Raw genomic sequence first — 72,089 nt, 5'->3', positions numbered from 1 at the left:
TCTGAAATAGCATAATCAATGTGCACTCTATCAATATACATCTCAAGCAATTCAATATACAAGGCTGAAATCGGTTTCAATATAATTCGACGGCGTAACGGCGTAATTCTTTGATACCGATGACTCAATAATATCACAGTCAATATTCACAACTCATAATCTCATCACAAGCATTGGACAATACTCAAAATCTGTATTACTTCAATCTATACATGCTGTAAACTACCCACCATAGCATATAACATCCGTTTCTTGATCCGATTGCAAATATATCATGTTCGATACGTCAAGAACGCAATATAACCAACATATTACAATTTCCCCAACATCTATAATTCAAACCATGCTGAAACTGAAAGAAACTTACATCCCCTTGAAGCTAATGATGAGAGGAGCTCAAAACCGAAATCGGATTAAAGTTTGGATGTATGAATCTTACAAAATCACAATTTAAAATCATGAGGAATGAAGCTTTCTCTCTCCCTGGAATCCTTCGGTTCTTGCTCCTGAATGAGGAGAAACGAGACACCTCTATTTATATCTTGCATATTATATAACACATGGCTCATTCTTCAAAGGGCACGCATGACCGCGGGTGCGGTGGCTCAGGAGCGCGGGTGCGCTGTGCCCACGGCATGCCTAACATTTTTCCGGAATTCTCCGACCGCGGGTGCGGTCATTGCAGGACCGCGGGTGCGGTCGCACCACCGCGGGTGCGGTCTTGCTCGCACCGCGGGTGCGGTCTTGCTTCGCACAAATCCACCAACTTTCTGTCAATGCACCGCGGGTGCTGTGTCTCCTAGCACCGCGGGTGCGGTGTAGCTTCGGCCATGCTCGCTCAAAATTCCATAATTCATGCAATAGTTTCTACTTTCATCTTATAACATGCATTCTCCTATCTTCCAAGTCTCTCATGAATGAAAACTAATGAATCTTGAGCCTTACATTTCTCCCCCTCTAAGAAATGATTTCGTCCTCGAAATCACACATCATTCTATTAATGTAAGCATCAAAAGTAATAACATCAAAGTTAGATTAATACTTACATCATTGGAATAACTCGGGATGCCTCTGTCTCATCTCAGACTCTGTTTCCCAAGTTGCTTCCTCGATGCCATGACGACTCCATTGAACCTTCACAAGCGGAATGGTCTTGGTTCTAAGCTGTTTCTCCTTCCAATCAAGAATTTGTATTGGTCTTTCAACATAGCTCAGAGTCTGATCTAGCTCGGCTTCGTCAGGCTGAATAACATGAGAATCATCGGGCATATATCTGCGCAACATCGATACATGAAAAACATCGTGTATACCCGATAATGAAGGAGGAAGAGCAAGTCTGTAAGCTCGATCGCCAATCTTCTCAATGATCTCATACGGACCGACGAATCTAGGAGACAACTTTCCACGCTTGCCAAATCTGACAACGCCTCGGAAAGGTGAAATTTTTAAAAATACTTTGTCTCCCTGTTCAAATATCAATGGTCTGCATCTGAAATTGGCGTATTTGGCTTGCCTATCCTATGCCATCTTCATTCGCTTCTGAATGATCTTCACTTTCTCGGTCATCTCACGAATCATATCAGGCCCCAACTCTGGTACCTCAGAGATATCATCCCAGTACAACGGAGATCTGCACGTCTTTCCGTATAAAGCTTCGAACGGTGCCATCTCAATGCTAGTCTGATAGCTGTTGTTGTATGAAAACTCACACAACGGCAATGAATCTTGCCAACTAGTACCAAAATCTAGTACTACAGCTCTTAGCATGTCCTCTAAAGTCTGGATAGTCCGCTCTGACTGTCCGTCCGTCTGAGGATGATAAGCAGTTCTCAGGTGTAAAGTCGTACCCAAAGCCTGCTGCAAACTGTGCCAAAAGTGAGAAGTAAATCGTGAATCACGATCTGATACGATCGACTTCGGCACACCGTGCAATCTAACGACCTCTCTGACATACAACTCTGCCATCTGATCGTGTCGATAGGTCATTCTGTACGGAATAAAGCACGCTGACTTGGTCAGTCTGTCTATCACAACCCAAATCGCGTCACAGCCCCGCGAAGATCGAGGTAACTTCGTCACGAAATCCATGGAAATGTGATCTCATTTCCATTCAGGAATAGATAAACTCTGAAGTAAACCTTCAGGCTTCTTTCTTTCTGCTTTCACCAGCTGGCAATTCAGGCATTTAGACCCAAATCCTGCAATGTCTGTCTTCATCTGCTTCCACCAGAATTGCGTCTTCAAATCATTGTACATCTTCCTGCCACCAGGATTGTAATGCCCTAGATTTTATATCATGTTAAGCAAAGATTATTGAAGTTTAATTGATATAAGTATAGACGGGCTATTACGAGATCAGATTGGCCAAATAATTCAATGATACAATTTTGGGACAGAAGTGTTGGCGCCCGAGCGGTAAAGATCGACCGCCCGAGCGCCAGTGTCCCTGAAAAGTATGTCGCGGGCAGAAGATGTGGCGCCCGGGCGGTAGATTATTACCACCCGAGCGCCAAAGGTGCAATCTGAAGGGCTTGAGCCGAGAGGGCCGCGCTCGAGCGGTGCATTATTACCGCCCGAGCGCCGACCGAGATTTGAGAAAAGGTGCCACGTTTCAATTGCATGCAAACTTGATATATATATAAGTTAATTGCTTCAGAAGTTAACGGAGGAAAATAAGAAAAGGGTCGAGGAAGTTCTGTGAAAATCCTTACGCCTTTATATTTCAATCCGTCCGTTAGATTTTAAATCCGATTTCGGTACCGAGTTCCTAGCAACGCAGACTACAACTGGACGTAAGTTTATTACGTTTTGACATGTTTTGGAATTATGATGGTGTTAGAATTGAATACACGTCATATATGTTATTCTTGACATGTTAGATAGCGCAGAATCGAAGTCAGATTAAAGAACAGACTGTTGCTGTATTTGTTATGATTTTTGAAAGATATTGACTGAGATTCTATATCAGAATTGTGTTAATATTCAAAGTATGAATTATGTTGACACAGATTATGAGTTCCAGTATTATATTTGTGATGTTCAGAGTGACGGGGTTATTCAGATTGTATTATTATGCCGTCGAAACATCAGTTGAATTAGATTGATCATATTCAGTATTGATTTAAATTAATTAGATTCAGAAATGAATTCGATTGTATTGTAATATCGTTGATATGGATTAGATTGTATCTGTTTCGATATTGATCAGATTATATACAGAGTGGAGTATTGATCAGAACAGACTGTGTATTGAGTGATTCATTGATACAACGTATTCGATATTGTCATTTCAGATTGGATATGGACAGAGTTGAATACAGGTCATCGTCTTTGTGAAGTCTCGAAAATTTGAAGTCCACATTAACCATGTGTGTGCAAGTTATTAAATTTATTATGTATTTTATTAAATGATTTTAATGCATGTTTATTTCATTAGATTGTGTTTTAATTCATGATTTAAGAATTTGCATTATTTTAATAGTAATGTTTAATTGATACACGTTAAAAATGTTTTCTTGAGTTTTATGTTCAGGCGATTATTCGAGACGAGATCGAGGAAATGAGACCGGGATGATTTTAGTAATTTAATTGAGATATTTTATTTTTTTAAGTTAAAGAATAGAGTATTTTAAATAAATTATAAAGTTTAATATTTTTAAAAGTCTAATTTAAATATTAAGTTATTTTAGGAGTTTATATTTTTAAAAGTTTATTAATAGTGGATTTTATTTTAATTTAGGGATGTATTATTTGTAGTAAAGAGTTATCATTTTTATTTAGTATAGTAATTGATTATTAGTATTTTTATTATATTAAGTTAAAATCCTTAATTATTATTAATTAAATAATTTATTTAAACTTGCAAAGCATACACAATTTGACTCTCACACACACTCACATCTTTACACACACCAAACACAACACTTTTTCTATCATTTTATTTGACTAAAAGAAGGAGAGTTGTTTTAAACTTCTTTCTTTTAAAACCCATGCTATTATATATATATATAAAAAAAAAAAACACGTAAGTCACATATACACACACCAAACACAACACTTTTTCTATCATTTTATTTGACTAAAAGAAGGAAAGTTGTTTTAAACTCCTTTCTTTTAATACCCATGCTCCATTATATCTCTCCACCTCCCCTTCTTCAATCGGCCCTTCTCTACAAATTTCCGGCAATACTTTTAGTGAGTTTTCTTCAAAGAAAATTGAGCAAAGTTCGTCCCGGATCGTCTCCCGTATCATCTCGGCTTCGGTATCGTCGTTACGGTATTTTTAAATATCAAAAGGCACGTATAATCTGTTCTTGCTGCATCGATCATGTCATATTATGTGTTGTGTTGTTATTTATGCGAAAATTATATGTGCGATGCGTAGAAGTTTGAGCAATCACGTCTAGATCATGTTTGAAACAATTTTGGATCACCAAATTCACGTTTTTGCTATTCTGTAAAATACTGCGATTTTTCAGTAAAGATTTTGAGAAAACTTTCAACTACAAAAACGTAGATCTTTTTGATACCTTGGATTTGATATAAAATTAGAAATATTTGGATGACAATTGAGTGAGTTATGGCATTTTTTGTAGGACTGCTCAAACTGCATTTTTTTTAGAAACGTTTTTGCTGTTCTGAAAAATACTGCGATTTTTCAGTAAAGATTTTGAGAAAAATTTTAACTACAAAAACGTAGATCTTTTTGATACGTTCGATTTGATATAAAATTCGAGTTATTTGGATTAAAAACGAGTGAGTTATGGAGTTTTTAGTATGACTGCTCAAATCGTGTTTCAAGAAAGTTATGAATTTTAATATGTTCTTGAAGTTTTTATGTTGCAGGATTTGCTGGGGATCGACGGGTGATCGTTGCTGCATATAAGAAAGTTAGTAATGATGTTTAGAGTATTTTTGAGGTTTCGATTCATGTCGTTAAGAGCTTGAATTATTAAGAAGTCGTAAGAAATAAACTTTAATTTAAATGACAGTATTTTTGGGTTGTATAAATTGTAGGGTGATTATAAAAGTTTAGTTCATTGTTATGGTGTCCTAGAATGGTCTCATAGTGTTGAATCTTGATGCATTATGTGTTAATTGGGAGAATAGACATGTCATAAAATTTTCATCAAATAATTCGTTGGGCAGACGGACACGGACCCCTACACGGACCTAGGGACGGGGTCCGTGCCCCTTCTTTTACATGACACATATGAGGCTGTACCTACACGGACCCGGGGCCTGACCTGGGTACGGGGTCCGTGTAGTTTCAGTTTTTGGGATAAATATTTTATCACTTAAGGTTTGGTTTGAGGTTTTATGCTATGATTTAACATTGATGTTTTACAAGGTTATGTCATGGGAAATTATAGAATGTTCAAAGAATTTATTTAGCTTGGGATTAAGCATGAAATTTACGTTTAAGTTGTACAAGTTAAGTTTATGTATTCATATTAGTATGTTGCAGCAACTACCCGATTGTGTAAGGCTCGAGAATTATCCGTTGGCATTGATGTTAGACTTGTAGAGGTAAGAATGTATGATATAAAAATGAGAATTTTAAAGGAATGGCCGAAGCCACACCGCACCCGCGGTACATTGATAAAAATTGGTGAAATTGTGCGAACAGATATCGCACCCGCGGTAATAACATCACCGCACCCGCGGTCCGAGAATTTCAGAAAATGCAAGGGCTGCCGTGAGCACAGCGCACCCGCGCTCTTGAACTGCCGCACCCGCGGTGTTGCATGCGAAGTGCCACCTTTGCTTCTCAACTTGACACATGGCATGGTATATATATAATTTGGAATGACACTTCATTCTTCATGTCTTCAGCATCTGAATCGAGAGCTTCCATGGCTTAACTTCAAGTTCTTCATCCTTTAGAAATTATCTTGTGCAAGATTTAGAGATCCAATTTTAATTGCGAGTCCGGATTTGTGGTCCTTCCAACAAGAGCTAGCTAAGGATGTAAGTTTCAGTTATTTTCAGCATGTGTCGATATTCATGTGTTGGAAGAATTCAGATTTGAGTTAGAATATGTATTCTTGATATCTTGAGCTTGGTATATTTGTTACCGGATTGATTTTCGGAAATCGTATGCTATTAGTCGAACTTTCAGCATGTATTATGTTAAGATTGTATAGATTTCAGCTTGTGTATTGAGGTGTTGATGAGATTATGAGGTGATTGTGAGTGAGTATGTTGTTGTGAGATTATCGGTATCGAAGAAGTACGCCGTTATGCCGTCAACTTGTACCGAGACTGAGTATTGATTATTCCAAGACTTGCTTGAGTTGTGTTTTGATATAGAATATTTGTATATTGCCATTTCAGATTTGAAGTAACAGGTTTGACAGTTGATTCGAGATCTTGACAGACAGTGCGACAAGAAAGGTATAATTCATGTGGTCACGGGATTGCACAACTCGATTCAGACTTGATACGAGTTTCCCTAAATCACATACTAGATTGTTATTACATTGATTATGTAATATTTTGGTTATTGATTTATATTCGAGTCCTGAGATAGGAGATATTGGCAGATTTTCCAAAACTAGACGTTTCGGTGTATCGACGCATAGGAGCAGATTTGCTATATGTGTAGACCCTCGATACAGAGTTGACCGAAGTCTAGGAATAAGACGTACCGTTGCCCCGAGTGGTTGGGTAGGTGACAGACCGTCTTATTCACATCGGGATCCCTAGATTAGAAAAGAGTCGAGTCAAGATTTAAATGTTGAATACCGATTTGTATTCTTCTACATGTTTAGATTTACATACATGTTACTTGATATATGCTATGCATTTGTATATGATATTTACATTGCATGCATCCATGTTTTATTCTGGGATATGTTCTCACCGGAGTTATCCGGCTGTTGTCGTGTCTGTATGTGTCCATGGCAACAGGTGGGGCAGGATCTGGGTCTCGAGCTAGATGAGAGATTGACGATAGCGTGGAGATCTCGGGCGTCGAAGATTTGTAGGGTTTCCTACTGGACTTGTATCACTTATGTTTGTAGTTGGTATTTGAACACTAGAGTATGGTTGTACTAGACAGACTTGTATGTACGTTATGTTGTTTATTTCATTTAAAGACATGTTATGCTTTAATTATACATTTGAATTTATGTTAAAAGCAAAATTTTGACCCACATTTTCGAACAAAGATCCAATTAAATCCCAAAAGAATTGAGTTAGAGCCCGGGTCCCCACAACAGGTGGTATCAGAGCAGTAGGTTCTGTAGACTGAGATAGAATAGAATGAGCGGGGTAGATCGAGTCATTTTCCTTGCTTTTGAGATGCTAGCATGATTTATTGCTTTCCTTATTATATGTTGTGTTGTATTATCTGAATTGATTTACAGCATTTCAAGCCTGAATCAGAACCGATTCTCGATCAGAGTCTATGATCAGAGGAGGGCTGAGACAGATGATATTGATTGTGTACTAATCAGTTTGATAATCAGATTTATGCCGCCTAGACGTATACCACAGCTAGAGCAAGGTAGCACATCAGGTGCACAGATGGATGTTACCGCTACGCCGATGGAGACCTTATTGAAGAGATTTCAGTCTTTCCATCCGCCTACCCTGAAGGGCACAGAGAGTGCAGTAGAGTGCGAGAGCTGGCTGGATGATATCGAGATGTTGTTTGAGTCTTTGGCATATACTGATTAGCGACGTGTGAAACTGATAGGGCATCAGATGCAAGAGGTTGCCAAGAGCTGGTGGTTGACTACGAAGAGAGCCTTGGAGCACCGAGGCATTGACATCACGTGGAAAGTCTTCAAAGATGAGTTCTATCAGCGCTTCTTCCCCGTTTCCTACTGAAAAGATAAAGGAGCTGAATTTGCGAATCTGAAGCAGGGACAGTGGAACATCGAGGAGTATGTGGCTAAATTTTCTGCATTGCTACGATTTGCACCGCATGTGGCCGGGAACGACGAGGCAGTGGCCGATCAGTTCATCAACGGGGTGAACCCCGATGTCTTTACTTTGGTGAACACGAGACGGCCTAATACTTTTTCAGAGGCACTGAACAGAGCTAAGGGAGCAGAGGCTGGCTTGATCAGGCAGCGAGGCGCTTCCTACGGTGTTCAGGGGCAGAGACTGCCACAGCCTACGACCGTACAGTTTCCACCACCTCCTCCTCGTTTTGACAGTGGAGCTAGTGGTAGTGGCAAGAGGGAATTTTTGAATGCTAAGGGCAAGCAGTTTAAGAAGTCTGGGAGTAGTTCATCGAGTTCGAGTGGATCTCGACAGAGAGGTCAGGGTTCAGATTACAGTGGCGTATATTGTAGCTCGTGTGGAGGACGACATGCGACGGATCAGTGTCAAGGAGTTATGGGACGCTGCAACATCTGTAGGCAACAGGGACACTTCGCCAGAGTTTGTCCCCAGAGAGGTGCACAACGATTCCATAGCACAGGATCATCAGCACCAGTGCCACAGATGGAGAGACAGGCATCTTCTGTACACTCCTTTCAGCCACCCTCTACACAGACCCAGCAGAGACCAGGAAGTAGTCAGACAGTGAGTCAGCCTCCCCGACAGCAGGCTAGAGTGTTTGCCCTGACAGAGGAGCAGGCACAGGAGGCGCCAGATGACGTTATTGCAGGTAACTGTTTTCTTTGTGGTTATCCTGCATATGTGTTGATAGACACAGGGGCATCTCATACATTCATATCTGAACATTTTGCATTGAGACATTCATTGCCTGTTGAGTCTTTGTCGACAGTAGTGTCTATAGCTTCTCCGTTGGGAAGTGGTTTGATATCTGTGACTATTGTTAGACACTGTATGCTTCAGTTTGAAGGGCATGAGATTGATCTTGATTGCGTAGTACTTGGTTTAGCTGATTTTGATTGTATAGTTGGCATAGACATGTTAACCAGGTACAGGGCCACTGTAGACTGTTTCCACAAGATTGTCAGATTCAGACCCGACATGACAGATGAGTGGAAATTCTACGGCAAGGGTTCCAGATCTCGGATTCCCTTAGTATCTGCTCTGACTATGAGTAGATTGCTTCAGAGAGGAGCAGAGGGCTTTCTCGTATATTCAGTAGATCTACTGAAGTCGAGCCCAGCATTGACAGATCTGCCAGTGGTTTGCGAGTTTGCAGATGTCTTTCCTGACGAGATTCCAGGGTTGCCTCCAGTTCGAGAGGTTGATTTTAGCATAGATCTTGTGTCAGGCAGTATTCCTATCTCGAGAGCTCCGTATAGGATGGCACCGATAGAGCTGAAAGAGTTGAAAGCACAGTTGGAAGATCTTCTGTCCAAGGGATATATCAAACCCAGTGTATCTCCTTGGGGTGCTCCGGTGCTATTCGTTCGAAAGAAAGATGGTTCGATGCGACTGTGTATTGATTATAGGCAGTTGAACAAGGCAACAGTGAAGAACAGGTATCCTTTGCCGCGCATCGATGATTTGTTTGATCAGTTACAGGGATCTTCTGTATACTCGAAGATTGATTTGAGATCAGGGTATCATCAGCTCCGAGTTAGAGACGTTGATATTCCGAAGACTGCATTCCGAACCAGGTATGGGCATTACGAGTTTATTGTTATGCCTTTCGGTTTGACGAATACACCAGCGGTGTTTATGAGTTTGATGAACCGTATTTTTCAGAGATATTTAGATGATTTTGTCATTGTATTCATTGATGATATCTTAGTATATTCGAAGAGTCTGACTGAACATGCAGATCATCTGAGAATTGTACTGAAGACTTTGAGAAAAGAGCAGTTGTATGCCAAACTGTCCAAGTGTGAATTCTGGTTGCGACAGGTTGTCTTCTTGGGGCATATTATATCTGGAGAGGGTATTGCGGTAGATCCGAGCAAAGTGGAGGCTGTGGTCAGTTGGCCGAGACCGACTTCAGTGCCTGAGATACGCAGTTTCATGGGTGTAGCCGGGTATTATCGTCGTTTTATCCGAGATTTCTCCAGTATAGCGAGGCCTATCACTCAGTTGACCCAGAAGAATATGCCATTTGTGTGGTCTGAAGATTGTGAAGCTAGTTTTGTAGAGCTGAAGAAGAGGCTGACCAGTGCGCCTGTCTTGACGATTCCTTCAGGTACAGGTGAGTTCGTTGTATACTGTGACGCATCTCACAGAGGGCTAGGATGTGTTCTTATGCAGCGAGGGCACGTGATAGCATACGCCTCTAGACAGCTGAAGCCGCACGAGACTCGTTACCCGATTCATGATCTTGAATTGGCGGCGATTGTTTTTGCACTCAAAATCTGGCGTCATTATCTGTATGGCGAGAAATTTGAGATCTATTCCGATCATAAGAGCTTGAAATATCTCTTTTCTCAGTCAGAGTTGAACATGAGGCAGCGACGATGGCTTGATCTGCTGAAAGATTTTGATTGCGAGATCAAGTACTATCCAGGGAAGTCGAATGCAGCGGCAGACGCCTTAAGTCGAAAGGTATGTTCTTTGTCCTTGTCGACTGTAGGTGTATCGAATTTAGTAGAGGATTGTTGCTTGTCTGGATTAACATTTGATACAGAGAGTAGACCGTTGCGACTTGCTGCGATTCAGATTGAGCCAGATTTGATTTTGAGGATCAAAGAAGCGCAGAGAACTGATCCGAGCATTCAGAAATCGATTGATATGGTTAGAGCTGGTCATATATCAAAGTATCAGGTTAGAGATTCTGTTCTGTATGTGAATAACCGCTTAGTAGTGCCAGAGATTTCAGATTTGAGACGACAGATCATGTCAGAGGCACACTGTAGTCGGTTCAGCATTCATCCTGGAGGTAGGAAAATGAACAATGATTTGAAGACACAATTCTGGTGGAAGCAGATGAAGACAGATATTGCAGAATTTGTGTCTAGATGTTTGAATTGCCAGCAGGTGAAGGCAGAAAGAAAGAAGCCCGGAGGTTTACTTTAGAGTTTGTCTGTTCCTGAGTGGAAATGGGACCACATTTCCATGGACTTTGTGACGAAGTTACCTCGATCTTCGTGGGGCTGTGACGCGATTTGGGTTGTGATAGACAGACTGACCAAATCAGCGTGCTTTATTCCGTACAGAATGACCTACCGACACGATCAGATGGCAGAGTTGTATGTCAGAGAAGTCGTCAGATTGCACGGTGTGCCGAAGTCGATCGTATCAGATCGTGATCCACGATTCACTTCTCACTTTTGGCACAGCCTGCAGCAGGCTTTGGGTACGACTTTACACCTAAGCACTGCTTATCATCCTCAGACGGACGGACAGTCAGAGCGGACTATCCAGACTTTAGAGGACATGCTGAGAGCTGTAGTACTAGATTTTGGTACTAGTTGGCAAGATTCGTTGCCGTTGTGTGAGTTTTCATACAACAACAGCTATCAGACTAGCATTGAGATGCCACCGTTAGAAGCTTTATACGGAAAGAATTGCAGATCTCCGTTGTATTGGGATGATATTTCTGAGGTACCAGAGTTGGGGCCTGATATGATTCGTGAGATGACCGATAAAGTGAAGATCATTCAGAAGAGAATGAAGACGGCACAGGATAGGCAAGCGAAGTATGCCAATATCAGACGCAGACCGTTAGTGTTTGATCAGGGAGACAGAGTATTTTTGAAGATTTCACCTTTCAGAGGAGTTGTCAGATTTGGCAAGCGTGGGAAGTTGTCTCCTAGATACGTTGGTCCGTACGAGATCCTTGAGAAGATTGGCGATCGAGCTTACAGACTTGCTCTTCCTCCTTCACTGTCCGGTATACATGATATTTTTCATGTATCGATGTTGCGCAAATACATGCCGGATGATTCTCATGTCATTCAGCCTGACGAAGCCGAGTTAGATCATACTCTGAGCTATGTGGAAAGACCGATATAGATTCTTGATCGGAAGGAGAAACATCTTAGAACCAAGATCATTCCGCTTGTGAAGGTTCAGTGGAGTCGTCATGGCATCGAAGAAGCGACTTGGGAGACAGAATCGGAGATGAGACAGAGACATCCCGAGCTATTCTTATGATGTGAGTCTTTCTTCCCGTTTTGACTTTACAATTTTGTATATACTTGCATGATTACTTGCTTATGAGTTCGAGGACGAACTCTTGTCTAAGAGGGGGAGAAATGTAAGGCTCGAGAATTATCCGTTGGCATTGATGTTAGACTTGTAGAGGTAAGAATGTATGATATAAAAATGAGAATTTTAAAGGAATGGCCGAAGCCACACCGCACCCGCGGTACAGGAAGGACCGCACCCGCGGTACATTGATAAAAATTGATGAAATTGTGCGAACAGATACCGCACCCGCGGTAATAACATCACCGCACCCGCGGTCCGAGAATTTCAGAAAATGCAAGGGCTGCCGTGAGCACAGCGCACCCGCGCTCTTGAACTGCCGCACCCGCGGTGTTGCATGCGAAGTGCCACCTTTGCTTCTCAACTTGACACATGGCATGGTATATATATAGTTTGGAATGACACTTCATTCTTCATGTCTTCAGCATCTGAATCGAGAGCTTCCATGGATTAACTTCAAGTTCTTCATCCTTTAGAAATTATCTTGTGCAAGATTTAGAGATCCAATTTTAATTGCGAGTCCGGATTTGTGGTCCTTGCAACAAGAGCTAGCTAAGGATGTAAGTTTCGGTTATTTTCAGCATGTGTCGATATTCATGTGTTGGAAGAATTCAGATTTGAGTTAGAATATGTATTCTTGATATCTTGAGCTTGGTATATTCGTTACCGAATTGATTTTCGGAAATCGTATGCTATTATTCGAACTTTCAGCATGTATTATGTTAAGATTGTATAGATTTCAGCTTGTGTATTGAGGTGTTGATGAGATTATGAGGTGATTGTGAGTGAGTATGTTGTTGTGAGATTATCGGTATCGAAGAAGTACGCCGTTATGCCGTCAACTTGTACCGAGACTGAGTATTGATTATTCCAAGACTTGCTTGAGTTGTGTTTTGATATAGAACATTTGTATATTGCCATTTCAGATTTGAAGTAACAGGTTTGACAGTTGATTCGAGATCTTGACAGACAGTGCGACAAGAAAGGTATAATTCATGTGGTCACGGGATTGCACAACTCGATTCAGACTTGATACGAGTTTCCCTAAATCACATACTAGATTGTTATTACATTGATTATGTAATATTTTGGTTATTGATTTATATTCGAGTCCTGAGATAGGAGATATTGGCAGATTTGCCAAAACTAGACGTTTCGGTGTATCGACGCATAGGAGCAGATTTGCTATATGTGTAGACCCTCGATACAGAGTTGACTGAAGTCTAGGAATAAGACGTACCGTTGCCCCGAGTGGTTGGGTAGGTGACAGACCGTCTTATTCACACCGGGATCCCTAGATTAGAAAAGAGTCGAGTCAATATTTAAATGTTGAATACAGATTTGTATTCTTCTACATGTTTAGATTTACATACATGTTACTTGATATATGCTATGCATTTGTATATGATATTTACATTGCATGCATCCATGTTTTATACTGGGATATGTTCTCACCGGAGTTATCCGGCTGTTGTCGTATCTGTATGTGTGCATGGCAACAGGTGGGGCAGGATCTGGGTCTCGAGCTAGATGAGAGATTGACGATAGCGTGGAGATCTCGGGCGTCGAAGATTTGTAGGGTTTCCTACTGGACTTGTATCACTTATGTTTGTAGTTGGTATTTGAACACTATAGTATGGTTGTACTAGACAGACTTGTATGTACGTTATGTTGTTTATTTCATTTAAAGACATGTTATGCTTTAATTATACATTTGAATTTATGTTAAAAGCAAAATTTTGACCCACATTTTCGAACAAAGATCCAATTAAATCCCAAAAGAATTGAGTTAGAGCCCGGGTCCCCACAGATTGACATCCAACGAATCTCTCAATGCAAAGTAAGTATGTATGACGTGCAAAGAAAATATTTGAAGTTTTTGAGGTATGCTAAATGTCTTGTGACCAAAAGTGAATGGGTTTGGAAGTCGGTGAACGTGGCCGAGGACCTCTCCACCCCGTTAAATTATGAACGGGTTATGAAGTTAAGGATTGGAAAGCGTTAAATTATGAACGGGGATCAATCCGCCCGTTAAATTATGAACGGGTTAGATCGTGGTTGTGAAGCGTTAAATTATGAACGTGGATCAACTGGCCTGTTAAATTATGAACAGGGATCTTATGTATGTGGCAGTGGATAGGTCTCTGTCAGCCCAGTACTGTGGTTTGTCTGATCAGATATTTATTATGTTATGGGTCACTTGCTTTGAAACATCCTCTACGAAAATGATGAAGTTACATATGTTCAAGTATGCAGTATGTTTATGAAAGTTTATGATGATGGCACGTCAGAGTATGTATGTACGTATGTTCAAAGTTATTATGCAAAGTTCAAAGTTATTATGCAAGGTTTAAAGTTATTATGCAAAGTTCAAGCTATTATTCAAGTTCAAGTTTCAAAGTATGTATGTTCAAGTTTTAAGGTTATTATGAAAGTTTTAAATTTATTATGCAAGTTCAAGTTCAAGTTATGTATGTTCTATTTTTAAGTTGCATGCGATTTTATTATGTAGTACTCGTTATTCCAGTTTATACGTGTTGAGTCTTTAGACTCACTAGACTTGATCGATGCAGGTGCTTATGTTGATGAGGAGGCAGGAGGTGGCGACCAAGTGGCAGGCTTGGACTAAGCGGGAGGCTAAACCCGAGGACCGCCATGTTTACGTTTTTATGCAAAGTTTAAAATACTCTGATTTATATGATGTGATGGGAGATGATTTGAGCAAGTATTTTGTTAGCAGATTTTATTGGTGATGTTGAATTTCAAATATTTTATGAACGACTCTTTTGACAACCTTTTCTTATGGGGGATTTGGTTGTGGTATTTTATGGCAAATATTGAAGATTATTTTATATTAAAGAAAATTTTAATTTTTCCGCAAAATTTGAATGGTGAAAAGTACGGTTCGTTACAGTTGGTATCAGAGCGGTGTTCTTGTAAAGGGTTACGCCTACTACCAGTCGCAAGAAGCTCACGAAGTCGCACCTCAAGTCTGTAAGTTTTAATGTTTGAAAGTCTTTTAAGTAATAAGCATGAAGTCATGATTTCAATATGTGCATGTTTTAAATTCTATCATTTGTATGTTACATGACATACGTTTTAGACTACAAGTTTGCTTGTCGTTATGAATTGAGATTAGATCCTTAAAAATTTTTATGCATGTTACGACATGAAATGAGAAAATTATTTAATTTTCTTGCACGCTGGTGTGGTGGAATTGGACATGAGTAAGAATTTTTATTTTGGGCGTTAGAAAAAGTTGTAAATGATTTTTCTATATTAATTTTTGGATAGTAGTACTGATGTTAGACTAGTGAAGTCATAAGATAAATTTGACAATTACGAATCCTTTTGAGACTTGTAGATTTTCTAAGAAATTATGAATGGTTCGTGGGTGCTAGCTTAATTAATTTTTTTTGAAGATTTCATATAAGGATTAATGATTCGAAGACTACGACGATCTTTGGAAATATAAAGACGTAGAATTTATTTAAAGTGTATGTTCTATCTAGATATATTTAAGGATTGAAATACATGAATTGAGAATTTTAAGGACCTAAGTGTAAAGCAATATTCTAAGGGATTATTTTCAAATTTACCAAATTTTGGGATTTAATTTTGAGTGCAAAGAATTTTAAGGTTAATGAGGTTAAGTCGAAAAATTTATGGGTACGAAGATGCAAATTTCAAAGAGTTGTAGGGCCAAAAATATAAATTTTGGGAACTTTAAGGACCAAATTGCAAATTTCAAAATTTTTGAGGATTAAGTTCGAACTTTTAAAGAACACTTGAGTAAGATCAGTAGCTTTTCGAAGTTATGTAATTGATTTTGGGTTTAATAAGCTTAATATTGTTGAATTTTATGTTACGAGAAATCTATAAGAGGGAATTTGGAACGTCAACAACTTATGGGTAAATGTGGAATTTTTGAAACTAGGACAAATTGTATAATTTTCGAGGAAATTAAGAATTTATATGCTACAATTTTAAGAAATTGGGAGAACTAGTTTAGCGGTAAGTGATAATTGAATGGTTTAAATGATAGGAATTTTCGAGGATTTAAGCTCAAAGGGATTATTAGAACCTTGAAGTATTTGGGATATAATATTATAAGAAATGGTAATCAAGTGAGTTGTAAGATGAATTGATATTTGGCTAGAAAGTTAGGCGCTAGTGAATTAATGTTGCGGCATTTTAAGAATTTAGAATGATAACGATTTGAGGTAAAAGTTGCTCAATTAACTAAGTTATAAGAGTAGACAATGAGTTAGCAAAATTTTTGGGAACTTAAGATTTATATGTTATAAGTTTTTATCATTGATCTTAACAGCTAGGACTATACTTTTGTTGGAATTTTATTTTCTAGAAAGTTGAGTATGATCGATGGTTAGGTTACTCGATAGATATATGAAAAAATTTAAGTAAACATCTGATCTTGCGAAATTTTTTTGTAAGTTATTAAGAAAATTGGGAATAAGTAAATATGTGTGTTGGAATTATGTTATCTAAAATTATTTGGATTGTGTAAGTCGAATTTAAAATGTATGAGATATTTGTTAGTACGGAAATTTTTGTGGGTGAAATAAATACAAAAGAGAATTAGTGGTGTTCAACATAAGTTATCAATCAATGAATATTAAGATTTTTATTGAGTAAGAAATCTAAAAGTTTGCCATGGTGGTACTACAAATCACGATGCATTTTATTAATTAATGAATATTACAATACCAAGTAATGGATAAACAATAATTACAAGTAATCGTAAAAATAAAGAAAAAACAAGAGGAGGATATTCTCCGATAAATACAAGAACCGTAAATATAATAACTAAAATAATTGAAAATAACTTTGCAAGAGCCATCTTCTTTTTCTTCGAAAAAATTGATGAAGAATAAGTTTTAGAGAAGAAGAGAAAGTTGGAGTGATTGAATGAATTTGTGAGATGGTATTTATAGAGAGAAAAAAAAATATAGCCGTTTGTTACCGTTTTATACCGTTGGTATATGTATGTATTTGTATAATTTTATGGTAAAAATATGGTGTATATAATATTGGACATGTTTAAATAATTATGTATATCATATCTCATTATTATAATGAGATGTCATAATTTATTTTGTTTAAAAATCTTATAGACTTTTATACTTGTCGTATCCCTTACTCGAAATTTAAGATTGACAACAATTTTGTAATTTAGATGTACTTGTAAATAGCTAAGTTATGTAATTTTGTATCGTAAGGAAAGAATCGATTCAAGAGTTGTAGGCCAATATTATTATGAGGTAAGATAATATTTAACGAATCCCTCAATGCAAAGTAAGTATGTATGACGTGCAAAGAAAATATTTGAAGTTTTTGAGGTAAGCTAAATGTCTTGTGACCAAAAGTGAATGGGTTTGGAAGTCGGTGAACGTGGCCGAGGACCTCTCCCCCCCGTTAAATTATGAACGGGTTATGAAGTTAAGGATTGGAAAGCGTTAAATTATGAACGGGGACCAATCCGCCCGTTAAATTATGAACGGGTTAGATCGTGGTTGTGAAGCGTTAAATTATGAACGTGGATCAACTGGCCTGTTAAATTATGAATAGGGATCTTATGTATGTGACAGTGGATACGTCTCTGTCAGCCCAGTACTGTGGTTTGTCTGATCAGATATTTATTATGTTATGGGTCACTTGCTGTGAAACATCCTCTACGAAAATGATGAAGTTAAGTATGTTCAAGTATGCAGTATGTTTATGAAGGTTTATGATGATGGCACGTCAGAGTATGTATGTACGTATGTTCAAAGTTATTATGCAAAGTTCAAAGTTATTATGCAAGGTTTAAAGTTATTATGCAAAGTTCAAGCTATTATTCAAGTTCAAGTTTCAAAGTATGTATGTTCAAGTTTTAAGGTTATTATGAAAGTTTTAAATTTATTATGCAAGTTCAAGTTTCAAGTTATGTATGTTCTATTTTTAAGTTGCATGCGATTTTATTATGTAGTACTCGTTATTCCAGTTTATACGTGTTGAGTCTTTAGACTCACTAGACTTGATCGATGCAGGTGCTTATGTTGATGAGGAGGCAGGAGGTGGCGACCAAGTGGCAGGCTTGGACTGAGCGGGAGGCTAAACCCGAGGACCGCCATGTTTACGTTTTTATGCAAAGTTTAAAATACTCTGATTTATATGATGTGATGGGAGATGTTTTGAGCAAGTATTTTGTTAGCAGATTTTATTGGTGATGTTGAATTTCAAATATTTTATGAACGACTCTTTTGACAACCTTTTCTTATGGGGGATTTGGTTGTGGTATTTTATGGCAAATATTGAAGATTATTTTATATTAAAGAAAATTTTAATTTTTCCGCAAATTTTGAATGGTGAAAAGTACGGTTCGTTACAGTCTTCGTCAGACAGGGACGACAAAGGTATAATTCATGTGATATTCGGGAAGCCACAACTCAAAGGAGATCTCATTTTGAGTTTCCCAACAAAATCACATACTAGACTGTTAATTATACTTTAATATGTTTATGCTTTGATTATAGAATTGTATTCAAGCGTATAAGACTATTGTCATACTCAGATATGAATATGATTATGCTTTGTTTACAGATTGATATTCATTGCATCTAAGATAGGAGAGTCTTTGACAGCCATTGTCAAATTTCTAAATGTTCGGTGTATCTCAGCTTAGGAGCAGCTCTGACTCCTATTGCAGTCGTTGATACAGCTCAGACCGAAGTCTAGGAATAAGACGTACAGTCACCCCGATTGGGAGGGTAGGTGACAGCCATTGACGTCTTATTCACACCGGGATCCCTAGAGTTATAGTTGAGTCGAGTCTAGACATGATTTGACTAGAACTGCATGTATTTAGAGATGTGGTTTCATAGACTATGAAACTCATGTTTGTTGCTTTCAGTATGATAGCATGTTTATATGATTTGATTTGAATTGCATGTTTATTTGATTAAAGCTGCATGCTTATTTTGACTTGATTTCATAGATTATGAAATCTATTGCATGCTTATCTGATTTGAGTGGCATGTTCGGTTAGATTAGATTTCATAAATGATGAACTCTATTACTATTGTTATTGCTTTTATTCATGACAGCATGTTTCATGAATTATTATGTGTATATACATGTTTACCATGTTTTATACTGGGATTTATTCTCACCGGAGTTATCTGGCTGTTGTCTTGTTTTGTATGTGTTCATGGCAACAGGTGGGGCACGATCGGGGTCGAAAAGACGACGAGAGAAGACGAGTTTAGCATGGTGATTCCGGACTTGGATAGATTTGATTTTAATACTTGAAATTAGTATTTGAACCTTAGATTTAGGTTGTACAGTGTTGTACATTTATACTGAAATGTAGTTTTATACAGATATGTATATTATTAGATGCCATTACCTTCCGCATATATATTTTAAAAAGAAAAATTTTGAGACCCTGTTTTATCAGAACTGATAATTAAATCCCAACGATGATTAAGAAGATGATTAGCGTCCGGGTCCCCACAACAGGTGGTATCAGAGCCGATAGTTCCTTTAGACTTAGATTATCTGAGCGATAGATCCTTTAGATTGAGATAGTCGGAATTTATAGATCTTTTAGATTGAGAGAGTCAGAACTGATAGATCTTTTAGACTGAGATAACAGAGAATGAGCGGGGTAGATTGATTTGTCTTTCCTTGCATGTGATTGCTAGCATGAGATTTATTTAATGTTGATTTACATGGTGTATGCTAGCATGAGATTATGCTTTATTGTTTTGAAATACATGTTATCTAATTATCTGATTTGAATCGGTAATATGTATTATTGAGTATGAATCAGATTTGATTCTCGATCAGCAGTAAGATGATCAGAGAAAGAATGGAACAGATTTGTTGTATTTGGGTTACTAATGTCTTGGTAATCAGATATACCGCCTCGGAGAATTCCAGAAAGGGGTAGTACTTCTTCTGAACAGATAGATGCATCAGAAACTCGGATGGAAGTAAAGCTAGCAGAATTACAGTTATTTCAGCCGCCGATTTTGAGTGGTATCGAGACATCTGAAGCTTGTCAGAATTGGTTAGATGACATAGAAATACTGTTCGATTTACTTGGCTGTACAGATGACCAGAAAGTTAAGTTGGTATTCCACCAGTTACAAGAGGCTGCCAGAAGTTGGTGGATTACAATGAAAGGAGTATTAGCACAACGTGGTACTGTGATCACTTGGGAAGTCTTCAAGACTGAATTTTATCGACGATTTTTCTCAGTCTCGTACCGAGAGGACAAGAAAGCAGAGTTTGAGAATTTGAGCCAAGGTCAGTTGAATATTGATGATTATACCGCTAAATTCTCTACTCTACTGTATTTTGCTCCTCAGATAGCTGGAAATGATGAAGCTGTAGTAAATAAGTTCATCAGAGGGTTGAATTCGGAGGTAGTTGCATTTATGAATTTGCAGCGACCTTACCATTTTGCTGATATCTTGAGTAGAGCGAAGGGAGCGGAGATGAGTCTGATTAGACAATTGACAAGGTTGTGTGTGAAGCCATCCCAAACCCAGCAATACGAGTGGAAAGCAAGATTTGCGGTGGGAGTGGAAAGCAAGATTTGCTGAAAGCTCGAAAGAAGTCATTTAAGAAAGCAAGTCTGATTCGATCGAGGCAGTACGAGTGGAAAGCAAGATTTGCTGAAAGCTCGAAAGAAGTCATTTAAGAAATTGGAAAGTGGTTCCTCTAGCTCCAGCAGTCCTAGTCCCAGCGATACTGGAGTGTATTGCAGGACTTGCGGTGGGAGACACCCCACAGAGCAATGCCAGGGAGTGTCTGGTAGTTGCCATATCTGCAAACAGCGAGGACACTTTGCTAGAGTTTGTCCCCAGAGAGGTCCTCGAAGATTTCAGGGGGCTGGACCATCTGGATATGGTGATCGAGGGACAGATCCAAGTCACACTGGGTAACATAGTAACAGGTACTATTCTTTATGATTATATTGGAGATATGCTTTATATGTTGGATCTGATTATACTGTAGAATTGATTCCCTTACTTGTAAGGAAACTATTATTATCAGAGATTTCTGTATATATTGCATGCTACAGTAAGATGAGAATGAAATAGAAATAGATTATGATGTACTTGTGATTCCAGATTTGAGTGCATTATTGATGTTAATATGCTAAACAAGTACAGAACTATTATAGATTCCAGTCAGGAAAGTATAAGATTTAGACCAAATATGGCTGATGAGTAGAGATTCCACAGTAAGGATTCTAGATTTAGAATTCCTTTGATATCTGTATTGTATATGACTCGATTAGTACAGAAAGGAGCAGATTGCATCTTTATGTATTCAGTAGATCCACTGAAATCGAGCCTAGCATTGGCAGATTCGCCAGTGATATACGTGTTAGCCGATATCTGCCTAGATAAGATTTCAGACTTGTAGATAGATTTCAGAATTGAGTTACAATCCAGTATTGGTTGTCTGTTAGATTCAGTACAGAATGATATTGGATATTTAAAGATTTTGTTGAATATTCAAAGAACGGTGATGATTGTATACAGAAATTATTCAGATAAGAATCCCGCTTAAAACAGATTGTATTCAGAATATGCGATATCTGAAGTTAGTATACAGATTGATTTTGATACAGTTGAGATTTCGATCAATGGTTGATATGATACCGATATCAGAAAGACCAGAAAGTTCAGATGTCAGAATTGTCAGAAATGTATTTTGTCTGATTTGGCAGATTTTTTCTTCGACTGTTGTTTTGTATCTGCTTGTGTATTGTGATTACTCTAAATCAGTATTTGAGATATCTTATATTGTTTTGGAAAGCATATTTGAATTGCAGATAAGATATACCAGTTGATCAGAATGACATGAAGATATTTATCAAAAACCCTTGTTTTATGAGTTCACTGAACTCACTAGATCTGTATAGGTTACTGATATTTTGTATCTGATTTGATATTACTGTTGTTGTGAATCCGTATATGATACAGATTGTTGTGAACCGTTGAGAATATATACAGTTCAATTGTATCAGAGTTATTTTCGAAAGGTACAGCTATTCAGAAATGTGTTCAGAATATTCAGAATTTGATTTCGATAATCAGAATAGTGTATCGATCAGGGTAACAGATATGTGATTCTGTGTGTTGTATTAGGGCTGATTATCTTATGATGACAGAATGTTTCAGAATTGTATAACAGAATTGACATTAAGAATCAGAGCCGAATACCAGGTAGGTATTTCTTCGTTAATTTATATTATTAACTGATTTGTTTGTACCGAATAGTTTGAATCAGATATCACAGATAGTGTCAGACATGCACAGTGATGGATGCAGTTTTCATTCGGGTAACAGATAGTTTTGGTATAGACAGATTAGATCAGTTATGGCAGAAATCATACTGGTAGGTCTGAATTGCTAACAGAATAAGCAGAAAGATAGAAATCAGAAGATTTATTACAGAATTGTATATTTCTGAATAGGAATGGGAGTGCATTGCTATGGCTTTCGTAATGACATTACTGCCATTTTCTCCAGATTGTGATATGATATGATTATGATTGACAGATTGATCAATCTATATCTATTAGTTGTACCAGATAACGTACAAACAGAACCAGATGACACAGATTGATGTTAGAGGAATGATCAGAATCAACAGAATGTTGAGATAAAATATATCAGAATGTGATTTTTTGGTTGACTTTGTACTCGTGACAGAGTATATCATGAGTTGCTCCTTAGATTTATCGCAGATTGACAGACAGTCAGGGTATATGTGTAAGGCCCGAGATAATAAAGATGATATTATTTTAATCCGAGAGTATGTAATTGGAAACTTTTGGAGTGTTGAATTATATTCCAAGATGTTTGCAATTATTTAGGATTGAAATGGAATTATTTAGGATTGAATTGAATTAAAAAGATTGAGCGGGGGCCAATTTGTAATTAGTGAAAAGTTGAGGGACTAAAGTGCAAATATGGAAATTTAAGTGGGACACTTGTCTTGGTCACCTCTTGAACGTGGCATTTCCTTCCAAATTTCATTTTGCATGGACACCTAGCTTGGAAGGGTAAAGACGTGAGCTTCCATGGTTTCCTTCAAGGATTTTGATCTTCAAAATTTCATATCTCATGATCCAACCATAATTTCTTGAAATTGAATGTAGATTCTTGCTCCTCAACTCAAGGGCTTCAAGGTGAGGTAAAGTTCATCAATTTTCAGCATGTTTCGAAAATAATATGTTGGGGAATTATGGATTTTATTGGTGCAATGTGTTCTTGAGTATATAGCGATTATAGAAACGTAATCGGATCGAAGAACGGACATCATATGAATTGGTTTGAAAAATCCAGCATGTGGCCGAAATTTGATGGTGCAAGATTATTATGTTTTGGCTTGGTATTGTTGGGAATTATGAGTTGTTGATATTAATTGATTGATATTTGATTTATCGGGATACCGAAATTGCACCGTTACGCCGCCGAATTTGATATAGAATGAATTTTATTCAATGTCATGACTTGAATGGAATTTGATATTGATATTGTGGAGTTCAAAATTGTGCATTCCAGATTGGGTATACAGATATTGAGATTATGAATTGTACTGCTATTGAATGATGAATTCTGAGATGATAATATGGGGTTACAAGACTGTATTGATATTTCCGTTGAAACATCAGTTGATTCAGAGTGATCAGATTCAGTATTGATTTAGATTATATCGTGATATTGTTGATATGATCAGATTGTATATTGCTCAGAACAGACTGAGAATTGAGTTATACATTGATACAGTGTATTTGATATTGTCATTTCAGATTGGATATGGACAGACGGGACTTCGAGACTTCGTCTTCCTCAGACGGGGACGATAAAGGTATAATTCATGTGATATTTGGGAAGATATAACTCAAATCAGATCTCATTTGAGTTTCCCAATAAAATCACATACTAGACTATTATTTATGTTTTGATATGATTGTTTGTAGATTTGGTTATAGAACTTGTATACAAATCTTGCTATGCTTTGTTTACAGATCTTGTGGCATTTCATTAGAATGATTATGTTTGTTTACAGATTGAGTATTCATGCATTAAGATAGGACAGTCTGGAGATCAGGCAGACTTCTAGATGTTCGGCGATATCTCAGCTTAGGGGAAGATCACCGCCCCTTTGTAGATGTGGATACAGATCAGGCCGAAGTCTAGGAATAAGACGTACAGCACCTCGATTGGTAGGGTAGGTGACAGACAGTGACGTCTTATTCACACCGGGATCCCTAGAGTTATAGATCGAGTCAAGTCTAGACATGATTTGATTAGAATTGCATGCTTATATGGATGTGGCTCCTAGATCGTGGGACCCATCATTACTGCTTTCAGTTGGGTTAGCATGTTTTATGATTAAGATTGTTTATATGCATGTGTATCTGATTTGAGTTGCATGCTTATTTGATTAATTTAATAGATTATGAAATAGATTGTTTTTATACATGATAGCATGCTTTATAAATTAGTTTGTTTATATACATGCTTACATTTTTAATACTGGGATTTATTCTCACCGGAGTTATCCGGCTGTTGTCTTGTTTTGTATGTGTGCATGACAACAGGTGGGGCTGGATCGGGGTCAAGAAGATGATAGGAGAAGACGAGTTAGCGTGGTGATTCCGGACTTACTGTAGATTTTGTTTATTACTTGAATTTAGTAATCGAACCTTAGACTTAGATTGTACAGTATTGTACTTTTATACTGAAATGTATTTTATACAGATATGTATAATATTTAGATTCCATTACCTTCCGCACTTGTATTTTTAAAAGAAAAATATTTAGACCCTGTTTATCAGAACTGATAATTAAATCCCAATGATGATTAAGAAGATGATTAGCGTCCGGGTCCCCACAACAGGTGGTATCAGAGCTGATAGTTCCTTTAGCGATAGATCTTTTAGAGATAGATCCTTTAGATTGAGATAGTCAGAGTTGATAGATCCTTTAGATTGAGATAGAAGAGAATGAGTGGGGTAGATGAATTTTCTTTCCTTGCATGTGTGTGCTAGCATGAGATTGATTTAATGTTGATTGACATTATGTGCTAGCATGAGACTATGTGTTACTGCTTTAAGATACATGTTTACCTGATTATGTGATTGGAATTGGTATTATGTATTCTTAAGTATGAATCAGATCAGATTCATGATCAGCAGTAAGATGATCATGATCAGAGAAAGATTGGTACAGATTTGTAGTACAAGATTACTAATGTGTTTGGTAATCAGATGTACCGCCCAGAAGAATTCCAGAAAAAGGCAGTACTTCATATGATCAGACATGTAGGTCAGAACCTCAGATAGACGTGTCAGAGATTCAGATGGAAACACAGTTACAGAGGTTCCAGTCGTTTCAGCCTCCGGTTCTGAAAGGAAATGAGATGTCAGCAGATTGTGAAAAGTGGCTTGAAGAAATAGAAATGTTATTTGAATTCCTAGATTTCACAGATGAGTGTAGAATTAGGCTTATGGAGAACCAGTTGCACGAAGCTGCCAGAAGATGGTGGTTACTCACCAAAGGAGCTTTAGAGCAGAGTCGTTCAGTGATTACATGGAAGATTTTCAAAGTTGAGTTCTACCAAAGATTCTTCCTCGTCTCATATAGAGAGGACAGAAGTGCAGAATTTGCAAACCTAAAACAGGGTCAGATGAGTATTGATGAATACTTAGCACAGTTCTTCACCTTGTTACGTTTTGCCCCTCTTATAGCTAGAACTGATCATGCTATATCTAGTCAGTTCATTCAGGGATTAAATCTAGAAATACGTACATTGGTGAATGTGAAGCAATCGAGTAGTTTTGCTGATACCTTGAACAGGGCCAAAAGAGCAGAAACGGTTCTGATAGGACAAAAGGGAGTCTCGTATGATCTTCCAACATCAAATCCACAGCAACTGCCTTCTAGAGTTGAGATTGGCAGCAGCAGTGATAGGAAGAAAGAACCATTGAAGATTCAAAAGAAACAGTTCAAGAAGTTAGGAAGTGATTCCTCTAGTTCTAGCAGTCCTAGTCCGAGCTATACTGGAGTGTATTGTAGGACGTGTGGAGGGCGACATTCCATAGAACAATGTCAAGGAGTGCTTGGTAAATGTAACGTTTGTAAGCAAACGGGACACTTTGCTAAGGTTTGTCCCCAGAAGAGTTCTCGAAGATTTTAAAGAGCAGGGTCATTGGTGTTAATGACTAAAGAACAGACCCAGAATTCGCAACAGGTACTATTTCTTTTATTATTATATGCATAGGTATTGATATGTCCTAATGCATTAATTATGAATACCTGTGATTGAGTAGCATGGAGATATGCTGTATCTGTTGGGTCTGTGTATACTGTAGTATTGATTCCTTGGTTGTTGATGAATATGTTGATATCAGAAATGTCTGTGACATATGATATACTACGGTTAGATAAGACTAAGATTGAACTAGATTGCGATGTACTTGTGTTATATGATTTTGATTGCATTATTGACATGTATATGCTAAACAAGTACATAATTATCGTAGAATGTGTGCCAGAAATGGTAAGATTCAGACAAGATCTGGCTGATAAACGGAGATTTTCCGGTAAGGATTCTAGATCCAGAATTCCTTAGATTATTGTACTGTTTATGACTCGATTATTACAAAAAGGAACAGATGGTATCCTTATGTATTCAATAGATCTATTGAAATCGAGTCTAGCAGTGACAGAGTTGCTAGTAATATAATAGTTGACTGGTGTTTACCTAGATAAGATTTCAGATGTGTTTGATATCAGAAAGGTAGATTTCAGAATTGAATCAATACCGAGTATTGCTGGTATATTAGAACATAGTACAGAATGACTGACAGAATTGAGATAATTGACAGATAAAAGAACATTATCTGAGGAATCCAGTTGATTGAGTATTTCTCTGGAAGATATTTCAGTTCTGTTTCTAAATTGATAGCGTTTAGGTGCAGAAGTATTCTGAAGATTATGCTTGGTATATCTATGATTTATTGATATATTGCAGCATTTGATTGATTATATTGAATATTCGAAGATTGTGTTAAATATTCAGCGAACTATGATCATTGTATACAGAAATGGGTCAGGTATGAATCCGGTATGCAGTTATTGATACAGTGTTTATTCAGAATATGCAGTATCTGAAGATCGATTGATTTAGACAGTTAAGATAGAAAGATCAAGAATTCCAGAAATGTCAGAAATTTATTATCTGCAGAGTATCTTCTTCTCTTATTGTTATATATCTGCTGAGTATTGTTATTGTTCTACATCAGTATTTGCGATATCTTATATTGTTGGAAGCATATGTTATTTGCAGATAAGATATAGCAGTTGATCTGGGCAGTATGAGGATTGGTCAGATAGCCAGAATTTACAGATTGCCTGATTTTGTTATTTTATGAGTTTTCTTAAACTCACTAGATCTGTGTAGGTTCTTTCTGTTCTGAATCTGATGTGATATTACTGTTATTGTGAATCAGTGTTTGATACAGATTAGGGTAAACAGTCAGACATGTGATCAGAATGTTCAGAATTTGTTTGTAATAATCAGAACAGAGCATCAGTCAGAATAACAGATATTTGATTTTGTGTTATATGGGACTGATTATGTTATGATATCAGATGTTTCAGAATTGTTTACAGATTTTGATATTGATAGTCAGAGCCGAATACCAGGTGGGTATTTCTTCTTTAATTTATGATTATTTACTGATTTGTTTATACAGGATAGTTCGAATCTGAACTCACAGCTAGTGTCAGAACCGCATAGTAGTGGAATCAGTTGCCATTCAGATGATTGTGAATGTGCGTTATTCGAATAGACAGTAGTGATATAAAAAGATCAGATCAGTTGTAACAGAATTTGTACAGAAATGTTGGCAGAAATGGTACTGATATGTCTGAATTGCTAACAGAAGAGGACAGAAAGATAGGAATCAGAAGATTATTACAGATTTTGTATATTTCTGAATAGAAATGGGAGTACATTTCTATGGCTTTCGTAATGAAATTACCGTCATTTTCTTTAGATTGAGATATGATATGATTATGATTGAAAGATTACTCAATCTATATCTATCAGTTTGTACCAGATTACGTACCAACAGAACTAAATGACATAGATCGATGTCAAAGAAATGTTCAGATAGAACAAAACATTTAAGTAGATTATATCAGATTGTGATTATGATTGAGTTTGTACTTATTATAGAAGATATCATGATGCTCTCTCTCGCAGATTTTTCACAGATTGACAGATAGTCAGAGGATATTATCCAGATATTGGAAGATATTGGCAGAACTTTAGTACTGGATGTTAATACTCAGTATTACGATTTATTGTCACTGTATGATTTACTGTATGACAATAGTTATCCAGATAGTTCAGAATGGACAGATTTAAGACAACCAACGTCGGATGATGACGATTGGTATTGGAAAATGAAGATAGAAATTATCTTTGATTGGGATAAACAAATGGGATAACAACTACTGGTATTTCTTTGTTATGAACTGTGATGGGTCTATACGGATGTTGTATAACCAACAGGGCAAGATTGATTTTGTCAGAGTTAGTTTAAGAAGTATTATGATAGTATACTTTATGAAGTCTTATTCCAGATTTGAAATCAGAAATTGATACAAGAAAGAGATTTCAGAATGGATTCATTAAGATGAGAGTTTGATTTAAACTATGTTATACATTTCTTCTGTTATATATGAAGTGATTTTTTTTTTTTTGCGAGTTCGAGGACGAACTCAGATCTAAGAGGGGGAGAAATGTAATGCCCGAGATAATAAAGATGATATTATTTTAATCCGAGAGTATGTAATTGGAAACTTTTGGAGTGTTGAATTATATTCCAAGATGTTTGCAATTATTTAGGATTGAAATGGAATTATTTAGGATTGAATTGAATTAAAAAGATTGAGCGGGGGCCAATTTGTAATTAGTGAAAAGTTGAGGGACTAAAGTGCAAATATGGAAATTTAAGTGGGACACTTGTCTTGGTCACCTCTTGAATGTGGCATTTCCTTCCAAATTTCATTTTGCATGGACACCTAGCTTGGAAGGGTAAAGACGTGAGCTTCCATGGTTTCCTTCAAGGATTTTGATCTTCAAAATTTCATATCTAATGATCCAACCATAATTTCTTGAAATTGAATGTAGATTCTTGCTCCTCAACTCAAGGGCTTCAAGGTGAGGTAAAGTTCATCAATTTTCAGCATGTTTCGAAAATAATATGTTGGGGAATTATGGATTTTATTGGTGCAATGTGTTCTTGAGTATATAGCGATTATAGAAACGTAATCGGATCGAAGAACGGTACATCATATGAATTGGTTTGAAAAATCCAGCATGTGGCCGAAATTTGATGGTGCAAGATTATTATGTTTTGGCTTGGTATTGTTGGGAATTATGAGTTGTTGATATTAATTGATTGATATTTGATTTATCGGGATACCGAAATTGCACCGTTACGCCGCCGAATTTGATATAGAATGAATTTTATTCAATGTCATGACTTGAATGGAATTTGATATTGATATTGTGGAGTTCAAAATTGTGCATTCCAGATTGGGTATACAGATATTGAGATTATGAATTGTACTGCTATTGAATGATGAATTCTGAGATGATAATATGGGGTTACAAGACTGTATTGATATTTCCGTTGAAACATCAGTTGATTCAGAGTGATCAGATTCAGTATTGATTTAGATTATATCGTGATATTGTTGATATGATCAGATTGTATATTGCTCAGAACAGACTGAGAATTGAGTTATACATTGATACAGCGTATTTGATATTGTCATTTCAGATTGGATATGGACAGACTGGGACTTCGAGACTTCGTCTTCCTCAGACGGGGACGATAAAGGTATAATTCATGTGATATTTGGGAAGATATAACTCAAATCAGATCTCATTTGAGTTTCCCAATAAAATCACATACTAGACTATTATTTATGTTTTGATATGATTGTTTGTAGATTTGGTTATAGAACTTGTATACAAATCTTGCTATGCTTTGTTTACAGATCTTGTGGCATTGCATTAGAATGATTATGTTTGTTTACAGATTGAGTATTCATGCATTAAGATAGGACAGTCTGGAGATCAGGCAGACTTCTAGATGTTCGGCGATATCTCAGCTTAGGGGAAGATCACCGCCCCTTTGTAGATGTGGATACAGATCAGGCCGAAGTCTAGGAATAAGACGTACAGCACCTCGATTGGTAGGGTAGGTGACAGACAGTGACGTCTTATTCACACCGGGATCCCTAGAGTTATAGATCGAGTCAAGTCTAGACATGATTTGATTAGAATTGCATGCTTATATGGATGTGGCTCCTAGATCGTGGGACCCATCATTACTGCTTTCAGTTGGGTTAGCATGTTTTATGATTAAGATTGTTTATATGCATGTGTATCTGATTTGAGTTGCATGCTTATTTGATTAATTTAATAGATTATGAAATAGATTGTTTTTATACATGATAGCATGCTTTATAAATTAGTTTGTTTATATACATGCTTACCATGTTTTATACTGGGATTTATTCTCACCGGAGTTATCCGGCTGTTGTCTTGTTTTGTATGTGTGCTTGACAACAGGTGGGGCTGGATCGGGGTCAAGAAGATGATAAGAGAAGACGAGTTAGCGTGGTGATTCCGGACTTACTGTAGATTTTTTTTATTACTTGAATTTAGTAATCGAACCTTAGACTTAGATTGTACAGTATTGTACTTTTATACTGAAATGTATTTTATACAGATATGTATAATATTTAGATTCCATTACCTTCCGCACTTGTATTTTTAAAAGAAAAATGTTTAGACCCTGTTTATCAGAACTGATAATTAAATCCCAACGATGATTAAGAAGATGATTAGCGTCCGGGTCCCCACAATATGTTATCCAGATGTTGGAAGATCTTGGTAGAACTATAGAGTGCTGGATGTTAGCACTAATAGATATGACTTATTATCACTGTATGATAATACCGATCAGCCTACTAGATTGGTAATGAGATAATTTCAGTCAGAACAGTATACAATGAATACTACAGATTTCTAGTTCTTTGAAGAAAATTCGAAAGAAAATGAAGATAGTTCAGAATGAACATCTGTTATAACCAACATCGGATGATGATGATTGGTATTTGAAGTCAAGGATTGAATATGTCCTAGATCGAGAGCAACAGATTTGATGATAGTTGGCTGTATTGAATTATTCTAGACTATGGAGTGGTTTATACGGATGTTGTATAACCAACATGGCCAGATTGACTTTGTCAGAATTAATTTGAGAAGTATTATGATAATATACTTCATGAAGTCTTATTCCAGATTTGAAATCAGAAGTGGATACAAGAACGAGATTTCAGAATGGATTCAGTGAGATGCGAATTGATTTAAACTCTGTTATACATTTCTTCTAATATATCTGAATTGATTGTTTAGAGTTCGAGGACGAACTCAGATCTAAGAGGGGGAGAAATGTAATGCCCTAGATTTTGTATCATGTTAAGCAAAGATTATTGAAGTTTAATTGACATAAGTATAGACGGGCTATTACGAGATCAGATTGGCCAAATAATTGAATGATACAATTTTGGGACAGAAGTGTTGGCGCCCGAGCGGTAAAGATCGACCGCCCGAGCGCCAGTGTCCCTGAAAAGTACGTCGCGGGCAGAAGATGTGGCGCCTGGGCGGTAGATTGTTACCACCCGAGCGCCAAAGGTGCAATCTGAAGGGCTTGAGCCGAGAGGGCCGCGCTCGAGCGGTGCATTATTACCGCCCGAGCGCCGACCGAGATTTGAGAAAAGGTGCCACGTTTCAATTGCATGCAAACTTGATATAAATATAAGTTAATTGCTTCAGAAGTTAACGGAGGAAAATAAGAAAAGGGTCGAGGAAGTTCTGTGAAAATCCTTACGCCTTTATATTTCAATCCGTCCGTTAGATTTTAAATCCGACTTCGGTACCGAGTTCTTAGCAACGCAGACTACAACTGGACGTAAGTTTATTACGTTTTGACATGTTTTGGAATTATGATGGTGTTAGAATTGAATACACGTCATATATGTTATTCTTGACATGTTAGATAGCGTAGAATCGAAGTCAGATTAAAGAACAGACTGTTGTTGTATTTGTTATGATTTTTGAAAGATATTGACTGAGATTCTATATCAGAATTGTGTTAATATTCAAAGTATGAATTATGTTGACACAGATTATGAGTTCCAGTATTATATTTGTGATGTTCAGAGTGACGGGGTTATTCAGATTGTATTATTATGCCGTCGAAACATCAGTTGAATTAGATTGGTCAGATTCAGTATTGATTTAATTTAATTAGATTCAGAAATGAATTCAATTGTATTGTAATATCGTTGATATGGATTAGATTGTATCTGTTTCGATATTGATCAGATTATATACAGAGTGGAGTATTGATCAGAACAGACTGTGTATTGAGTGATTCATTGATACAACGTATTCGATATTGTCATTTCAGATTGGATATGGACAGAGTTGAATACAGGTCATCGTCTTCGTCAGACAGGGACGACAAAGGTATAATTCATGTGATATTCGGGAAGCCACAACTCAAAGGAGATCTCATTTTGAGTTTCCCCACAAAATCACATACTAGACTGTTAATTATACTTTAATATGTTTATGCTTTGATTATAGAATTGTATTCAAGCGTATAAGACTATTGTCATACTCAGATATGAATATGATTATGCTTTATTTACAGATTGATATTCATTGCATCTAAGATAGTAGAGTCTTTGACAGCCATTGTCAAATTTCTAGATGTTCGGTGTATCTCAGCTTAGGAGCAGCTCTGACTCCTATTGCAGCCGTTGATACAGCTCAGACCGAAGTCTAGGAATAAGACGTACAGTCACCCCGATTGGGAGGGTAGGTGACAGCCATTGGCGTCTTATTCACACCGGGATCCCTAGAGTTATAGTTGAGTCGAGTCTAGACATGATTTGACTAGAACTGCATGTATTTAGAGATGTGGTTTCATAGACTGTGAAACCCATGTTTGTTGCTTTCAGTATGATAGCATGTTTATATGATTTGATTTGAATTGCATGTTTATTTGATTAGAGCTGCATGCTTATTTTGACTTGATTTCATAGATTATGAAATCTATTGCATGCTTATCTGATTTGAGTGGCATGTTCGGTTAGATTAGATTTCATAAATGATGAACTCTATTACTATTGTTTTGCTTTTATTCATGACAGCATGTTTCATGAATTATTATGTGTATATACATGTTTACTATGTTTTATACTGGGATTTATTCTCACCGGAGTTATCCGGCTGTTGTCTTGTTTTGTATGTGTGCATGACAACAGGTGGGGCACGATCGGGGTCGAAAAGACGACGAGAGAAGACGAGTTTAGCATGGTGATTCCGGACTTGGATAGATTTGATTTTAATACTTGAAATTAGTATTTGAACCTTAGATTTAGGTTGTACAGTGTTGTACCTTTATACTGAAATGTAGTTTTATACAGATATGTATATTATTAGATGTCATTACCTTCCGCATTTATATTTTAAAAAGAAAAATTTGAGACCCTGTTTTATCAGAACTGATAATTAAATCCCAACGATGATTAAGAAGATGATTAGCGTCCGGGTCCCCACAAGGATGAATGCTGAACCGGCTACAGTGTGCCTCTGACATAATCTGTCGTCTCAAATCTGAAACCTCTGGCACTACTAGCCGGTTATTCACATACAGAATAGAATCTCGAACCTGATACTCTGATATATGACCAGCTCTGACCATATCAATCGATTTCTGAACGCTCAGATCAGTTCTCTGCGCTTCTTTAACCCTCAAAATCAAATCTGGCTCAATCTGAATCGTAGCAAGTCGCAACGGTTTACTCTCTGTATCAAATGTCAACCCAGACAAGCAACAATCCTCTACTAAATTTGATACACCTACTGTCGACAAGGAAAGAGCACATACCTTTCGACTCAAAGCATCTGCCGCTGCATTCGACTTCCCTGGATAATACTTGATCTCGAAATCAAAATCTTTCAGCAGATCAAGCCATCGTCGCTGCCTCATGTTCAACTCTGACTGAGAAAAGAGGTACTTCAAGCTCTTATGGTCCGAGTAGATCTCAAATTTCTCGCCATACAGATAATGACGCCAGATCTTCAAGGCAAAGACAATCGCTGCCAATTCAAGATCATGAATCGGGTAACGGGTCTCGTGCGTCTTCAGCTGTCTAGAGGCGTATGCTATCACGTGCCCTCGCTGCATAAGAACACATCTTAATCCTCTGTGAGATGCGTCACAGTATACAACAAACTCACCTGTACCTGAAGGAATTGTCAAGACAGGCGCACTAGTCAGCCTCTTCTTCAACTCCACAAAATTGGCTTCACAATCTTCGGACCACACAAATGACATGTTCTTCTGTGTCAACTGGGTGATAGGCTTCGCTATACTGGAGAAATCTCGGATAAAACGACGATAATACCCGGCTAGACCCATGAAACTGCGTATCTCTGGTACAGAAGTCGGTCTCGGGCAACTGATCACAGCCTCAACTTTACTTGGATCTACCGCAATACCATCTCCAGATATAATGTGCCCCAGAAAGACAACCTGTTTCAGCCAGAATTCGCACTTGGACAATTTGGCGTATAACTGCTCTTTTCTCAAAGTCTGCAATACAATCCTCAGATGATCTGCATGTTGAGTCAGACTTTTCGAATACACCAAAATATCATCAATAAACACAATCACAAAATCTTCTAAATATCTCTGAAAGATGCGGTTCATCAAACTCATAAATACCGCTGGTGCATTCGTCAAACGAAAGGCATAACAACAAACTCATAATGTCCATACCTGGTTCGGAATGCAGTCTTCGGAATATCAACGTCTCTAACTCGGAGTTGATGATACCCTGATCTCAAATCAATCTTCGAGTATACAGAAGATCCCTGTAACTGATCAAACAGATCGTCGATGCGAGGCAAAGGATACTTGTTCTTCACTGTTGCCTTGTTTAACTGTCTGTAATCAATACATAACCGCATCGAACCATCTTTCTTCCGAACAAATAGCACCGGAGCGCCCCAAGGAGATACACTGGGTCTGATATATCCCTTGGACAGAAGATCTTCCAACTGTGCTTTCAACTCTTTCAGCTCTATCGGTGCCATCCTATACGGAGCTCTCGAAATAGGAACACTGCCTGGCACAAGATCTATGCTGAAATCAACCTCTTGAACTGGAGGCAACCCCGGTATCTCATCAGGAAAAACATCTGCAAACTCACAAACTACTGGCATATCTGCCAAGGCTGGGTTCGACTTCAGTAGATCTACTGAGTATACGAGAAAGCCCTCTGCTCCTCTCTGAAGCAATCTACTCATAGTCAGAGCAGATACTAAGGGAATCCGAGATCTGGAACCCTTTCCGTAGAATTTTCACTCATCTGTCATTTCGGGTATGAATCTGAAAATCTTGTGGAAACAATCTACAGTGGCCCTGTACTTGGTTAACATGTCTATACCAACTATACAATCAAAATCAGCTAAACCAAGTACTACACAATCTAGATCAATCTCATGCCCCTCAAACTGAAGCATACATTGTCTAACAGTAGTCACAGATATCAAACCACTTCCCAACGGAGATGTAATAGACACTACAGTAGACATCGACTCGACAGGCAATGAATGTCTCAATGCAAAATGTTCAGATATAAATGTATGTGATGCACCTATGTCTATCAACACATATGCAGGATAACCGCAAAGGAAACAGTTACCTGCAATAACATCATCTGGTGCCTCCTGCGCCTGCTCCTCTGTCAGCGCAAACACTCTAGCCTGCTGTCTAGGAGGTTGACTCACTGTCTGACTACCTCCTGGTCTCTGCTGAGTCTGTGTAGATGGTGGATGGAAGGAGTGTACAGAGGACGCATGTCTCTCCATCTGTGGCACTGGTGCTGATGACCCTGTAATCTGGAATCGTTGTGCACCTCTTTGGGGACAAACTCTGGCAAAGTGTCCCTGTTTCCTACAGACGTTGCAGCGTCCCATAACTCCTTGACACTGCTCCGTGGCATGTCGCCCTCCGCACGAACTACAATACACACCACTATAATCTGAACCCTGACCTCTCTGTCGAGATCCACTTGAGCTCGATGAACTACTCCCGGATTTCTTAAACTGCTTGCCCTTAGCTTTCAGAAATTCCTTCTTGCCACTACTACTAGATCCACTATCGAAGAGAGGAGGAAGTGGTGGAAACTGAACGGCGGTAGGTTGTGGCTGTCTCTGCCCCTGAACACCGTAGGAAGCGCCTCGCTGCCTGATCAGGCCAGCCTCTGCTCCCTTAGCTCTGTTCAGTGCCTCTGAAAAAGTATTAGGCCGTCCCTTGTTCACCAAAGTAAAGACATCTGGATTCAACCCATTGATGAACTGATCGGCCACTGCCTCGTCGTTCCCTGCCACATGAGGTGCAAATCGTAGCAATGCAGAAAATTTAGCAACATACTCCTCGATGTTCCGCTGTCCCTGCCTCAGATTCGCAAATTCAGCTCCTTTAACTTTTCGGTAGGAGACGGGGAAGAAGCGCTGATAAAACTCATCTTTGAAGACTTTCCACGTAATGTCAATGCCTCTTTGCTCCAAGGCTCTCTTCGCAGTCAACCACCAGCTCTTTGCAACCTCTTTCAGCTGATGCCCTATCAATTTCACACGTCGCTCATCAGTATATGCCAAAGACTCAAACAACATCTCGATATCATCAAGCCAGCTCTCACACTCTACTGCACTCTCTGTACCCTTCAGTGTAGGAGGATGGAAAGACTGAAATCTCTTCAGTAAGGTCTCCATCGGCGTAGCGGTGACGTCCATTTGTGCACCTTATGTGCTACCCTGCTCTGGCACCTGACTTACTACCGGCTGTGGCACTCGTCGAGGAGGCATAAATCTGATTATCAAACTGATTATGTGGGGACCCGGGCTCTAATTCTTTTCTTTGGAATTAAAACGGATCATTAATATAAAAAGTGGGTCAAATTTTTCGCTTTTTAATATTAAATCTAAGGTATATAAACAACATACATGCCTTATTTAAAATACAAACATAAGGTACAATATGTCTTGTTCCAACTACTCTGAACAACTAGTAATAAAATACAGTACAACTACTAGCCATCTGCTATGCCCGAGATCACCACGCTATGTCCATCTCTCATCCTCTGCTTGACCCAGATCCTGCCCCACCTGTTGTTATGCACACATACAGACATAACAACAGCCGGAAAACCGGTGAGAACAAATCCCAGTATAAACATGTATACATGCATATAATCAATTAAACATGAAACATGTTATCATGAATGACATCATATGCACATGCAATGCAATGCGAATCAAACCATGTCTGGACTCGACTCGACTAGAACTCTAGGGATCCCGGGGTGAATAAGACGTCACTACCTACCCTCCAATCGGGGTAATGTACGTCTCATTCCTAGACTTCGGTCTGAGCTGTATCAACGGCGGCAATAAGAGTAATGCCTACTCCTATGCTGAGATACACCGAAACGTCTAGATATTTGACAATGCCTGTCAAAGACTCTCCTATCTCAAATGCAATGAATATCAATATGTAAACAACGTATAATCATATTCATGGCTGAATATCATACTGATCATACATGCTTGAATACAATTCTGAAATCAAAGCATAACATGTTAAAAGATTGAATATAATGCTATACACAATTCATAAACATGTTACAAAATATTTAATAATACTCGTATGTGATTTTGGTTGGGAAACTCAAATAATATCTTATTTGAGTTACATCTCCCCAAACAAAACATGACTTATACCTTTCGTCGCACACTATCTGTCGATGCCAATTACTCGATGTCAAAGTCGTCGACACCAATCTGAAATAGCAATGTAATATGTGTTTCATCAATTCCTAACCCAATCAATACATATACTATCAATTCACTAGTACATTTCAACACCATTGACGGCATAACGGTGTACTTCTCGATACCGGTCAATCCAATTCTCCCTAATCAAAATTGTATCATTCCTCAATTCATAATCATCACCATATCCAAGACAAGATCTCAAAATCTGCATATACTTCCTTCTATACATGCTGAAAAATCATAATAATAACATACGATATCCGTTCTTCGATCCGTTTACGGTCCTACAATATCTACCATCTCAAGAACACAATATAACTATCATAATCTAATTTCCCAATCATCTAAATTTCGAAACTTGCTGGAAATGAATGAAACTTACCTCACTTTGTAGCTACTAACGAGAGGAGTTCAAAACCGAAGTCAGATTTAAGGTTGGATGGCTAAATCTTGTAAAAGCACAAATTATAAGCTAAAGGAAATGAAGCTTTTCTCCTCTGAAGTCTACCTTTTCCCTGCTGAATGAAGAAGAAATCGTGCATTTAGTATATATACTTTGCATGTTTCAAGACACATGGCACATCCTTTGGTGTACACGGCTCTCGCTCGGGCGGTCCAAAGTTGCCGCCCGGGCGAGAAACTCTCGGCCCTGGACTACTTGTACATGCTCGCTCGGGCGAGCAAAAACTTCCGCCCGGGCGAACAACTCTCGGCCTTCGCCCATTCCAGCAGCCTCGCTCGGGCGGTCAAAAACATCCGCCCGGGCGAGTGACTTTCGGCCCTCTTCTCCGAGGCACTCTCGCTCGGGCGGTCAAAAACGTCCGCCCGGGCGAGTCACTTTCGCCTACAAATTTACATATTTAACTTTTAAATCTCAACATAATCTGGTTGCATTCATATCTTAAACTAACGTGTTTTAAAATCTTGGGCATTACAAGTCTCCCCCTCTAAGACATAAGTTCGTCCTCGAACTTGATATAAATCAATTAAAGTATTTAAAACAGCATTACCATCTAAAACTGGATAAATACTCACATCATTGAAATAACTCGGGGTGTTTCTGTCTCATGCTGGCTTCTGTCTCCCAAGTCGCTTCTTCAATGCCATGACGACTCCACTGAACTTTCACAAGTGGAATAATCTTCGTTCTGAGTTGCTTATTTTTCCGATCAAGAATCTGTATCGGTTGTTCCACATAGCTCAACGTCTGATCAAGTTCAGCTTCGTCAGGTTGAATGACATGAGAAACATCTGGCATATATTTTCGTAACATTGATACATGAAACACGTCATATATTCCGGATAGAGAAGGAGGAAGGGCAAGTCGATAAGCTCGATCGCCAATCTTTTCAAGAATCTCGTAAGGACCAATGTATCGAGGAGATAGTTTCCCGCGTTTACCAAATCGAACAACGCCTCTGAATGGAGAAATCTTTAAGAATACTCTATCTCCTGCCTCAAATACTAACGGTCTACGTCTGATATTGGCGTATTTGGCTTGCCTATCCTGTGCTGTCTTCATCCTCTTCTGAATGAGTTTCACCTTCTCTGTCATGTCACGAATCATATCTGGCCCCAGTTCTGGTACTTCTGAGATATCATCCCAGTATAGCGGAGATCTGCACTTCTTGCCATATAACGCTTCAAACGGTGCCATCTCAATGCTCGTCTGATAGCTGTTATTATAGGAGAATTCACAAAGAGTTAGGGAATCTTGCCAACTAGTACCAAAGTCTAGTACTACGGCTCTCAACATATCCTCTAATGTCTGGATAGTCCGCTCTGACTGTCCGTCTGTCTGAGGATGATAAGCAGTACTCAGGTGTAAAGTCGTACCTAAGGCCTGCTGTAAACTGTGCCAAAAGTGTGAAGTGAATCGTGGATCACGATCTGATACGATAGACTTCGGTACACCATGTAATTTGACTACCTCTCGAACATATATCTCCGCCATTTGATCATGTCTGTAAGTCATTCTATACGGAATAAAACAAGCTGATTTGGTCAGTCGGTCGATAACGACCCAAATCGCATCGCAGCCTCGAGAAGATCGGGGTAACTTCGTCACAAAATCCATGGAGATGTGGTCCCATTTCCATTCAGGAATAGACAAACTCTGAAGTAACCCTCCGGGCTTCTTCCTCTCGGCCTTCACTTGTTGGCAATTCAAGCATTTAGATACAAATTCCACAATGTCTGACTTCATCTGCTTCCACCAGAACTGTGTCTTCAGATCATTGTACATCTTTCGGCCACCAGGATGAATACTAAACCGACTACAATGTGCTTCAGACATAATCTGATGTCTCAACTCTGAAACATCCGGCACAACCAGACGGTTATTTACGTACAACACATTCTCACGCACCCGATATTCTGATACGTGTCCTGTTCTGACCATCTGAATCGATCTCTGCACATTCTGATCTGTTCTTTGTGCTTCTTTTATTCTTCTGATCAAGTTTGGCTCGACTTGAATAGTAGCAAGTCGTAGTGGCTTCCTATCTGTATCAAATTCTAATCCAGCAAAACAGCAATTTTCAACGAGTTTCGTAACACCTATCGTCGATAAGGATAAGGCACATACCTTTCGACTCAAGGCGTCTGCCGCTGCATTTGACTTTCCCGGGTAATATTTGATCTCGCAATCAAAATCTTTTAACAGATCAAGCCATCTACGCTGTCGCATATTCAACTCCGACTGAGAAAACAAGTACTTTAAGCTTTTGTGGTCTGAATAGATCTCGAATTTCTCGCCATAAAGATAATGGCGCCAGATCTTCAGCGCAAATACAATAGCCGCCAATTCAAGATCATGAATGGGGTATCGCGTCTCGTGAGTCTTCAATTGTCTCGAGGCATATGCAACCACATGCCCTCGCTGCATAAGAATACATCCCAAACCTCTGTGAGAAGCATCACAATATACAACAAAATTACCCGTACCTGAAGGAATCATCAGGACAGGTGCGCTGGTCAGCCTCTTCTTCAATTCCAAAAAGCTAGACTCACACTCCTCAGACCATAAGAACGGTGCATTCTTCTGTGTCAATTGCGTAATTGGCTTCGCAATACGGGAGAAATCTTGGATGAATCGTCTATAGTATCCCGCGAGACCCATGAAACTGCGTATTTCAGGTACAGATGTCGGTCTCGGCCAACTAATCACAGCTTCCACTTTACTCGGATCTACGGAGATACCATCTCCCGATATGATATGTCCCAAAAAGACAACTCGGTTCAACCAAAATTCGCACTTTGACAATTTGGCATACAATTTCTCATTTCTCAGTGTTTGCAACACAATTCTGAGATGTTCTGCATGCTCAATCCTATTCTTAGAATACACCAAAATATCATCGATAAAGACAATAACAAAATCATCCAAATACCTCTGAAAGATTTGATTCATCAAGCCCATGAATACCGCCGGAGCATTTGTCAAACCAAAAGGCATAACAATGAATTCGTAATGCCCATACCTGGTTCGAAATGCTGTCTTCGGTATGTCTACATCTCGAACTCGAAGCTGATGATATCCGGATCGTAAATCAATCTTGGAATATACAGACGATCCTTGTAGTTGATCAAATAGATCATCAATTCTAGGCAATGGATATTTATTCTTTATCGTGGCCTTATTCAGTTGCCTGTAATCGATACACAGCCGCATCGATCCATCTTTCTTTCGCACAAATAGCACTGGAGCACCCCAAGGAGATACACTAGGCCTGATATATCCCTTGGCTAGCAAATCTTCCAACTGTGCTTTCAGTTCTTTGAGTTCGATGGGTGCCATCCTATATGGAGCTCTCGAAATAGGGACGGTACCTGGTGTAAGATCAATACTGAAATCTACCTCACGAACCGGAGGTAATCCTGGGATTTCATCTGGAAAAATATCAGCAAATTCCCGCACTACTGGTATTTCTGCCAACGCCGGGCTCGACTTCTGCATATCTACAGCATAAATAAAGAAACCGTCTGCTCCTTTCTGTAATAATCTGTTCATAGTAAGAGCCGAAATCAAGGGAATCCGAGATCTGGAACCCTTCCCGTAGAATTTCCACTCGTCTGTCATCTCGGGTCTGAATCTAACAATCTTGTGGAAACAATCCACGGTGGCTCGATACTTCGTTAGCATGTCAATACCAACTATACAATCAAAATCAGCTAGACCCAACACTATACACTCTAGGTCAATCTCATGCCCCTCAAACTGTAGAATGCAATGTCTAACCGTAGTTACAGATATCAATCCACTTCCCAACGGAGAATTAATAGACACAACATCTAGCAAAGACTCAACAGGCAAAGAATGCAACAATGCAAATCGCTCTGAAATGAATGTATGCGATGCACCCGTATCTATCAATATATAAGCAGGATAACCGCAAAGGAAACAGTTACCTGCAATGACATCATCTGGGGCATCCTGTGCTTGCTCTTCAGTCAAGGCAAACACCTGAGCCTGTTGTCTCTGAGGCTGACTCCCTGGCTGGCCACCTCTGGCTCGAGGCTGGGTTTGTGCAGGTGGCGGCTGAAATGAGTGAACAGATGAAGCTTGCCTCTCAGGCTGAGTCACGGAGGCAGACGATCCTGCAGCCTGGAATCTTGATGCACCACTCCTCTGAGGACAGACCTTGGCATAATGCCCCTGTTGTTTGCATACGTTACACCTGCCCACTACACCTTGACATTGTTCTGTGGCATGCTTACCTCCACAAGTACTGCAATATCCACTTGCCACCTCTAGACTCTGGCCAAAACCTCTCTGTCTTGACCCGCTGGAGCTCGAAGAACTGCTCCCTGCCCTCTTAAACTGTTTACCCTTTGCTTTCAACTGGACTTTGCGTCCGCTACTGCTACCACCACTTTCGAATCGAGGAGGAGGAACTTGGGATGGAGGTAGTGGCGGTCTCGGACTCGGAGCCACATACGGAACACTTCGTTGTCTCAGCAACCCTGCTTCTGCTCCTTTGGCACGATTCAATGCATCCGAGAAATTATCGGGTCTCCCAGTATTGACCAACGTAAAGATATCTGGATTTAGGCCATTTATAAACTGATCCGCCATGGCCTCATCATTACCGGAAACGTGAGGTGCAAAACGAAGCAAAGAAGAAAATTTAGCAACGTACTCTTCGATATTCAGTTGCCCTTGCCTCAGGTTTGCAAATTCAGCGCCTTTATCTTTCCGGTAGGATACAGGGAAGAATCGCTGATAGAACTCAGTCTTGAACACTTTCCATGTAATCTCAGTGCCACGCTGTTCTAGTGCTCTTCTCATATTCACCCACCAATACTTAGCCACGTCTTGCAGTTGATGGCCAATGAGCTTCACTCTCTTCTCATCACTGTACCCTAGAGACTCGAACAACATCTCGATATCCTCCAACCAGCTTTCGCATTCAATTGCATTTTCTGTCCCCTTTAAGGTCGGTGGTCGGAATGACTGGAATCGCTTTAATAGAGTCTCCATGGGCGTAGCAGTGACATCCATCGTATCTCCGGATGTGCTACCCTGCTCTGGCGCTAGTGGTCGTACTGGCACAACTGCTCTTCTAGGAGGCATGTATCTAATAATCCAATTGATTAGAATACAAGATATACAACTATCTCAGCCCTCCTCTAGTCAGTTACCTCTGATCTAGAATCGGTTCTGATTCAGTTTATTACATGCTGTAATCACATCAGATACAATACAACACATAATAGGGAAAGCAATAATCATGCTAGCACACAAAAGCAAGGAAGATGACTCGATCTACCCCGCTCATACTCTATTTCAGTCTACAGAACCTAAGGCTCTGATACCACCTGTTGTGGGGACCCGGGCTCTAATTCTTTTCTTTGGAATTAAAACGGATCATTAATATAAAAAGTGGGTCAAATTTTTCGCTTTTTAATATTAAATCTAAGGTATATAAACAACATACATGCCTTATTTAAAATACAAACATAAGGTACAATATGTCTTGTTCCAACTACTCTGAACAACTAGTAATAAAATACAGTACAACTACTAGCCATCTGCTATGCCCGAGATCACCACGCTATGTCCATCTCTCATCCTCTGCTTGACCCAGATCCTGCCCCACCTGTTGTTATGCACACATACAGACATAACAACAGCCGGAAAACCGGTGAGAACAAATCCCAGTATAAACATGTATACATGCATATAATCAATTAAACATGAAACATGTTATCATGAATGACATCATATGCACATGCAATGCAATGCGAATCAAACCATGTCTGGACTCGACTCGACTAGAACTCTAGGGATCCCGGGGTGAATAAGACGTCACTACCTACCCTCCAATCGGGGTAATGTACGTCTCATTCCTAGACTTCGGTCTGAGCTGTATCAACGGCGGCAATAAGAGTAATGCCTACTCCTATGCTGAGATACACCGAAACGTCTAGATATTTGACAATGCCTGTCAAAGACTCTCCTATCTCAAATGCAATGAATATCAATATGTAAACAACGTATAATCATATTCATGGCTGAATATCATACTGATCATACATGCTTGAATACAATTCTGAAATCAAAGCATAACATGTTAAAAGATTGAATATAATGCTATACACAATTCATAAACATGTTACAAAATATTTAATAATACTCGTATGTGATTTTGGTTGGGAAACTCAAATAATATCTTATTTGAGTTACATCTCCCCAAACAAAACATGACTTATACCTTTCGTCGCACACTATCTGTCGATGCCAATTACTCGATGTCAAAGTCGTCGACACCAATCTGAAATAGCAATGTAATATGTGTTTCATCAATTCCTAACCCAATCAATACATATACTATCAATTCACTAGTACATTTCAACACCATTGACGGCATAACGGTGTACTTCTCGATACCGGTCAATCCAATTCTCCCTAATCAAAATTGTATCATTCCTCAATTCATAATCATCACCATATCCAAGACAAGATCTCAAAATCTGCATATACTTCCTTCTATACATGCTGAAAAATCATAATAATAACATACGATATCCGTTCTTCGATCCGTTTACGGTCCTACAATATCTACCATCTCAAGAACACAATATAACTATCATAATCTAATTTCCCAATCATCTGAATTTCGAAACTTGCTGGAAATGAATGAAACTTACCTCACTTTGTAGCTACTAACGAGAGGAGTTCAAAACCGAAGTCAGATTTAAGGTTGGATGGCTAAATCTTGTAAAAGCACAAATTATAAGCTAAAGGAAATGAAGCTTTTCTCCTCTGAAGTCTACCTTTTCCCTGCTGAATGAAGAAGAAATCGTGCATTTAGTATATATACTTTGCATGTTTCAAGACACATGGCACATCCTTTGGTGTACACGGCTCTCGCTCGGGCGGTCCAAAGTTGCCGCCCGGGCGAGAAACTCTCGGCCCTGGACTACTTGTACACGCTCGCTCGGGCGAGCAAAAACTTCCGCCCGGGCGAACAACTCTCGGCCTTCGCCCATTCCAGCAGCCTCGCTCGGGCGGTCAAAAACATCCGCCCGGGCGAGTGACTTTCGGCCCTCTTCTCCGAGGCACTCTCGCTCGGGTGGTCAAAAACGTCCGCCCGGGCGAGTCACTTTCGCCTACAAATTTACATATTTAACTTTTAAATCTCAACATAATCTGGTTGCATTCATATCTTAAACTAACGTGTTTTAAAATCTTGGGCATTACAGATTAGTACACAAATTATACAATCTGTCTCAGCCCTCCTCTGATCATATACCTCTGATCGACAATCGGTTCTGATTCAGGCTTGACATGCTGTAAATCAATTCAGATAATACAACAACATATAATAGGGAAAGCAATAAATCATGCTAGCATCCCAAAAGCAAGGAAGATGACTCGATCTACCCCACTCATTCTATTATATTTCAGTCTACAGAACCTACTGCTCTGATACCACCTGTTGTGGGGACCCGGGCTCTAACTCAATTCTTTTGGGATTTATTGGATCTTTGCTCGAAAATGTGGGTCAAAATTTTGCTTTTTAATATTCAATCAAATGTAAACATAAAGCATGTCATTATTATTTAAACAACCATAATGTACATACACATCTGTCTGATATAAACATACACGATTGTCTAAATGTTCCGTACAAGTCTAGTACAATATCAAGTAGTCTTCTTCTACGCCCGGCATCGCCACTCTATAAACTCTCTCTTAAACGACGTGACCCTGTACCTGCCCCACCTGTTGTCAACTACACATACAGACAAGACAACAGCCGGATAACTCCGGTGAGAATAAATCCCAGTATAAAACATGTATGCATGCAAGGTAATAAATCATACACCAATGCATAGCATATATCAATGCACATGAATATAAAATCTACAACATGTTAAGGAATACAAATTTGTATTCAACCTCTAATTCTTGACTCGATTCATTTCTAATCTAGGGATCCCGGTGTGAATAAGACGGTATGTCACCTACCCAACCACTCGGGGTGACGGTAAGTCTTATTTCTAGACTTCGGTCAACTCTGTATCGAGGGTCTACACATAGAGTAAATCTGCTCCTATGCGTCGATACACCGAAACGTCTAGTTTTGGCCAATCTGCCAATATCTCCTATCTCAGGACTCGAATATAAATCAATAAATAAGACATTACATAATCAAATGTAATAACAATCTAGTATGTGATTTAGGGAAACTCGTATCAAATCTGAATCGAGTTGTGCAATCCCGTGACCACATGAATTATACCTTTCTTGTCGAATAGTCGGTGTCGTAGTCGGAGTCTTGCGTTCACAATAGCCAATACAAATCTGAAATGGCATAATCAATGTGCACTCTATCAATATAAATCTCAAGCAATTCAATATACAAGGCTGAAATCGGTTTCAATATAATTCGACGACGTAACGGCGTAATTCTTCGATACCGATGACTCAATAATATCACAGTCAATATTCACAACTCATAATCTCATCACAAGCATTGGACAATACTCAAAATATGTATTACTTAAATCTATACATGTTGTAAACTACCCACCATAGCATATAACATCCGTTTCTTGATCCGATTGCAAATATATCATGTTCGATACGTCAAGAACGCAATATAACCAACATATTACAATTTCCCCAACATCTATAATTCAAACCATACTGAAACTGAAAGAAACTTACATCCACTTGAAGCTAACGATGAGAGGAGCTCAAAACCGAAATCGGATTAAAGTTTGGATGTATGAATCTTACAAAATCACAATTTAAAAGCATGAGGAATGAAGCTTTCTCTCTCCCTGGAATCCTTCGGTTCTTGCTCCTGAATGAGGAGAAACGAGACACCTCTATTTATATCTTGCATGTTATATAACACATGGCTCATTCTTCAAAGGGCACGCATGACCGCGGGTGCGGTGGCTCAGGAGCGCGGGTGCGCTGTGCCCACGGCATGCCTAACATTTTTCCAGAATTCTCCGACCGCGGGTGCGGTCATTGCAGGACCGCGGGTGCGGTCGCACCACCGCGGGGGCGGTCTTGCTCGCACCGCGGGTGCGGTCTTGCTTCGCACAAATCCACCAACTTTCTGTCAATGCACCGCGGGTGCTGTGTCTCCTAGCACCGCGGGTGCGGTGTAGCTTCGGCCATGCTCGCTCAAAATTCCATAATTCATGCAATAGTTTCTACTTTCATCTTATAACATGCATTCTCCTATCTTCCAAGTCTCTCATGAATGAAAACTAATGAATCTTGAGCCTTACAAAGTATAAACTTTGGGTTATTAAGGATAAGAAAATTTCGAGGACGAAATTCAATTTGAGAGGAGAAGATTGTAACGCTCGAAAATTTAAAGGTCCACACGCAAACCACATGCTTGCAATTATTAATTTCTCTTGTATTTTAATTGCATAAATTAATTATGTTGTGCATATTACATGTTTAAAATATATTTCTACATGGTTGCATTAAAATGTAATTTTAAAAAATTTATTCGAGTTGCGATCGAGGAACGGAGACCGATGGCTGAAAAATAGAAAATGTTTTTATCAAGCAATTGTTTTTTTAAATAATTAAATTAAAGGTGACGTTTTTTTTCTTATTTTTGAAAATAAGGAGTTTTGAGGTGATTTCATACGCCGGGACCTAATGTTTATCGGTGTTGGATTTTCATAAAAAATATAAACGTTTTGGCAACCCGACTAATAAATTCACAAACTTTTTAAGGAAAGTTATTTTTAAATCTTTTAATTCAATATTTATTAAGACTAATGAGCCTAAATTGTGAGCTTAATAGGCCTAGGCTTAATTAAGGAATTAAATTGTATATAATATTAATAACACCCCAAACTCCACAAAACACCTACACGCCTCAATTTTCAGAATTTTGACACACCCAAAATCCTCTCAAACACATGACACAACAGACACCACTTTGAAGAGGAAAAATCGTGTAAAGCTCAAGGAATCCAAGCCAAGGTTCTTGCTCCATTCTTCGTCAATCGTCAACGAATAATCGTGCGTTTAAAACGCAAAGACACGACATATTCTCCTTTTACTCATCATCACAACATATTATGTATTTATTTTTGAATTTTCATGAAAACAAGTAGAAACTTTGAAGATTTTCGGATATGCATATTGTGTGATTTTTAAAACATGTATTTTGATCCAAAAATCATGAATTTCATCTACCTAAGGGGCTGACATGATTAGGATGTGTTAGGGGCATGTTTTACACAAGTTTAAGGGGTCCTAAAACACCCCAAAAGGCTGCACACGATAACATAAACAAGCTGGAAACGAATGGAACAATTTTGGAACCAACTTACTGTCATGTTGATGTAGGGTTCAGTTTCATGGAATTGGTGGCTGGGGTTGGACCAGAGCTTGGCTAGGGTCCAGAGGTAAAGGGAAGAGACCTAGCCACGCTAGGACTCTAGACCATGGGCTGGGGAGGAGTCCTGGCAAGCTAAGACTCCACCTGAGAGAGAGAGCAAAGGGGCTGTCCATGTTTCAGCAATTGTACAGGGTTTGTGGCTTGGTCAGGGGCTTTGGGGCTGGTATAGGTTAGGTCCATAGGGTCCTAGGAGGGTGCTTGAGGGGCTGGTTCAAGGAATGGCTCGATGGTTAGAGGCCTAGCATCAAAAAATGTGATGAAGGTGCTTGGTAGCAAGGTGTTGCGTGAGGTTGTTGTCAAGCTTCAGGAGTTCGCTGCTCGGGTTTAGGGGCCTATGATAGTTTTGGCATGGCTCTGGGTGTGGTCCAGGGAAGGTTAGGGACAGGTGGCTCAGTGGTGGCTCGGCTGGGAGAGTCCTAGTTGGGTTATGAGTCCTAGACATTCAAGGAAGCAAACACACACACACGCAGAAACATGGGTCTATTTCCAGAAGGTTTTTGAGCGGGTTAGGTTCATGTTCTTTTGGCTGGGCTTGGTCAGGAGGGTGCCTAAATGGGTTGGATAGGTTTTGGCTCAAGGTGGCTCGGGCGTGGGTCGAGTAAATTAGGAGATAGCTTGGTGTGTTCGATAAGGTGTCTATTTCGAAAATTAAAAGGCTAAAAATGAATACATGGGTCCACGGGCGTGGCTCATGATTTGTAAGGGTATAATAAATAATAAAAATGTTATGTTTAAAATTTGGGATCAAAATATTGAGTTTTGGATTTATTCGGGATTTAATTGTCGCACGAAACGCTAATTAATGAATTAATTGAAACACCAAGTTTAAGCTTTATAAAATTATGAAAATATATTTATGCTTAGATGATTATTAAAAGTCTAAGCTTTTCATTTAGGAATTTTATATTAAGGTTTGTTTTAATTCGGAATTAAAACGCAGTAATAAGTTGCATTTAAAGATTAATTTAAAAGTCATCGATTTCAGCCAAATAAAAATATGAGAAAATTCGTGTAAGCTTAAATAATTATTTGGGACTTGTTAGAGTCAAAGAAATCAAGAAATAATCAAAAACGTGAAATTTTACGTCTAGGGGTAAAATTGTAATTTTACACCCAAAAATTAGTAAACATCATGACAGTGTCTTGAATGCTGTTTTATATAATAATGTGATTATGATTTAATATGCTAAAATTTTTATTTTAAAATGTTTATAGATTTGTATATGCTAAAATGTTGATTTTTAACGTTTATGGAAATATATATGATTTAATATGTCAAAATATTATGATTTAATATGTTAAAATGTTGGTTTTAAATTTTTATGTGTTTTATGATTACACGAAAACAATAAAAGATATGTTGCATGCTTGGTTTAAAAGAAAAACGATATTATATGCATGATTTTTATTAAGTGATGATAATATGTTGAAGGACTTGAAGGGACTGTGACTAATACGATGATATGTTGGAAATTTCTTGAGGGTTATTGTCTCAGTGGGAGCCCGACGATCGTGTTTTCTTGGATACAGATATGTATATGTATATGATGATATGTTAATACGTAAAGCCAGGGCCCAGTTGACCAGTGAGAGTGTTGCTGTTGTTCCCCGCCGCCCAGTACTGTGTTTTTATGTAGATGGATCCATCGCCCAACACGTATATGAACACGAAAGTTACAATCAACGATCAGAATTCAACAAACATGAACACAAATATGAATATGAAAATGATGATACGAATATGATGATATGAATATGAATATGTTTATGTTTAATATTGATGCTTCATAATGAAAAATGTTTTTATTTACGACTTTTTCCATCATTAATAAAATGTTCATGAAAAAATTATTTTAAGTACAAGTATTTTTCAATGTTTTATGTGATGTGTATATGTATTATGTTGTTATCAAGATTATGGTGTGTTGAGTTTTTAGACTCACTAGATGTGATTGATGCAGGTTATTATGATAATAATGTTAATGGAGGTCTTAATGGTTGACTTTGCTGGACTGAAGGTGTACATAACCTGAGGACCGACGCTAGTTTCCGTACTAGTAATGATTCATGATTTTAAGTTATGTTAAAGATATTTTTACAACGATTTATTTATGAGTGGTTTTTTAGAGATTATTTTATGGGCTATACTTTTCAAATGTTATTTTTAGGCTTAGTAAAATGTTGGATAATTTTATGCTAAGCTATTTCCTTTGGTTTTCAAATAATAGTTGGTTGTTTTACTTTTAAAATGGTTCCAAAATATTTTATGCATGTCATTATCCATCTCGGCCGATTGAGTGAGGTTTGAAAAAAATAAAAATTCTAGTACTTTTTAAGAAAAAGAATAACCAAACGTTTCAAACGCACATACTGTTTATTTATAATATATCGCATACATAATAAATAATAAAAAATGATCGATAACCGAGAGATAATTGATCCGTACGAGCCACATAGGGATCCATGTCCATAACCTAGGTAAATGCAAGGATGCAAATGCAATATTACATAAACTTCCAATATTTTACATGTCTGCGATTTCAAAACTCCTTCCGAGGATCGTGCCCACTATCTTCAAATCTTGATCTCTCATTAATTCAAATATTTACATAAAATATGCATGGTACATTGGTCATTGCTCTCGATCATATTTTTAACATATAATGTCATATACTATATAAATTCAATAATATCACATATTATCAATAAACCGTGTATCTCGTAAATTATCACTAACCGTCATGATTATCAATTAAATAAAGACTTTTATTTAATTTCGAATAATTAAATTTCTTATGAAACACCTTTTACCTTAAATAATTAAAATCATATTTCAACTATTTATTTTGTAAGAAATTGATTTTATCATAATTATTGCATGGGTTAAATCGTCCAAATTTTCATAAAATATTAATTTAACCTAAAATTTAAAAAAAAATCAGAAAATCGCCTCTGGCCCCCAAACAATTCAAGCTCACGTACCAACGCGGTGCCCGAGATGTTCCCGAGCACCCGCTTCCGCCCTCGATCGAGCAGTTGCGGGTACGACCATGCACACAGGTGCGCAAGTCGTGTGCGCGACGTGCACATTTTGTCACTGTGCGCGCGCTCATGCCATGCTCCGTCCCAAAAAAAATTATTGAAAAATAAGTTTGAGGGGCGTTTTTCTTAAAAAAAATTACGCGGTTAGAAATAATAAACTCAACACAATTGAATTTTAAAACACACGATTGAGAATTACCAGCTCTGATACCACTGTTGGGTTATCGCATTCTCGCACCCAAGACACAGCGGAAGTTTAAAAATTTTGTTATTGAGCGTCGTGTGTTCAAAACATTCATAGGATGTTCTAAGAATTTTACATTTGCGTTCTTAACGATTGGACTCCAAACTCTTCCGGTGTTTAGGCGGATATAACCCTTCTTGTAAATCCCTACGAACGTCTCTTCTCATTTCGAAACTTTGTTCCTCGCTTGGATTGCACTAGAAATCGCATGCGATTTGTGCGTTGAGACTGCAGCCTCCAAATTTCCAAAATTCAGAGTCAGTGTGGCACGGCGTGGAAGAAAACACTTGGCCGAATTTTTTTATTCAAAAAAAACCTTTGTGGACATAAATTTCACTTGAGAATTGGAGAGAATTTCCTTTTGTTTTGTGTGCAAAAATTAAGTAAGTAATTATGAGTCCTAGTGGTATATATATAGAGGGAGAATCTTAATCTAATTAGGAGTCCGTTTCTCCCACAAGGACTCTAATAATTTCAGTATGTTTAAACTCACGTATAATTAATATATAATGTTTTTATGAACCTTTAATAATACATGATATAATAATATTACACACACATACTTTATATCATCATATAAAATATATTCATGTATATGTATATTAAATTAAATAACCATTATGTAATTTATAAACTAACATCTTGGTCAATTAAATTCTAGACTCCTCTAGATCATTTATTAGAATTTATACATGTTAGTAGTCACCACTGCTAACACAATCATGTAATTAGTAAATTCCAAATTCACAAAAAAAAAATGATTCCAAACTCTTTATAACCTTGATGTACAAAGGATACAAGTTTCGTTCATATAATGAAAATCAAAAATTTCGAAAATCAAAATTTTCACTTACCAAATTTGGCAGATGCCAGTTTTAGTGAACTCCTTCACAAAACAGGTAGTTTCACTCTTCTTTATTTAGCAATCATGTTTAACTTCCATTTCTGCCATCTTATGGAATCAGCTCATAAAACTCCTTTATAAGCTTCATGTTTGATTTACATCAAACTATAGTCGCCAAATTCCAACTCCTTGAAATTTGACTTTCTAAATGGGAACATAGAATCCGATACTTGTGTGACCCTCAATTGTTCACGGATACAGCTAGCCGTGGGTTCACATCTCCATGTGATTCATAATAACATATTTTCTTATTCGAGTTTACCCTAGTTAACGTCATTCTATTCATCAAATACTTGATCAAGAATGTCAGAATTCATTTCTGATTCCAGCATCGGATCATAGTAAGAGCGTCTAATAGCATCGCCCCATTATCCCTTAGGTATCATTGTTAGTGCCAGCAAGAACCTTTAGTCATGGTTAGCGTACAGTATAGTTCGTTCAAAACATATATCCCGATCAAATCTGCAACCCCTTGGTATATCGAGAGTTGCATGTGAATTCGATAACGATGCGATTTATCTTTGATTACTAATAGTGGCATGATATGTGCAACTAGGAAAACACCTTTCCCTAAAGCACATTTCTTGCCTGGCCAGAGACTTCTTGCACTATTAACTCATCAGATCACATAAGATATCTTCACCTGTAGGTGAACGGTGAGTTCCCAACCACAATGTATTTTCTCCTACGTAATTTGAAACTAGACCAAACCTCGCCACCTGATGACCCTCAATGGAGTCGGTAAATTGATCAAAGTGCATGCTAGTACGTATAGCCCCTACATTGTCCCGAGTCAAAGGACTAATTGTGTACAACCATAACTTCGGACTATTCCACTCGATAAGTGAGAACCATTGGACAGTCCGAGCGAGGATTGTTCAGTGCATCATCATATGATCACCCATCTGTGTGAATGGGCATCTCCATGCCCTTGCCAATGAAACATGACGTTTACGTAATAGACGCTAGTCTCGATCTCGAACGACCTTTATCCTTGCTTTTATGCGGGAACCTGTTTAGAATGCACGATACACTTCTTAATGAGTTTCATGATTTAGGTTGCGATGCAGACCTCATGGTACCTATTGTATATTCAAGGACTGAAAGGGGATCGAATATGGTGTTCAAATGCGCAACGGAATTTTCAAGATTTGTTTTTCCACAAGAAATTCGAACACCTCATGCCTAGATTGTGTAGCAAATACAAAAATACCAAAATGTCATATATAGGGTGTTTAGAAATCTTTACCTATCAATCTCCTAAGATTGATGATGGCTCCAACTAAGGTGTAAACACCTTAGCTCTTGAAAGGATGACAAATCTTCAAGCTTCCCTTGAGCACACCTTGCTCAAAATCAAGCCCACCACCAACTAGGAAGATCCACCTTACACTTGCACTATAAAATGTAAGGCATTTTCTTCGAGAAGTTTGCTATCAATTCATCAAAATGAAGAAGCAAAATTTTTAAGAAAAATAAGAGAAAAAATTCGGCCAAAGGGAGTGGGGAGGAGAGAAGGGAAGACTTTTCATGGTCCTTGAAAAAGTGTTAAAGGTGCATGAGCATGTCATGCAAATTTTTAATGAAAAAGTGCTTCCAACCCTTCACCTCCCTAGCATGCTTTTTAAGTGGGTTTGTAACATTTACAAAGCACATGGACTTTATTTAAATGTCTCAAACACATTTGAGCCCATTTAAAATTTTACTTGATTTTACTCAAGCCCACTAGTTTAATAATTATTTCTAATTGGGCTATACAAGGCCCAATGTTATTTAATTAATCCAACACTTGAATTAATTTAATTATTTGGATTATACTAGGCCCACTAGTGTTTAATTAATTCTACACTTGAATTAATTTAACTTAGTCCATAATAATGTTTATGAAAATCGCAATTTTCAAATACATTATTTATTTGGCCAACTTTTAATTTAGGAACACTTCCTAAAATTAAATGTTACATTCTCCTTTTAGAAGTCATACTTCTATTTTTTTTTCTTACGCTTATAAACTCCTTTATAAGCCGTACAACACATTGAACTATTTTATTTCTCAACGGGATCTAGAAAGCTAGCACTTGTGTGGCTCTCAATGGTTCATTGATACAACTAGCCGTGGGTTCACATCTCCATGTGATTCGGACTAAACACGTCCTTATACGAGTATACCCCAAATGCTCCTTATACAAGCATACCCCAATTTCTCTATTCTTAATTATCAACTCTTTGATAATAAGAACGTCAAAACTCAAGTCTGATAGTACCCAACCAATCATGTTAAATTCCTAGCAGCATCGCTTACATGATTCCCTAGGTATCAAATGATAGTGGCTGCAAGAACTATTCTATTATGGTTAGCGACGCTACTATACGCTAACTTAGCGTATAGTACGGTCCCTTCAACTCATATATCCCGACAGATTCCACAACCATAGGTATATCGAGAGTTGTCAATGAATCGATACTATGTGTCATGTCGTAGTTGCATCGATGGTGTAATCTATGAAACCCCTTTCATAATTACCACCATACTCTTATCAGAGATTTAATACTACATACACATAGGATATCCATACCTGAAGGTAAGCGATGAATCCCCGACTACAATGCATCGACTCCTATATGTTTCGACAAAACACCCAACCTTGTCATCTGATGACGCCATGAGAGTCGGTAAACAAGTCAAAGAGTAATACTAGCACATAGAGTGTAACGAACCGTACTTTTGCTACTTAAAAATTTGCGGAAAAATTTAAAATTTTCTTAAATAATAACATCCATACGGTCGTCAACTCATCGTTCCTAAAAATATCTTGGAAAGAATCCATCACCAATAAAATTTACTAACAAAATACTTGTTCCAAATATCCCTCACCAAAACATAAAATCAGAGTATTTTAAACTTGCATAAAAATATTAAAATAACGTGGGCGGTCCTCGGGTCTAGCCTCCCGCTTAGCTCAAGCCTGCTCCTTGGTCCCCACCTCCTGTCTCCTCATAGACATCCTCGCCTGCATCGATCAAGTCTAGTGAGTCTAAAGACTCAACACGTATAAACTGGGAGTAACAAGTACTACATAATAAAACAACATGTAACTTTAAAATAGAACATACATACTTGAAGCTTGGCTATATAATGAACTTGAACTTGCATACATACATAGAACTCCCTCAACTTGAAAGATTTCATAAACATGCTAGCATACTTGATCATACTTAAACATACACGACTTCATTTTGCGTAGAGGCATGTTTCAAAGCAAGTGAACCATACATAATAAACGCCTGATCAGACAAACCACAGTACTGGGCTGACAGGGACGTATCCACTGCCACATACATGAGATCCCCGTTCATGATTTAACGGGCTGGTTGGTCCCCGTTCATGATTTAACGCTTTCCAACCACGATCTAAACCATTCATAATTTAACGGGGCGGAGAGGTCCTCGGCCACGTTCACCGACTTCCAAACCCATTCATAACTTGGTCACAAGACATTTAGCATACCTCAAAACTTATAATATTTTCTTTTTTTTTGCGTCAACATCCTTACTTGGCGTTGAGGGATCCGTTGGACTTCGATCGGGGCCGCTGCTGCACATACTAACGCAATTACATGTACTTACATTTCATAGCTTAGACGTAGGTACTCGTGCTCACCACCGAAGTAATTAAATATCTTATGACGTTCTAGATCTCTCGCGCCTTGACCTCATTAAATCTTCGTACTAACCCACGACATTGAACCCCGAACAATCTCTAAAAGATGAGTACACATTTCCCATCAAGAAAAGACATAAACATACTATTTAATCTTGAAAAGAAGCAGGAACAAAATATTTGGACATAAGGGGTGGCGCTCGGGCGGTGAAACTAAACCGCTCGGGCGCCAGGGTCCGCGCTCGGGAGGTAACAAACGTCCGCTCGGGCGCCAAGGTTACGGGAAAAAAAACACTCGGATATAAAGGATTGCGCTCTGGCGGCAAAAAGTTACCGCTCGGGCGCCGAGTAAACTGGACTCCGCGACCCATAAACTTATTCTCTCCCAATTTCGATTACACATGTTGTGATCAACGCCTGGAGACTCATCCTAGGACACTACGATCCATACTCGACTCCATAGAATGTCTCAAACATCAACGCACCCTAAACTAGCAACAAATTCGTAAACTCAAATTTCGACATCAAAACACTTCCTGCGGCTTCTAGTGTATTCGAGTGCCTATCGACATTAAACAACAAATTAAATAACAACCCATCATCACGCTAAGTATACCTAGACGCAGCAACGATCACCTGTCGATTCCCAACGAAGCCTGCAACAATAAAATCTCGAGAACATCAATACATAATTTTCTAGAAACAAAGTTTGAGCAGTCCCACGAAAAACTTCATAACTCACTTGATTTTTATCCAAATATTTAGATTTATATATCAAATCGAAGGTATCAAAAATTTCTAAAATTTTTACGTTGAAAGTTTTTCCAGATTCACGACCTAAAATTCGCAGGTTTAAGAAGAACAGTAAAAAAGTGATTTAGATCTAAAAATTTTCCTTCAAAATCGATCCAAACAATTAACCGCTCAAACTATGAACATCATACATGAATTTTACGCATAAAATAACGCAACACATAATATGAAATGATCGACGCAGCAAAAGAGAGATTATACGTGTCTTTTGATGATAAACTTTACCGAAACGGCGATACCGATGCGGGAACGGAGCGAGGATTGATCCGGGACGAACGTGGTACTAAAATCCTCAAAGAAAACACACGAAAAGTTGCTGGAAATCGAAGAGGGAAGGGGGCGGCTGCTCTAGCTTGAGGAACCCTAGGTTTTCTCTCTAAAAAATAATAAAAATCTGAATGTGAAGTGAGTGTGTGTGTTTAGTCGTGTATAGGTGTGTGTAAAAGTGTGTGTTAGTAATTAGGGAGTGAATTAAGCTTAATTATATAATTAGCAACTAATTTAAAATACTGACTCTCCCTTAACTAATAAAATATCTAAAATTTTAAAATAACTTGCACAAGTAAAAATCCTTAGAAGATTTAAACTCATAATCTACTAACAAATAAGTTATGCTTTAAAATACTACCACTAAATAAATAATTTAAAACGCCCCATTCTTGACTAAAAATTAAAAATACCACATTTTAAAATACCAAAAATCATCACCGGTCTTTTCCTCGATCCCGCTTCGAATAATCGCCTGAAACATGAAACTTGCAAAACATTTTAACATGCATCACATAAACATAAAAAAAGATCTAAAATAATGCATTTAAATAAATCGGGTAAGGCTAAGACTTATGTTAAATTTAAATAAGAAATTTAACAATTAAATAAATGCATGAGTTATACGTGTACTGAATTTGGGCACTATAGTTCCTCCCCCACTTATATAACTTTTGTCCTCGAAATTAAGTCTTACCGAACAATTCCGGGTAGCGGATTCTCATATCTGCCTCTGACTCCCGATTGGCTTGTTCCACTGCTTGGTTTAGCCACTGGACCTTGACCAAATTGGTCACTTTGTTCCGAAGTCTCCGCGCCTGTCTGTCTAGGATTTGGACGGGTCTCTCCTCATATGACAGGTCTGGAGCAAGCTGCAACGGCTCGTAACTAAGAATATGCGAAAGATTGGCTAGGTACTTCCTCAGCATAGAGACGTGGAACACATTGTGTACCCCAGCCAGATTCGGCCGAAGGGCTACACGGTAAGCTAATGTCCCAACTCTGTCCAAAACCTCGAACGGCCCAATAAACCTCGGACTCAGCTTGCCTCTCTTCCCAAATCTCATTGCACCCTTCATAGGTGCTATCTTGACGAATACGTGCTCACCTACGGCAAACTCGAGATCCTTCCTTCTCTTATCAGCATAGATCTTTTGGCGACTCTTGGCGGTCTTCATTCTATCTCGAATCTTGACCACCACATCTGCAGTCTGCTGAACTATCTCCGGACCAATTTATGCTTTTTCACCAACCTCATCCCAATGAACTGGTGATCTGCACTTCCGTCCGTACAACGCCTCGTAGAGGGCCATACCTATAGATGCTTGGAAACTGTTGTTATAGGTAAACTCCACTAGAGGTAAATTTGATTCCCAAGTTCCCTGGAAATCGATCATACAGGCCCTCAATAAATCCTCCAAAATCTGAATCACTCGCTCAGACTGGCCATCTGTCTGCGGGTGAACAGATGTACTGAAAAGCAACTTCATCTCCACGGCTGCATGTAAGCTCTTCCAGAAGGACGACGTAAACCTCGGGTCCCTGTCGGACACAATCGAAACTGGGATCCCATGTAAACGGACTATTTCCCTGATATAAAGCTCCGCGTACTGCGTCATGGAGAAATTCGTCTTCACTGGCAAAAAGTGCGCTGACTACGTGAGTCGATCCACAATAACCCAAATGACATTAATGCCTCTGACTGATCTAGGCAATCCAACGACGAAGTCCATCGTGATGTTCTCCCATTTCCACTCTGGGATGGGGAGTGGCTTAACCAATCCTGCTGGCCTCTGATACTCTGCCTTCACCTGTTGACAAGTTAGGCATTCGAACACAAACTTGCGGATGTCTCTCTTCATCCCTGGCCAACAATACAGAATTTGTAGGTCCTTATACATCTTGGTATCTCCTGGGTGAATAGAATACGGAGATGCGTGTGCCTCTGTCAGAATATCCTTTTTGATCGAATCAACACTAGGCACCCACATTCTATCTCTGTACCTCACAATACCATCTGACACTGTGTAGAGTACATTGCCTTTGGCTTCGTCCTTCAGCCTCCATTTCTGTAACTGCTCATCAGAAGACTGACCTGCCCGGATACGGTCTAGTAAATTGGACTTGACTGTCAGATTAGACAGTCCAGGAGTCCTGTCATTACGGTAAACTTCCAAACCAGACCCCTGAATCTCAGACTGAAGAGGTCTCTGCACTGTTAACTGAGCTATGACTGCAACCTTTCTGCTCAAGGCATCTGCCACAACATTATCTTTTTCCGCATGGTAGCTAATCTCGCTATCAAAGTCTTTCACCAGTTCCAACCACCGTCTCTGCCTCATGTTCAGCTCCTTCTGCGTGAAGAAATATTTCAGACTTTTGTGGTCAGTGAAAATCTGACACTTCTCGCCATACAAGTAGTGTCTCCAAATCTTCAACGCAAAGACGACTGCGGCTAATTCAAGATCTTGCGTCAGATAGTTCTTCTCATGCACCTTCAACTGCCGGGAAGCATAAGCTATAACCCGAACTTGCTGCATCAACACTACGTCTAATCTGAACTTAGATGCATCGGTATAAAGCACAAATTCACCTTGCCCCGTCGGCATGGCTAGCATTGGCGCCGAAATAAGAGCTTGCTTCAAAGTATCGAAGCTCTTCTTACATTCATCACTCCACACGAATTTAGCATTCTTCTTGGTCAGTGAAGTGAGTGGCACTGCTATGGATGAAAATCCCCGAATGAACTCACGGTAATAACCGGCTAAACCCATAAAACTGCGGTTCTCTGATGCATTCCTTGGCTCAACCCATTCCTTAACGGCTGCTACCTTTGCTGGATCCACTTCAACACCACTGCTAGACACTATATGCCCCAAAAACGCTACTTTCTGCAACCAAAACTCGCACTTACTGAACTTCGCAAATAACTTGCGACTCTGCAAAACCTGCAACACTGTCCTCAAATGCTGGCTATGCTCCTCATGGCTCTTCGAGTATATGAGAATATCATCAATGAAAACTATGACGAATTGGTCTAAGTAAGGCTTGAATACTCCGATCATGAGGTCCATGAAAATAGCTGGAGCATTCGTCAATCCAAATGGCATCACTAAGAACTCGTAATGCCCATACCTGGTCCTGAAGGCCGTCTTGTGAACATCTGCATCCTTAACCTTCAGCTAGTGATACCCTTATCGAAGATCTATCTTAGAGAACACTGTAGCTCCCTGCAACTGATCGAACAAGTCTTCAATCCTAGGAAGTGAGTACTTTTTCTTTATTGTTACCTTGTTCAGCTCCCGGTAATCGATTCATAGCCTCATACTCCCATCCTTCTTCTTTGCAAAGAGCATGGGTGCACCCCACGGTGAGAAACTAGGGTGGATAAATTTCTTTTCGAGAAGCTCCTGAATCTGCTGCTTGAGTTCTAACATTTCAGCTGGAGCTAATCGATACGGTGCCTTAGAGATTGGCACAGTGCCTAGCATAAGATCAATAGTAAACTCCACCTCTCTCTCTGGTGGAAGACCTGAAACATAGTCTGGGAAGACATCTGGGAATTCACTGACTACTGGCATGTCGGATAAAGATGGAGTGGGCATATCAGGCGCTGAAATAATACTGGCCAAGAAGGCCTGACACCCCTTGGAAATTAGCCTCCTCGCCTGCATGCACGAAATCATGCGAGGGAAGTTTCTCCATCTGTCTGGCTCAAATAGAAACTGTTCCATGCCCAACGGCCTAACCAATACTGATCTTTTCTGGAAGTCAATCAGGACCCTGTTATTTTTCAGCCAGTCCATTCCCAAAATAATGTCGAACTCTGGCATCGGCAGTAGAACCAAATCTGTATACATGAGGTGGCCCTGCAGTTCTAAGTCGATATCTCTGACCACGCTAGTAGCTAACAGCTCTTCCCCTGATGGGACTCTCACTGAGTAATTCACGTCGAGACTGATAGACTGGAGGTCTAGATGATTAGCAAATACCTCCGAGATGAAGGAGTGAGTGGCCCCTAAATCTATCAGGGCCTTAGTGGCTAATCTCTTTATGAAAATATTTCCTGAGATACGTTAGCACAACAAACTAACTTATATCCCAAAAATTCTACCATAAACCTCATGCAACAAAAGACACCCACAATTCCAACTAAACACTAGTATTCCCAATTAAAATTAGACATGCAAGGCAAAGAAATCAGTATTGTACTGAATTAAATAAATTACCTGTCAATAGGGTAGTGTCTGGATTCGCTTCTTGGGCATGCATGGCGAATACTCTCCCTTGGGTTGGCTGCTTCCTGTGTGGGCACTCTTTCAACATGTGGTCCGTAGCTCCACATTTAAAACATTTCCCGGATCCCCATAAGCACTGACCGGGATGCTGGCGATTGCACTTCTGACACACTGGGAAATTACCGGGCCTCTCAAGCGCCCCCTGCTGCTGGATAGGACCCTTGCCTTTCGGCGGTCCCTGATAGGGTTTCTTTCTCGGTTGCCCCTGGTAAGGGTTCTTGAACTGAGGCCTCTGATGCTGTTGCTGCTGCGGTGGAGCTTGATAGGGCCTATTGCCCTGCCTGTTTGTCTCAATGTCCCTCTGGTCTTGTTCTGCCGCAAAAGCCCTAGATACTACGACTGCATAAGAAGTAGGGCCAGCTACCCTCACATAACGGTGCAAGATTGGCCGCAATCCATCCATGAAATGTAGAACCCGTAAATTGGACTGCGTATAAGTCATGAATAATTCTAGTATTTTAAAGTAAATTGATTTTATTCCATAAGTACTTAAAGTTCTTTTCTGTAAAGTTAATTATTTTATTTCAGTAGTTTAATTGTTATCTTTTCAGTTAAATAAGTGAGGCCGGACCAGAGATGGAGTATTGAGATAAGTTAATAAAGACTTATTTAAGAAGTGGTAATTTAGCATGTTAGTATATATATTTTAAAAGTTGGCATGCATGCAAGTTATTAAACTTCTTTGATATTTTATTAAATTCTTTTAAATCATAAAATGCATGTTTATTTTATTAATTTGTGTTTAAGTATTTTTATGCATTTTATGCATAATTCATGCATGGTAGAATTTAATCCATACATTTCAGAAATTCATGCATTAGGGTTTTCTAAGTGCATTTTTACGCTCGAACGAGGAACAGAGGCCGGAAAATTTTCAGGAAAATTAATTTTTAATTACATGATTAATTTTTATAAATTAATATATGGTGTTTTAAGTGGAATTTTCAAATAATGGGATTTTTCTGGGTATTTTTACCCGCATGAATTTATTTTTAACGGTATACAAATTTTATCAAATCGGAGGACTTTTTAAGGGTTGGGCTAATATTTTCAAAATCTTTTCAACACGAAATATTCTTCGGGAGCGTGTTTGAATTTAATGGGCCTACTTTTAAGCTTGTTGAGCTTAAAACCCTTTTAAACTTTTAATTATTTAATTAGCCCATTAATTATTATTTTTGTATTTAATTAACACCTTAACCTCACTTAACCTAAACCTAATTAAGTTTCAGTAGCCGCCGACCTCCCCCACTCACATTTCCTCTCATGTATTGCTGCTCCAAAGGTCTCGGTGTCACCATTTCCTACAAGCAAGGACTTCCCCCTCTCAACCGTGTGTTGTTCGTGTTGGATCTCGGTTTTCTACACGCCCAAACGCAGCGGAAGTTTTAAAAATTTTAGATCTTGATATTCAAGATGTATTTGGACGCTCGTATGATTTTAATAAAAACATTCATAGGATGTCTAGTAATTATACCTTTGGTGAATAAATCACGTGGCTCCAACTATTCCGGGGTTAGCGGAGATAGCTCTTGTTGTAAATCCCTACGAACATACTTCAAATCTCCTAATCCGGTCCACGACTGTAATATTTATTCCTCTTCTAAATTGCACTAGAAATCTAGAAGATATTTTTCGTTAAGATGAAACACAAAAAACCGGCACAACCTCGAACTTGGAGTGGCCGATTTTTGAGAGAATGTGGGAGAGAATATTTTGAGAGCTTCGAAATTGAACAAAATTGGAATAGCCGAATCGATGAATTCCTTGTTCATAGCTTTTTTATGCAATCCACGTAAATAAGGATAAAATCCTTATTATTATTTCTAATCATTACTTTACTTAATTAATTAAGTCATTTAAAGATTCCAAAAATATTTGGATGCCTTATCCTTATCACCGAAAACTTTTGGGAAAATCAATTCTCATTTCTCAAACCTTCGGTCATGCCATTTATAAATTAACCAAAATAATATATTTTATTATTTTAATTAATTGTTGTTTCATTAATTAATTACATTAATTAAGTTAATGGATTTCAACATATATTTGATTCTCGAAAATATCACACCACTAATCATGCAATATTATTTTCTTTGTGTGCAAACTTCTAAAATTATGGTATCATGAATATTTTCATATTACATAAATCAATACCATATTTTATAAAAACTTAATGGGCTATATTTTAACTCAATTAAAATATAATTTGATTATTAAAGCCCAATTGAACTTTAATAAATTAGCATGGTGAGCTTATACTCTTACAAGCCCATGATCTATGCTTCCATTACATTAATATCATCATAATCCCGATCGACGATCCAATATCATCTATATGACAATTTCAACTTGTCTTTTATTATGATGCACACTTTAATTTCGAGATCATCAATGTCTAAATAAGGCATGTGTACTCCTTTGACTGTCTTAACAGTCATACTCTCAAAATTTCTATAAGCTTTTATAAACTTTATTTATAAGCTTATCGATTGATCATATCAAACTTATTTCTTATAAATCCAACTCATTGAATTTATTATCTCAACGGGAACAAGTAAACCAGTGCTTGTGTGACCCTCAATGGTTCAGGGATACAGCTAGCCGTGGGTTCACAACTCTTTTTGATTCAGGACAATTTCCTTTATTTGGGCTTACCCTTATTTGCCCCATTCCATGCACCAACATTTGATCATGAGAATGTCAGAACTCATTTCTGATTGCACCCATCGGATCATGGTAAGAGCGTCTAGTAGCATCGCCCCATGATCCCCTAGGTATCACTGATAGTGCCTGCAAGAACCAGCCGATTATGATTAACGCACAGTACGGTCCCTTCATCTCATATATCCCGATCGAATCTGCAACCATTGGTTCATCGAGGGTTGCATATTAATTCGATAACTATGTGATAACTATAATAGTGGCATCGCGTGTACTATTTGAGAACTCCTTCTCTAACGTACATCTCATACTCTGGCCAGAGATTCCATGCACTATTAATTCATCAAATCACACAGGATATCCACACCCGTAGGTGAGCGGTGAATCCCCGACTACAATGCACTGGCTCCTATATGTGTCGCAACTGAAAGCAGACCGGTTACGGTGGCCGGAAGCGCAACGGAAGTCAAAAATTTTTATTTTCTACTAGAATTTTCGGCCACCAAGTTTAAGTGCAATATTTACATTTCAAAAACAAAAACACCATGCATAGGATGTTTAAGAAAGATTACCTATCAACCTCTTGAGGTTGATGTAAGGGCTCCAACTAAAGTATGAATACTTTAGCTCTTCTTTGGTAGACAAATCTACAAGCACACCCTAGAAGGACATGCATATAATATGGTTTTTTAACACATTAAAAAACCATAGACTAAATTTTAATTATCTCAAACACATTTGAGATTAATTAAATATTACTTGATTTTACTCAAGTCCTACTAGTTAAATAATTATTTTAATTGAGTTCTACAAGACTCAATATTATTTAATTAATTCAACACTTGAATTAATTTAATTATTTAGACTCTACTAGGTCTACTAGTGTTTAATTAATTCAACACTTGAATTAATTTAATTTAGTCCATAATAATGTTTATGAAAATCACAATTTTCAAATACATTATTCACTTGGCCAAATTTTAATCTTAGGAACACTTCCATAAATTAAATTTTATATTTCTCTCTTAGAAGTTATACTTCTATTTTTCTTAACGCTTATAAATACATTTATAAGCCGTTCAACACATTGAACTATTTTACTTCTCATCGGGATTTACAAAGCAAGTACTTGTGTGGCCCTCAATGGTTCATTGATACAACTAGCCGTGGGTTCACATCTCTATGTGATTCGGACTAAACATGTCCTTATTCGAGCATACCCCAATTGCTCCATTCTTACTTATCAACTCCTTGATAGTAAGAACGTCAGAACTCAAGTCTGATAGTACCCAACCAATCACGTTAAACGCCTAGCAGCATCGCTTACGTGATTCCCTAGGTATCACATGATAGTGCCTGCAAGAACCATTCAATTATGGTTAGCGTACAGTACGGTCCATTCAACTCATATATCCCGACCGATTCGACAACTATTGGTCTATCGAGAGTTGTCAATGAATCGATACTATGTGTCATGTTGTGGTTGCATCGATGGTGTAATCTATGAAACCCCTTTCATAATTACCACCATACTCTGATCAGAGATTTCAACCCACACATACATGAAAAACACATAGGATATCCATACCCGTAGGTAAGAGGTGAATCCCCGGCTACAATGCATCGACTCCTATGTGTTTCGACAAAACACCCAACCTTGCCACCTGATGACCCCATGAGAGTCGGTAAACAAGTCAAAGTGTAATTCTAGCACATAGAGTCTGAATGTTGTCCCGGGTCATAAGGACTAATTCTGTACAACCATAAACCAGGACTATTCCACTCGATAAGTGAGAACCACTTGGAAAGTCCTTTTATGGAGGGTTGTTCAGTGCACTCTACAAGGAGCACCTATCTGCATGTTCGGACATCACAATGTCCCCTACCAATGAAACATGGTACTCACATCGCAGATACTAGTCTCTAACTCGAGCGGCCTTTATCCTTCTTAGTGGCGGCTGAATCGACTAGGAACGGTTTAGAATATACAGTATTCCAAATATGAGTTTCATGATACTCATCATATGAGCATCTCATATTCTTTCTACTATTTGTATATTCAAGGACTTTATCTATGCAACTAGCATGGGTATAAAGATAAAGATGCGCCAAATTAATAAATTGAAATATTATTAAAATAAAGATCGTTTATACAAAGAGTTTCATTGTGAACAGTCGGCCAACACTTGGCTCGACGTGCACCTACTCTAACAATCTCCCACTTGCACTAGAGCCAACTACCTATATACTTTAGACCCATTGACTCGCGATGCTTCTCGAACGATGGTCCTGGTAAAGGCTTAGTTAGTGGATCAGCAACATTATCTGCGGAGCCGACTTTGTCAATCACGACATCTCCTCTTTCCACGATCTCTCTGAGGATGTGGTACTTTCTCAATACATGTTTGGACTTCTGATGAGACCTTGGCTCCTTCGCCTGAGCTATGGCTCCCGTGTTGTCACACATCACCGGGATAGGAGCAACTCCATTAGGAATGACGCCCAACTCTTGGACGAAATTCCTAATCCAAACAGCCTCCTTTGCTGCAGCCGATGCAGCAATGTATTCTGCCTCAGTGGTGGAATCCGCAGTACTGTCTTGCTTGGAACTCTTCCAAGAGACAGCACCACCATTGAGCATGAATATGAATCCGGAGGTTGACTTCGAGTCATCAACATCGCTTTGGAAGCTAGAGTCGGTATAGCCTTCCAATTTCAGTTCTCCACCCCCATAGACCAAAAATAACTTATTGGTCCTTCTCAAATACTTGAGGATGTCTTTCACAGCTTTCCAGTGTGGAAGACCAGGGTTGGATTGATAATTACTCACTACACTTAGTGCAAATGCCACGTCAGGACGTGTAGATATCATCCCATACATGATACTACCAATAGCCGAAGCATACGGAATTCGTGTCATCGCCGCTATCTCTGCATCAGTCTTGGGAGACATAGACTTGGATAGGGACACGCCATGACACATTGGTAGATGTCCTCTCTTGGACTCATCCATCGAGAACCGCTTCACGATGGTATCAATGTATGTGGACTGGGTGAGACCAAGCAATCTTCTTGATCTATCTCTATAGATCTGTATTCCCAATACAAAAGATGCTTCACCCAAGTCCTGCATTGAGAACTTACTTGCTAACCATATCTTTGTTGATTGCAACATTCCTACATCATTCCCAATGAGTAGAATGTCATCAACATAAAGAACAAGGAATGTCACAGCACTCCCACTGACCTTCTTATACACACAGGGTTCCTCAGGATTCTTAGTAAAACCAAACTCTTTGATTGTACTATCGAATCTGAGGTTCCAGCTCCTCGATGCCTGCTTAAGACCATAAATAGATCTTTGAAGTTTGCATACCATATGCTCACTTCCGATGGATGTAAACCCTTCAGGTTGAGACATGTAAATTTCTTCCTTAATATCCCCATTAAGGAAGGCTGTCTTTACATCCATCTGCCATATCTCATAGTCATACCATGCAGCTATGGCTAGCAATATCCTAATGGACTTGAACATCGCAACTGGAGAAAAGGTTTCCTCATAGTCAACACCTTGTCTTTGAGTATACCCTTTCGCTACCAATCGCGCTTTGAAGGTCAATACCTTCCCATCCACCCCAAGTTTCCTCTTGTAAATCCATTTACACCCTATGGGAACAGTTCCCTCAGGTGGATCCACAAGATTCCACACTTGGTTCGAATGCATGGAATTCATCTCAGATTCCATTGCTTCAAGCCATTTGGATGAATCGGCATCCGATAACGCTTCCTTGAAGGTCCTTGGATCACATCCAAGATTAGGCTCATCATGGTCCTCTTCAAGAAGCAGACCATACCTCACAGGTGGTCTCGAGACTCTCTCGGTTCTTCTAGGAGCTTGAATCTCCTCACTTGGCTTCTCGGGTGTGGGTTCTACAACTGTGGGTGTCTCTCGAACCTCTTCGAGTTCTATCATCTCGCCTTTTCTATCCAATAGAAATTCCTTTTCCAAAAAGGTTGCGTTCCTAGAAACAAACACCTTTGTTTCTTGAGGATGATAGAAATAATATCCAATGGAATTCCTTGGATATCCCACAAAGTAGCATAAAATGGATCGACTATCCAATTTATCTCCCACTGTCTGCTTCACATAAGCAGGAAACCCCCATATTCTAAGATAAGAATACTTGGGAGGCTTACCCATCCATATCTCATATGGAGTCTTGTCAACTGCCTTTGTATGGACATTGTTCAACAACAGTGCCGCTGTTTCAAGCGCATATCCCCAAAAGGATGGCGGCAACTCCGTGAACCCCATCATAGACCGAACCATGTCCATCAAAGTCCGGTTACGACGCTCCGAAACACCATTTAACTGCGGTGTAGCGGGCGGAGTCCACTGCGAGAGAATCCCATTCTCTCTAAGATACTCTTGGAACTCGGCACTCAAGTACTCACCACCTCGATCCGATCGAAGTGTCTTGATGCTTCGTCCCAATTGCTTCTCTACTTCACTTCTGAATTCTTTGAACCTTTCAAAGGCTTCAGACTTGTATTTCATCAAATACACATACCCATACCTCGAATGGTCATCGGTAAAGGTGATGAAGTAGGCATGTCCATGCTTAGTGGTGATGCTAAGCGGACCGCACACATCGGTATGGATCAAATCCAATAACCCTTTGGCTCGCTCCGCATGGCCCTTAAAGGGAATTTTGGTCATCTTTCCTTTCAGACAGGATTCACAAGTCGTGAGAGCATTAATATCGGACACATCAAACATGCCAACTCCCACTAACTTGTTCATCCTTCTTAGGGATATATGACCTAATCGAGCATGCCATAATTGTGCCGAATTAAGAGTATCTTGTTTGCGCTTATTTGTTGTTGTTATTGTTTGGACATTGTTAAGTGGAATATCTTTTAATTTTAAGGTGTAGAGATTGTTTTCAAGTTCACCGGTACCAACTAAACATTCATTCTTGTAAATATTGCAAACACCTTTGCCAAATAAACAAGAAAATCCATCGATATCAAGCATAGGAATGGAAATAATGTTTTTGATCAAGTCTGGTACAAATAAAACATCTCTTAAAACCAAATTAAAATCATTGTTCAAACATAAATAAACATCTCCCACAGCCTTGGCAGCAACCCTTGCTCCATTGCCCAACCTCAAGAAGGTCTCACCTTCCCTGAGCTTCCTACTTCTTCCCATCACCTGCAAATCATTACAGAGATGTGAGCCACAGCCGGTATCCAATACCCAAGAAGTAGAGTTAATGGAGATATTCACTTCAATGTAGAACATACCTTTGCCAGAACCCTTCTGCGCAAGATATTCCCTGCAGTTACGCCTCCAATGTCCAGGCTTCTTGCAGTGGTGACAGATGTCAACAGTCTTCTCAGCCTTGGCTGGCGCGGCTGCCACTACGGGACTCGGAGTCTGCCTCTTCAAGGGCTCGCTCTTCTTGGGGCGCTGGAAAGCACGCTTCTTTCCCTTCCCATGTGGACCGGTCTTCGTGCCAGATGAAGAGCCCACATAAAGAACCGACTTCTCCTTCTTGATGGTGGACTCAAAGGTTACAAGCATGTTCACCAACTCTTCAAGGCTGGGCTCGAGCTTGTTCATATTGAAGTTCACGACAAAAGGATCGAAAGAGCTAGGCAGTGACAACAGTAGCACATCCGTGGTCAACTCTGATGGCAAGATCAAATCCATGCCCACGAGCTTGTCCACGAGCCCAATCAACTTTAGGCCATGCTCATGGACCGAAGTCCCATCTCGCATGCGTAAAGTGATGAGCTCCTTTACTGTGGCATGCCTCAAAGGCCGAGTCTGCTCACCGAACAGCTCCTTGAGGTGCAAATGAATGTCAGCAGCATTCTTTGCATCCTCGAATCGCCTTTGCAGCTCATCGTTCATCGAAGCCTGCATGTAACACTTGGCCTTCAAGTCATGGTCGCACCAATCCTTGTAGGTCTGCAGTTCCTCGGGACTGCAGTCAGTCGGAGCCTCATCAGGGGGCGACTCAGTCAGTGTGTATGCGATTCTCTCCGAGTTTAGGACGATCTTTAAATTTCTTAGCCAAGTGATATAGTTAGGTCCGGTTAGAACGTGTTTTTCGAGAATAACCGAAAACGGGTTGCGAATTGATGACATTGTCACAGATTTGTACTGAAAAGTAAAACAGATAAATGTTAATGACTATTTTAAAATATTTAATAAGATATAAAGTTTGGACTTTTACTTTATAAATTATCGCTCCCACTGTTTTAACATTTTCACTACCCTCTAGTGAAAACGGGAAACACTTTCCTCAGTAGGTACGTAAGGTCCAATTAGCGAATTGTGATCCCGAATAATATCGGCCATCACAACTCCTAAAAGGTAGTTTCCAATTGCATCGCCATGTAACCCTCTACGTATACTTTTGTTTCACGTTTGATTAGGACCCAATAATATGACGTCGTTCATCTTTACGTGTCAAGCCTAACCCATCGATATTGAACCTTAATGGACGGTCGCCATGAGTTCCCTCAATAATATGAGCCGAAATCATGGGAGTTCCACGTAGTTCACATCACCATGTCAATGGATGTCACAGCTTTCCAGCACCCAGGGCCCCCTCAATAATATGAGCCGAGCCCCGAGCACGGGTAGCGTTCATCATGCATCCATTGTCGATGGAAGACAAGGAAATTATAAACAAATTTATAATTCCCCTTTTCGGACTTGATATTAATTTTGAATCTTATTCAAAATGAGGGTTTTTTAATTTTGAAAGGTCTCATCATTAATTTTATTTTAAAAGCTCGCCATGTTTGATCGTATGTTTGCCGGATTCATGCAACTTTGTTATTATAATAATAATAACGCACATACTCATTATTTATAACATATCATGCATATATTATAAATAGAAAACAGTACAAGGATGATCAATTGCCCCAAAACTAATGGCCCGTGTGAGCTAAACACGGGCTTAGGTCCAATCCTAGGGTAAATGCACGGGATGCAAATGCAACTACATTATTACATTAGCATCCAATATTACATGTTTTCGATCTTCATAATCACCAAGGCCACCATCTTCCAATCTTGATCTTCCACTATTCTAATATTTACAATTAAATATCCATGGCACATAGGGATACATCTCATGGGGGTGGGAACGGGCCATAAACCAAGCCCACTTTAAATTGATAATTATTA

This window comes from Primulina eburnea, chromosome 5 (assembly GCF_022965805.1).
Source record: "Primulina eburnea isolate SZY01 chromosome 5, ASM2296580v1, whole genome shotgun sequence".
Lineage (NCBI taxonomy): Eukaryota > Viridiplantae > Streptophyta > Magnoliopsida > Lamiales > Gesneriaceae > Primulina > Primulina eburnea.
Note: the sequence above shows the minus strand (reverse complement) of the source record.